This window comes from Coffea arabica, chromosome 5c (genome assembly GCF_036785885.1).
Source record: "Coffea arabica cultivar ET-39 chromosome 5c, Coffea Arabica ET-39 HiFi, whole genome shotgun sequence".
Classification (NCBI taxonomy): domain Eukaryota; kingdom Viridiplantae; phylum Streptophyta; class Magnoliopsida; order Gentianales; family Rubiaceae; genus Coffea; species Coffea arabica.
Genome location: NC_092319.1, coordinates 36756194 through 36821685, shown reverse-complemented (window position 1 = coordinate 36821685; position 65492 = coordinate 36756194). Strand labels below are relative to the sequence as shown.

The 65492-nt window shown below is 35.2% G+C and overlaps 2 protein-coding genes, 3 long non-coding RNA genes and 2 other non-coding genes across 8 annotated transcripts; 2 read left to right on the top strand and 5 right to left on the bottom strand.

Annotated features, from left to right (window-relative positions):
- Positions 1 to 10057: 10057 nt before the first annotated feature.
- LOC113689823 (potassium transporter 5-like) lies at positions 10058 to 17020 on the top strand. The gene is made up of 9 exons (XM_027207613.2): positions 10058 to 10439; positions 11039 to 11264; positions 12750 to 12998; positions 13672 to 13710; positions 13914 to 14174; positions 14258 to 14310; positions 14680 to 14794; positions 14900 to 15154; positions 15769 to 17020. The coding sequence occupies exons 1-9, from the start codon at positions 10200 to 10202 to the stop codon at positions 16842 to 16844; spliced, it is 2514 nt and encodes an 837-aa protein (XP_027063414.1). The 5' UTR covers positions 10058 to 10199; the 3' UTR covers positions 16845 to 17020.
- On the bottom strand, positions 11178 to 18058 carry LOC140007725 (uncharacterized). Of its 2 annotated transcripts, XR_011815098.1 has the most exons (4): positions 17877 to 18058; positions 13882 to 16757; positions 12930 to 13015; positions 11178 to 11273 (listed from the first exon to the last, which is right to left on the bottom strand). It is a non-coding gene; the product is annotated as an uncharacterized lncRNA (long non-coding RNA). The 2 variants fall into 2 exon arrangements; XR_011815097.1 differs by lacking the exon at positions 11178 to 11273 and having other exon boundaries at positions 12834 to 13015.
- A 5152-nt stretch (positions 18059 to 23210) lies between these two features.
- Positions 23211 to 23317, bottom strand: LOC113691207 (small nucleolar RNA R71). The gene has a single exon (XR_003448618.1). It is a non-coding gene; the product is annotated as a small nucleolar RNA R71 (small nucleolar RNA).
- Positions 23318 to 26500: 3183 nt separating this feature from the next.
- Positions 26501 to 30313, bottom strand: LOC140007518 (uncharacterized). Its single transcript, XR_011814833.1, has 3 exons — positions 29833 to 30313; positions 27316 to 27371; positions 26501 to 26700 (listed from the first exon to the last, which is right to left on the bottom strand). It is a non-coding gene; the product is annotated as an uncharacterized lncRNA (long non-coding RNA).
- A 7027-nt stretch (positions 30314 to 37340) lies between these two features.
- Positions 37341 to 41234, bottom strand: LOC140007517 (uncharacterized). The gene is made up of 3 exons (XR_011814832.1): positions 40754 to 41234; positions 38237 to 38292; positions 37341 to 37567 (listed from the first exon to the last, which is right to left on the bottom strand). It is a non-coding gene; the product is annotated as an uncharacterized lncRNA (long non-coding RNA).
- A 15543-nt stretch (positions 41235 to 56777) lies between these two features.
- On the bottom strand, positions 56778 to 63106 carry LOC113689360 (uncharacterized). Its single transcript, XM_027207144.2, has 4 exons — positions 61652 to 63106; positions 60313 to 61115; positions 59726 to 59760; positions 56778 to 57172 (listed from the first exon to the last, which is right to left on the bottom strand). The coding sequence occupies exons 1-4, from the start codon at positions 63104 to 63106 to the stop codon at positions 56778 to 56780; spliced, it is 2688 nt and encodes an 895-aa protein (XP_027062945.2).
- A 648-nt stretch (positions 63107 to 63754) lies between these two features.
- LOC113691176 (small nucleolar RNA R71) lies at positions 63755 to 63861 on the top strand. The gene has a single exon (XR_003448589.1). It is a non-coding gene; the product is annotated as a small nucleolar RNA R71 (small nucleolar RNA).
- Positions 63862 to 65492: the final 1631 nt, after the last annotated feature.

Genomic DNA, 65492 nt, shown 5'->3' with positions numbered 1-65492 from the left:
ATGATAGACAACCACTCCATCCACTACATGAGTAATAAATTGCATAGAAAGAGAGGCATATACAGAGCTTTTATTTACCGCCACTCAAAGTAAACCACCAACGGGAAATAACCAAAACAGCCAATTGACAGAAATAGCCTCCATATCCAACAATAATTGCAGCATAACCGCTTGACCAAAAAGCACTATTCATAACCCAACTCTCCCTTTTATATTATTAGAATTTTTAATAACTATATATGTACGTTAAATATGAATATATTCATAAAACAACAAAGTAATTATTCTTCTAAAAAGAAAATAAACTCATAATTTAGCACACACATATAAATAGAATGAAAACTATAATAATAAAAATAAGGGGACTACAACTTTTCTAATAATTATGCACACTAAATATGAATATACAGACCAATATATCTTTATAATTGTACATTTTAAAAAGCAACAAAATTAGAAACTATTTTTAGTCAAAACCTTTGACACTTGAAGTTATTGCACTTACTTTTAATGAGAATGCCGCTCTTGTTTTTTCCTGTCCAGCTCAACTTTTGGGAATTCCATGGAAGACAGTCCAGAACATGGTTACATGCATAGTTACAACAATATTTTTTTTTTGTCAGCAACGATACATTTGTACAGCAATAGTTATTACATGAAAATGGAACACTGCATCCACTTATGCGTGCATTCTTTTCCAAACATTTAACAATTTTATTTTATGTCACAGCAATAAAGGCCATTTTTAAAGTCACTAAAGCCAACAATAACTTATCAATTCTTTCCTAGGTAATTTTGCATTTACATAACACTTCAAAAACAAATAATTAACCACAAAAAACCAACTTCTATAGGCTTCACTTTTTACATCACTAATTACAATTACCAATTTTGTTAATATATCCGGTAAATGCATCAAAACTATACCAGTTGCAAAAAAAAAAAGGCAATTGATGAAAATAGTTCGGACATCTAATAACAATTGCAGGATAATCGCTTGACAAAAAATATTATTCATAGGGCAACTCCCCCTTTTATATTATTAGAGATTAGATTATTTTACCCATGAATTAGTGTGTATTATTAACTTATATTGTCCTACAATTTTTCCTTCAAGATAATCCAAACTAAATGCCACAAGAAGCACGTGGCTTGGTGTTGGAAATAATCCCACGGCAAGGTCACGGCTGTCCAATCGGGAAAGTAAATTTGCTTTGAGCCATTTTGTCTATGGCTAAGGAGGTAAAGCAAAGTTCAGTTGATGAGAGTGTTCGCGGGGGTTAGGGCATCCTATCTCACATCGAAAGATCGTGGGTCTTTACTATGAGTTTAAGGTCTATAGGAACTCTATTCAATTACCAATTGGCTGAATAGTGGTTCTTTATGGGTTCCCCTTAAATTGCTTTCGAACCGTTCTTTAATTAACTTCTGCGTGTGTTTAAATTAGGTGCGTGTGTGTGTGTGAATTATTTATCGATTTCGATAAAAAATAAGGAGGTAAAGCAAAGAATTTTGCTGGTTGACGAAAATAGCCTCCACATCCAACAACAATTACAGTATAACCGCTTGACCAAAATAAAACTATTCATTACCCAACTCTCCCTTTTATATATTTAGATTTGCAAGCATTATTCGTGTATCAATATTAATACATCTCTATTGTGTCATTTCATTTGCAATTCGCTCTTGATTTTTAACTTTATAGTCTCTTTCACGATTGTAAAGCAGGTTCTTATAACTCTAAACATTGATACCAAGCATTTAATTAGGCATTGATTATACTAGTCTAATCCCTTTTTTTTTTCAAAAAGAGAGAGACTGGGATTTAAGAAACGGAAGGAAAAGGGAATTAGAATCCAAAATCTCTAAATTTTAGAGTCTCAACTTCCATCACTAGAGCAAGAACTCCTTAGCAATTACACTGGTAATTATACTAGTCTAATTTGGTGCTATATTATGATTCATAATTATGTATGTGGTGATTATACAGGTCTGGTTTGCTGGCATTTTTTGCTTTACCGACAAGATGTGCATGCAAATGGATTAATGACAGATCCCTAAATCCAAAGGTGTTGAACCTCTTTCTGGAATAATAAATAAGAACCATACATCCAAGAAGTTCCACTAGTAAGTATTTTAAAGGTGATTTAGACAATGTATAATACTCGGGTCCATGTTAGCAGTAGACTCATGTAGTCAACTTAGCTAAACTACTCGATCAGGGGTCAATTAGTCGAGTCGGTCGAACAGTTCTCAAAAACTCACTGTTGTCAGTATGATGTTATAATTATTTTATATTTTTATAAGTTTCAAAAATATTGAAATTAATTTCTTGGTTATATTTAGTCAACCATACAAAATGATTCAAAAATATTAGATTTGCAATCAAATATACACTTAAAAATTATATATATAAATGTAATGGCCAAAATATGTCCGTTCTCCAAAATTACTTGAAAAACTAAATTAAAACAAATTAATACAAGTTGGAATTGTTGATATTAAATTGATAAGATGGTAGGGATGAAAACTTCTTGATTCATTTATCATTTAGAGAAGCGAAAGATTTTGGTGTCTACACTAAGTAGGTGGCATTTTCTTATTCCTATTAGTAAATTAGAGTTTTACAATTTAGGTAACTCAAATTATATTTAGAGAAAACAAAAAAAATTTGAGAATCAAGTCAACCAGTCGAATCGGATTACTAGTTTAGGCAATTTTTGATTGATTTTTTTTTTTTTTTTACCAAAGTGATTTTGTGTTACTAATCAACTTAGGAAGAACCCTGATTCATGGTCAGATCGGTCGATCTGACTCGAGTCTTACAACACTGCAAATAGTAGATGGTGTCCATGGATTAAATAAACTCATTTAATTAATCGAGGAATAATCTCTTGATTGAACCATGACATTGTATGTTCCCCAGTTGTATTAAAGAATTGACATTCACACTTAGGCATGCCAACGTGTTGAGTATTACCTAGACCCAATCCATATTCATTATATTATTTTTCTTCAGTTTGGGTTTAAATTTACAAATTAAGACCCTACCCAAATCCCAACTCTATTAAAGAATCATGGATTCTGATAGGATCGAATTTTGTATGATCCATGTATAAATCCAGACTCTACCCAAACCCATATCCTATGCATACATAAAAAGCACTTTGCAGCTGTCTTTTGGAAAAATTTCATTTGACAATTGGAAGGATAAATATGGAAGAGAAAAAATATAATGCAAATGGTTAAGCATTGTGTACAACTTGATCATGCGTGCGTTGGGATGTTATGTCGATAATACCCTTTTAAATGTGGGTAAGGAAGACCGGTCGGGACTTGGCGAAAGAGCTGTAATTAATACAATACAAGTAGGGGAAAAGACATTAAGATGGAGGGAAATGTTATTAAGACAAAAGAGTGGGGAAAATGTCTTTTGAGAACTTGCAGGAAGAGTTGGATGGAAAGAGTGGGAATTGTCTTTCAATGAAGAATGCGAAGAACTGAAATTAGCGAGGCTGTGTTTGAGAGGGTTTTCATGCCATTTAAGAGAGTAATGGAGCTTTGATTAGTGGTTTCAATAAATGGCACTCTTGGCAAAAATTCTTGTTGAATCTTTGCTCTTCTCGTAACTGATAAGGATTGCAACGGATGTGAAGAGTATGGTTTATTGAAAACACTATTTAACAGATCTTTAACCAACTGTGAGTAGATAATGGATGAGCAATGATTGTCATTCCATTACAAGAAGCACTGCAATACTCTTGAGCTTCCTGACAATCATGGGGCACTTGGATATTAAAGAATGTTGTTGGCTCAAGGGGTTGGGTTTCATGCTTTTCTCAGGTGTTGGGTCAGGAATTTCTATTTCCACTATCCGTTTCTGTACTTTTTTTTGGCTTAAGTTGGTTCAATAGACATGGTGAATTCTTTTCTACAATTTGCTCTTATTAGTTAGGCTATGAATTTGAATATTTTGTGATGCAATAGATTGTTTTTGTGCCTTTTTACATCTTCTAAATGTGTTCTTAAACTTTGATTCCCATGGTTGTAGGTGGTTGAAAGGTGCGAAAACAGTCATCTGCTTACAGAACTTTGTGCTCAAGATAAAGTCTCAATTTTCATTCTCAATTAGTACATGTTTATTGTGGAGAGTTAATTGGACGTGAATTGATGTTCGTAAAATTTCTGAATGTTTTTACATGGAACAAATAGTTTCTACTCTGTCGGGATTAAAGATTTGTTGATTAGTTTATCAGCACCTTTTCTTGAATTTGTTGAAATGCTTGTCTGTTTATTAGTTGCATGTTTATAAATTTTAGGGTTTTTATTAGTTTACCCCCTTAAACTATATTCCAATTATCAGTTTAGTCCCTAACGTTAACTTTTAGTCACTTAAATCCTTGGACTAACGGTCAAATAAGAAGGCATTTTATAATTCACGTAAAAAGACATGTTTAGATCCAACTTAATTATAAATGGACAAATATACCCATAATTTGCCCTACTAATATGTGAGAATTGCTTCAATCTGGAAAAACTCGCATGTTCTTATAATTTGGAAAATTATGAAAAGAAAAGGGCCACTAGGGAAATTTTTTTTAGTAACATATCACTTGAGAAAAAATAGACCTTATAATGGAATAACTATAAAATTTTCCTTCTAAAATTGTCTTTGCTTGATGACGTGCAAACAGGTTATGAAATCCCATACTTCGATATCATCATATTTGCAATGTCTTGACAAGGTATTATGCAAAATAAAAAATTTTGTAAACAATTTAAGAAAATAGAGGAGAGAAAAGCTTTCTAATCATTGTTTTATACTTAAAGCACAAGGAGAGGGTATTTTTGTCATAAAAATTTTCACCAAACTTTAGTTAGTTAGCGGGGCAATTTATGGGTATATTTGTCCATTTATAATTAAGTTGGATCTAAACATATCTTTTTACGTGAATTATAAAATAGGATTTTTATCAGTTTACCCCCTTAAACTATACCCCAACTATCAATTTAATCCCCAACGTTAATTTTTAGTCACTTAAGTCCTTGGACTAACTGTTTGACAGTTAGTCCAAGGACTTAAGTGACTAAAAATTAACGTTGGGGATTAAACTGATAGTTGGGGTATAGTTAAAGGGGGTAAACTGATAAAAACCCTAAATTTTTTGTTCATTAGCTTAGCACAGCCTTTGCTTTGATTAGTATGACTTATGGAGCCCTGCAAATCACTGTAATAAATAAGAGATGTTTAGTGAAACATGTTTTAGCAGTGATAAGGGGAAACACAAATAGGCACTAATTAACAAAAGCACACCAAACATTCCTAAATGTCTAAGCATATGATAGTTTATGGCTAGGGGCTCCTGTCTGTTGATGACTTTGGGAGAAATAATTTACAATATGAAATAGTTCAATCTTAAAATAAAGGATTTATAATTAGTTGTTTGATTTTCTTTCTAATCATTACAATTGCAAGGACGAAAGTGATTCAAAATTTTTTTTTATAAATGTTTTCACAGTAAATTTTGTAAAAATTCGTATTATGTGTTTAAATGACCATTTGGTTACTTTTACACTTCTCCACTTAAACAAATTAGTGTATTTGATTCTATTTGTGCATTTAAAAATGATTATACTTTCTAATTTTCTTACCGATATTGATAGTAATTTTTACTTTCTTAATCTTATGATACTTAATAAATTATAAACAGGTACTCACTCCCAGCGCATTGCGCAGGCTTCTCCCCTAGTGCTTATAAGATATAGTGGAAAAGATTTAAACACATGCAAGCTCCAATGGTGAATATAGATAAAAAAAATTTCAAGAATTATTTGTTGACATTTCGTACTCTCTATTCATGATTTTTTGTATGCAACATTCTTGAATATTGATTCTATGTTTTGAAAATGGTGATTGAATTGTATTTTTGTTATTCTAAATTTCATATGTTTTTATTGTTTCTGAATTTAAATCATAATTACATAATAAAAAATGAGTAAATCTTATATACACTGATAGTGTATACTATATCAGCATTGGATAAATGACAAATGTGCAAAAATTAAATTTTCATAATTACATAATAAAAAATAAATAAATCTTATATACACTGACAGTGTATACACTATCACCGTTGGATCTATGACATATATGTACAAAATTGAATTTTAAATTAAATTTTTAAATATTTATTATTCATTTAATACTGACAGCGTACACTAGAAAAGATTAATTCATAAAAAAATATTCATAGATATCCATTGCATACCTAAATTCACGAGATTTCAGCTCTGGATCTTCCTTTCCAAACTCGTGAGAATGTCATCCGGGCAGCAACAAAGTGAGTGGGTCTGCGTCGGAGTCAAGTCAAACGCGTCAATTGGACACCAGTGCTGGAATTGTACTATTTTGCACTCTTCATGGCAAAAATAGCCTCACCTTGCAAGTTGCAACGCACAAGCCAAATCTCCAGCAGATTCATCCAAGTCCAAAACTTGGCAGATCTGATTCTCAAAAATTGAATTTTTTATGTCATGCCACTGACGGAGTGTTGTGATATAATTTGCGTCATTGAATTTTTAAAAGTGGGACCTATTTAAGTGTGAGCCTCTTCATCTAAAAGAGCAGAAAGTCCAAATACTATAACTTTTCTCACGGAGTCACGTGCTTTTCTTCTTGTCTGCAAATAATTGCCAGCCCTACCAAACTCCAAATAATTGTCCTTCCCCTCGTCACTACAAGAATTGGCGAAAACATGTTGCCCAGAAAGAAAAAAAAAAAAAAAAAAAAAGGTATAGCGGAAACAATTTTAAACACAAACAAAAAAAAATGTGAGAAGAAGAGAGGAATAAAAACACAATCAAATCAGACTTTCATCCGTTCTTTCTACTTTCAACCTTTCATCTACTGTTATTTCTCTGTAGGAGGGAGATTTTGGCCTTAAACTAAGGTCTCCCTTCCTCTTTCTCTATTTTTATTTTATATTTAATGAAGATTCTTTTAGAATATTTTAGTAGAAATTTTGTCCCTCCTAATATTTGACTAGTGCGAGTTTTTCTTCTCTCCTATGCTATCCATCCTAGTGAGAGTTCTATTCATTTTTTGCAATTTTTTTCTTAGATCTAAGAGTTTTTTTCAAATTTATATATTAGATAGATTTGAAATTTTTTGAGTCTTCTTGACAGATCTTAATATCAATTTTGAACTTAAACTAGTTGGATAGCAAATCTAAGGGAATAGATATACATAGATATCTATGAAACAGTTTGTGCAATTGGTCAAATCTGATAGTTCGTGATTTATAGTATAATTTTTTATATTTTATAATTCTATTAAATCTAATGATTTTTCAAATCAGATATATATATATATTATGTATTTTCTACCATTAGTGAAGATTGTTTTGTGAAACAAATCATGCTGGACGATTTTCAATTAGTTTTTTAAATAATATTGGCTTTTGTTTTATCAAGAAAAAAACACACAATCAAATACTCTATGTATTTATTAACTCAAAACTCAACAATAATAATATCAAGTTGTATTCTTTCTCTTACAACTCAAATAAAATTCTTAGAAGCTTTCCCTCTATCTTATGTCTCAATTCAACTCAACTTTTCAAGTAACAACGTATTAGTATTTATAAATTATAGAACTTTCTAAACAAACACAATTGCAAATCGAAGCTTACTTGGAACTGATTTAAGATTTCCTAAACTAATATGGAAACTAAATTTAGCAAGATTAGAGACAAAAAAGAAACTAAAATAATTAGGTAATAAAATAGCTTGGTTTAGTTTCTATCATTGGCTCGTTTAAACTAAACTCTTCATTGTGGTCATCTCTATTGCCATTTTGAGCTTGAATTTCCATGAAAAATTCTATCATTGTATAGATGGCGTGGAACTCCAACTTGCAATTGATTTTCAATTTCATCTTCACACATAGTAATGGATGAAATTTATACTTCTCAAATAATTTTTTAGGTTGATCACATCTATTAAAAAAATTCAAATATGTTCAACCATACTTCATTGCATACTCCATAATTTAATTCATCCACATTAAGAAAAATCTCCTAAAATCACAAAATCATGGTTGTCACTACCAATGTTTTCAACGCCACAACAATCTTGTTCTATTTGGTTTTTATTGACAACCACTTCAATTTTAGCACTACAACAATTTTCAACTAAATCATCCACTTTATAATTGATCTTAACAAACTCAAATATTTGAATTTTTGCTTCAAATAATTCATCAATTACACGAAATTCAGAATTTTTACCTCTTCACGATCGTCAGTCACATTATCATTTTCACCAAAAATTTCACTTGCTTTCTCAACCACATATGAAATTTTCTTTTGAGTCACAAATTTTTCATCTCCATATGCATCCATAATTTCTACAATGTCTTCTTTCTCTACCTCATCAAAAAATTCTTTTTCTTCTTTCTCGTAACAAATTTTTTCTTTATCAACAAAATCACGATCATAAATTGTACCAGACAATGTATGCAATCCAAAATCATCAATTGAGTCACAATCTTCATAAATTTCTCCATCATCTACATACCTGTCTTTGTCAAAGTCTACTTCCCAAGTATTACCAAATTTTGGAATATAACCATAATGAGGATCTATATCTACTATAAAATCAAAGCCATCTTGCCAAAAAGTATGATGCACATGAGAATGACTAACAAGTTTTTGAAAAAGCATATCAGACATTGACTTCTCATAATTTGAAAAAAACAATCTTGTCTTTTTTTTTCCCCCTCTTTTATCATCTGATTCGCACGATATGCATCAACAATCTGTCCTAAGTGGCATCGCCAAAGATATCTTTTCATTGGTTGTTTCCAACACATGTGACCAGACCAATATTTAATATAAGTAGTCATCACTCCAAAATTTTCACCATTAACCTAATCTCTACACAATGGATAAATAGGATCAAGAATCAACTTACCTGTTTGATGACTTGGATTCTACGAACTGTAACCAATTCAAATCCGACAATGAACTTAACTTTGTTTGATTATTCTTGTCCATTCCAATCACCAAATAAATAACCATGGTAGAATTTCTTTCAAATCTCTACCACAACTAGGACTAATTTTGTGTTCTAATTGTCAATAACAATACTACTTGTTGTCACAAAAAAATATGCACAACAAAAGCTATATTAACACATAAAAAATGTGGGAAGAGAAGAAGAATATACACACAACCAAATGCTCAACTTATTTATTAACTCTAAACTTAACAATGAAAAATATATATGTATATATATGTGTGTATGTATATATGCATATATTTTTTTCTTTCTAAAATACAATATCAGTTTCTGAATCTGTGATGTCCTCTTGCTTTCATCATTTTGTAGGGGAATTTTATATTGTAAAAGTCAGAAACTCCGGGAAGACAAATCAATGTCAATTAATTCTTGAATCAAGAGCTCCGTATTTGGCCCATAAAAACTTGCTTAAATACATTATCATCACTTTCAATCCAACCATAAATTAGAAATCTAAATTGACATACTAAACACAGAATATAGACCAAGCCAATGAGCCTCCCAGCTGATGGCAAGATGTATGAATTATAGTAACACATTAATTATGATATATTGTCTGTCCTTTTGTGGCAAGAAATCAAGAAATTTACAAACGCAATACAAAACGCCAGTGCCCAAAAAGTAAAAGGGAATATGCTACTAGTAAAAGTGTTAATCCATTAAATAATAGCAATAATGATAGTAGGATTATTAGCAAGTTTCGTATTCCAGCAACCTGTTAACAATAAATTATTGGCAATAATGAATTCTCGAGAGGAACTGGGAAGGAACCTAGGACATGCGTTAGTTAGACATGGAGACTCATGCTAGCTTCGGCCAACACGTACGAGACATGGAGGAAAATGATTGGGGGATTGAACAAACTAGCCAGATTCAATGCTGCATGAGATAAATTCATATGTTCTTTCTTGACTTTGGAGGAATAAATACAAATTAGGCCGACAACTTGGGAAAGATCTAAGCAGCTACAGAGTACATTATAAATTATATAATTATATTATGGTACGTGGCATCATATTCCATACCAGCCTATAAAAACCCAAGTCGTGGAATCATGAAAAACTCGCCAATTTCCAATACTTGAGGAGGTTTCATCTGGGCTGATCATATTTGCAAAAATGCGTGGAGCTGCGAAGGAAGCTGAGATGGGGAGTTCTATTCCTCCACCTACACCTACTGAAGGTGTAACAGTTGATGATGATAATGATGAGATTAATGAGCAAAGCACCAGAAAACCAACTGCCAACAGCCTCAAGGACCGGAAACTGTCGTGGACTAAGCTCCGCCGTGTCGACTCCCTTAACTTGGAGGCCGGCACAGTTTCCGGCAAACATACCGGCGGCGGCCACGGCAACAGGGTTTGTACTAGCAAATTCTATCACTGTTACTCCACTAATCTGTTGCTGTTAATTATTTGCTTTGCCATTTAAAAAACCAGTTTATAAAAAAAAAAGGATGTGGAAAAGGCCATATTAAAATATAGTAACTATGTTTGATTTGACTACTTTTCTAAAGTTTATATTTATGTTCAGTAACATCTGAAGTGCTTCATTTCTCATAACTTACCTAATACCTCTTCTTGATTTCTTTGGCTTTTCTTTTCAATCAATTAAGAAATCATGTTTTTTTGAAACATGTTTAAAAATTTATTTCTAAAATTTGGTTTTTAAGTTCAACTGCTTTTCACTTTTAAGTGGTAAAAGGAAGGCAAACTTTTGACTTATAAGAAAGGCATAACCAAAAACCAGCCTTAGCTTTTCTTTTCTTTTCTTTTTTTTCCAATTGAAATGAGTTAATATCAAAATCAAACAACAAGAAACATAAAAGTCGAGAAGGGTTTTTTAGTTTTGGAAATTCTATAATAACGAGCTAATTTTTAGCATATATATATATCACCAAAATAAATTATATACTTCAATCTGGTATTTAATACGTATTTATCAAATTCATGGTACAGCATCTGGGATGGAAAACGACGCTGAGTTTGGCTTTCCAAAGCATAGGAATAGTATACGGAGACATTGGGACTTCCCCATTATATGTATATTCCAGTACATTTCCTGATGGAATACATAACAACGATGACCTCCTTGGAGTGTTGTCTCTGATTATCTATACCATGACTCTCTTGCCACTGATCAAATACGTCTGTATAGTCTTGTGGGCAAACGACAATGGAAATGGTAAGCAGTCTACAGAAAAAAGAGTGATGATTAGTGCTTGTTTATTGGTGAATCCTCCAGCTTATTTTGTATATTATGATGATTAATTATCTATACGATGACTCAGTTGCCATCGATCATGTGTGTCAGAATAGTCTTGTTGGCAAACGACAATGGTAATGGTCAGCAGTTTGAATAAAAAAAAATGATAGCAATTAGTGGTTGTTTTTATTGATTTTTCCTACTGCTAATTATAATTAATTAAGATAATCAAGATTAGAAAAGTATTTGTTAGGTAAGATGCTGTTTGTACTTCTTATGTGTTGAAAGATACCTTTTGCCAACCCAGCACAAAACCACGTGCTTGGAATCCTAAGCTTGGGGGGGTTTGGGGGGTTTAGTAGTTAAGTGCTGCGGAGCACTTCAAAAGTTGCCGGCTTTTGAAGTGTCTTCGCAGAGTCCATTTATCGAAACACTCATACAAAAAACTGTGAGTTATGAAAGGGAATCCTAAGCAGGGTCATTTTCTTAGGTAGAAGGCAATTTTCTGTAGCCTGGGTCTACCCTTAGGTCCCCTACCCTATTGTTTCGCTTTGACTCTTACATGAATCAGGCTTGATGGACCACGGGCACTCTGCAAGCGTTTCTAGCGGCTTTGTGTATTTTACACACCGTATAACTTTGTTTACACACGATATAATTTTATTTGCATAATGTATAATTTTAGAATAAATTTTTGTGGATCCCACACACATTAAAAATGAGGTACAAAAAGTAATTTGAACCGTATAATTTTTTTGGACCAAATCTTGACAATAAACAACTCAGGAACGATCCATCTGATAACAGCTGCTGCCCTCATCCTAGGCTTGAGGGATCTATAGTTTTGTGAGATGATTGATGTAGACTATATGTTTGGATGCTTTTGACGTGAGACTATCTACAATAGAGTCCCTTCGGTCTACAATACAAGGTTTTAGTTTGTTAGATTGGAAGCCAAAAAAGACAGGAAAGATATCTGATAATGTATACGCATAAATAAAATGATTGTTATTGTTATTTGGCGATAAGTATTAATGCTCGACATAGGTGTACTTACTATTTTTTTTCATGTAATATTATAAACATTTTCTTAAATTGTGCTTAAATGATCATGTTTGATTGGTTTTCGAGTATCAATACACATTATTTCGTCTACGTATTAATTTTCCTTAGTAAAACTATTTTGTATGTGATTTTGACTATAACCAACCTTTTATCTGTCTAATTCTTGAAATTCTAGTAAGTGTTTTTATGTTCTAGAAACTTTTTTAGATCTTTGTCAATTTTCGTGCTTTTTGTTATTGGATTGCATATAATTTATCAGGTTAAAATTTTTAAAAAAAACTCATGAGACTGTAAGAGGGGAAAACTGCCCCGGAATGGCTCTTGTTTCTCAAATACTGAGGTCAATCCAGTCAATGGTCAATTACTAATTTGAACATGATGGTGCACATCTATGTGCAGGGGGGACATTTGCGCTGTACTCCTTAATCTGTAGACATGCAAAGGTAAGCCTAATTCCAAACCAACAACCAGAGGACAAGGAAGTCTCAAATTACAAACTGGATATACCATCCAATCAGTTGAGAAGGGCTCAAAAGGTTAAGGAAACACTTGAAGGAAGCAAAGTAGCAAAAGTCATACTTGTGTTTCTCCCCATCCTTGGAACTTCAATGGTCATTGGTGATGGGATCCTCACTCCTTGCATTTCAGGTCACCGCTCTGCTTCTCTGCACATTACATATATGCACAAATGAGACATTCACTTTCATTTCTTCATCTTTCAACAAAGAATTTTAACTACACGCTTACTACGCGTGAATCATTCTTTGTTGACAATTTAATTAATGAAAAATCTCATGTTGTGATGCATGAAAAAAAATTGTCTACCTCACATGAATGACCTGGAATAGCCCAGTGATCAAGTGCAATTATTCCTCGAGTATGAAAGTGGTCTAAAGTATAAATACATCATGACACAAAGAAAAGGAATTAAAACCATGGGATTCATCAAAGAGAGTCTGAGCTTGGGTGAACTGAACAAATTGGATGAAAAAGTAAATGAGGCTGGAGTTGATGAGGAGAATTGAAAATAAATGACGATATAGTGGTAGGATGGTAGCAAAACTTTAATAGAATACCATGGTCTTAACTAGGCATTTAAGTAACTTAGCAATTTTTATGTGAACCTTTACAAACAGGGGGACTTGAGCTGACATTAACGTTACTATGTTAATCTTTTGAGTCCTGGAAAACTATTAGTATAAAAGGGACGATTCAAGCAATGTTACGCCATTCAAGCAAGAAAAATGTTACGCCATTCAAGCAATGTCCTTAATTTTGCAACATGACACTAACAGGATGTCAATTGTCCTCACTCTTGCAGTTCTTTCTGCTGTGAGCGGGATCTCATCCCTCAATCAAGGTAAGTTTTACTGATTTGACTTCCTTTTGGCCTTGCCTCTATAAACAATCACTTAAAAAAAAAATGAAACCCACTAACATGTTCTTTAACATCAACTTGCAAATTCTACTACCTGATGCTCCGCAAGTTTTAGTAAATTTAATCTTTCATTTCCAAGTAGCACACAGTTACCTGAATCGGCATTGAACCTTTTGAATGTCCAGATGCTGTTGTTGGAATATCAATTGCAATATTGATTGTTCTTTTTTCCGTTCAACGCTTTGGCACGGACAAGGTGGGCTTCTCATTCGCTCCAGCCATCTGCTTGTGGTTCCTATGCGTAGGTTTGACAGGCGTCTATAACTTATTTAAGCATGACCCTGGTGTCCTACGTGCTTTCAATCCAAAATACATATTTGATTACTTCAGAAGAAATGGTAAGAAAGGATGGAAATCCCTAGGTGGAGTTGTTCTATGCATTACAGGTCAGAGGCTAACCACATAACTCGTGTTCATTTTCCCATGTATGGCTACTGTATCCTTACTTGTAAAGAGTTACATGAAACAGGCACTGAAGCTATGTTTGCTGATTTGAGTCACTTTAGCGTGAGGGCCATTCAGGTATAATAGTCAATTATATATCATTCACCAGCAAACATGCATGTGCTATGCAAGACAAAAACAATTTTTGTGAATGTAATTCTAATTTCTAAGCTTAATGGAAAATGGCAAGAAAATGATCACCCTAGTTCTGAATTTTTCTTCTCTACAAATATCTTCTTGGCTTACCAAAGTTAAAGGTGATTGCTTGCTGGATTTCATACCAAGTTTGTAAAAGAAACCGTGTGAGGCAAAACACTGCATGTTCAGACCAGACATGGGAAGATTATTAAAAGATAGAATTACAATTTTTGTGATGCACCAACTGTTTTAGTGTGCTTAATTAACAATGGAGTTGTCTATGAATTTTTTTTTATCATAATATTGCAGATCAGTTTCTCCTGTGTGGTGTTCCCATCCCTATTGGCAACTTATATAGGTCAGGCTGCATACCTCTCGAAGTTTCCTGAAAATGTCCGCAATGCTTTCTATGACTCAGTTCCAGGCAAGTTCTTAGTGCTAGTTTTGTGAGAGCTAATCACATAATTATATGGAGACCTGATGAGTTAACACCCCTATAAATGGTTGATTTCTGTGTTGGAGTAAACAGATTCAATCTATTGGCCCACATTCGTTATAGCTCTTGCTGCGGCCATTATTGCCAGTCAAGCTATGATATCTGCAGCCTTTGCAATTATTTCTCAGGCCCTTAATCTAGGTTGTTTCCCAAGGGTTAGAGTTGTTCACACTTCTGCCAAGTATGAAGGCCAGGTTTATATTCCTGAGCTCAACCATTTCATCATGGTGGCTTGTGTTATAGTAACTGCAGCCTTCAGAACCACAGAGCAGATTGGCAATGCTTATGGTAATCTCCATAAACTTTGGATAGTGGATTAACTGAATCAAACAATATGCACTCTTTCTCACTATATTACTGGATGTGATCAACTTACATAAGTCTCAGCATTTATTTACATCGGCTATTTAGTGTTCATGCATTCTAAACTTTAGAAATCCACAACTCAGATATTTTGCACTTCTACGATCTCTTTACCTATCAGATTTATGTTTAATGGAAGATTATATATGTTATTTTATAAAAGGTGAATCATTGCATGTTGCTCTAAATTTTATGGATCTTTTGCAACTATAAATGATTTGTTATTGGTGGTTGGCTTTTTCGCAATCCAATATACACACACACATGGAAACAGACATAGTCTACAAGCATACTTTATATTTTTCAGTATATGAGTTTGCAAGTGTATGTCTCTCTGTCTGTACTCAAAATTTAAAACAAACAAGACAGTTTTTCAGAAAAACAGTACTTGCCAAGGAATGGTGGTGCTTCTTAACATGTTTCCTTTAGATTTGCATAGTCCTACATTTTCTGTTGCATCAAATAAGTAAAAGTAAGCACTAAGAAGCTGTCTTATATCCGGGAGAGAAGTGAAACATATAACTGATTTTCTGATGCAGGAATTGCAGTGGTTTCTGTAATGGTGATAACCAGTACCCTGGTTACTTTAATTATGACTTTCATATGGAAGGCAAGCATATGGTGGATAGCTCTCTTCTTTGTAGTGTTTTTTTCTACAGACACCATATATCTTTCATCTGTGCTCTCCAAATTCATAGAAGGTGGTTACCTTCCTATAACATTTTCATTCTTCTTGATGACAACTATGGCAATTTGGCATTTTGTCTACAAGGAGCGGTACATGTTTGAGCTCAACAACAAGGTATCGAGTGATTATGTGAAAGACCTGGCAAAAAACCCAGAAATAAAAAGAGTACCTGGAATTGGACTTCTGTATTCTGAACTCGTCCAGGGTATTCCACCAATATTTCCCCACTTCATTTCTAACATTCCATCGGTTCACTCAGTCGTAGTGCTGGTCTCCATAAAGTCTATTCCAATTAGTAAAGTGCCACTGGAGGAAAGGTTTCTTTTTCGACAGGTTGAGCCTAGAGATTATCGGGTGTTTCGTTGTGTAGTGAGGTATGGATACAATGACAGAATTGAGGAGCCCAATGTGTTCGAGCAGCAGCTTGTGGAGCACTTGAAGGAGTTCATCAGGCACGAGCATTTTATCCTTGAAGATGCGCGTGCAGAGCAAATGCTTGATCCAGTAAACATCCAAGATTCAGGTTTATTGATGAAAGATGGAAATTCTAAAAGATCCAGTTCACGCACTGTACCTGTCAAGGAATCGCTGCCAGAGGTACAGCAAAGTGCACCCCGAGTCTCAGCAAGTTCCATCCAGTCATTTAATGCCGCAAAATCAACCAATTCCTCAACCCAGATTGTTGCAGTGTCCAACCATCTGGGGGTTGAAGAAGAGCTACAGATTGTGCAGAGAGCCATGGATCAAGGAGTGTTTTATCTTCTTGGAGAAGCAGAAGTGGTGGCAAAACAAGAATCATCCTTCTTGAAGAAGTTTGTCGTCAATTATGCCTACAATTTCCTGCGGAAGAATGTCAGGCAAGGGGAGAAACGCTTGGAAATTCCTAGGACTCGGCTTTTAAAGGTTGGAATGGTGTATGAGGTTTAACTTCTTAAAAAACTAAATAACAGCTCTCCTTTGTAGAAAACTACATGAAAAGGAGAAAGTGATCAATTACTCTAATTGACTCCACCAAGATTCAAGCCAATGTAATACAATATAACACATGTATGATGATGTTTCTCTTATATTTGCTCATCAAAACGTCTTCTTTTTTTACTTTACCACATTAAGGAAGATATTGACTATAAATAATAAGATTGGTTCTATGCTGAAACCAAAATCCTAAAAATCAACATGGATTACCAAAGTAAGGAAAATGCAGAACCAAGCCGGAAAAATTTTACATTAGATCAACAGATGCAACATTGAGGGGGCTCTTCAATTAAGGCAGAATAATCATCAGAAGGCCATATTAGAAGCATTACAAAGCTAACCTCAACTCCAGCCGAGAGCACAAAACCGTTACCAGAAAGAAAGAAAGAGGGCAACATATGCAAGTTTCCTTCTTTATAAATCACTAAAACAGATTAGCTCTAGTAAGAGAAGTGAAATATTTCTCAGAAACCTCTCTGCATGCATTTGTCACCACATGCCAAATACTCAAAGCATTTGGAAATCAGCACTATCCCAAATCGTGAATTGTGGAATAGGAAACAGTGTTAGCTTTTCTAAGGAAACATTCACAATAGAACAGAGCAACAAACATGAATGAATAAACATATAAATTAGCAACACATCCACAATCCCATTTTACAGCAGCCCACCTAAAGGCACTTTCCACTGAAACCACCAATCAGCCCTTAAACTCCATTCAGGTGTTGGTACTACACATTTATCAACTCCATACATTCTTTTTTCAATTTCTCAACAGCATTTTCTTCAAATTCCAATGCCCAAGAAATATCTATATCAGTCTCCGATGACTACAAAAATCAAAATGGGATTCTGCAAAATCTACTTATTCACCTCAAAAACAGCCATAACTGTAAAGAATTCGGTTCAGTACTTTCATCAAACATGTGTTGGACTATCACTTAAAAATAACTATATTATTACTATATGACGGAGGAGACTCACCGGCTGTTGATCAACTCATGTCGCTCGAATTGCATAGGAAAAATGTGGTCAATTGATGGCGTGAATCAGTGAGGTCTTTTATACTTGTCCATATATTGTATCCCTAAAGGGAAATTTGCGGTTTTTCTCCTACTGAAGGCGTGAATTGCATACGAGATTTACGATGACGTTTTTATGCCCTTTTTTTAGGGGGGGGGGGGGGGGCAGAATTTGTTAGTGAAAATTAAAAAAAAAACTAAATACTGATGTAACGGTCAGATGTTTTGATCGAAATAAAAGAATTGATATTGCAGCTCAAGTATTTATTTATCTTAGGGCCTGTTTGGAACCTGAGTTTTTTGGGAGTTTGTCTAAAACTTTACTGTAGTGCACTGTAGAAGTTTTTGAAAAAATTTTGTAGAAGTTTTTGTAAGGTGAAAATTTTTTTTGTAGAAGTTTTTGTAAGGTAAAAAATTTTGTAGGAATTTTTGTAAAATGAAAAACTTTTTTGATTCCTTTTCTTTTTTTTTTTTCTTTCTTTTTCTCTTTCTCTTTCTTTTTCTTTTTCTTTCTTTCCTTTTTCTTTTCTTTTCTCTCTTCTCTTCTTCTTCCTTTTTCTTCTTCTTCGTTCTGTGTAGCCTCCCCGTTCCCTCCCAGCACCGACCCCTTCTCCCGCCACCCCTCTCCACCCTTTCCCCTTTTCCTCCCCTCTGCCTTCCCACTCCCTCCCCCGCCACCCCCCTCTGCCCCGCCACCCCCTCCTCCTGCCACTCCCCCTGCCCTTTCCCAACTTGATGACCCCCTCCCCCCGGCACCCCCCTCTGCCGCGACCCCTTCCCCCTGCCCCAGCGCGACCCCTCCCCCCTGCCCCAGCGCGACCCCCTCTCCCCGCCCCCCCTCTCTGCCAGCAACCCCTTCCCCCCGCCACCCCCCTCTACCATTTCCCCAACCCGACCCAGGCACCACCCCCCGTCCTTTCCCCAGCCCTCCCCCCTCCCCCCCTGCTGTTTCCCCAGCATGCGCCTTCTCCATAGCCATCAACAAGCCATGTGCATCTCCGCACGATGGGGGACAAAACGGCGGTGGTGGTTGACACCGGTGGTGGTGGCGGGTTGGGATGGGGGTGGAGGAAGAAAAAAAGGGAAAGGAATTTTTTGTGTGTGTTGATTTTTTTTTTTTTTTGTGTTATTGGTATTTTGAAGTGTGTAGGTAAAAAATTTTGAGAAGATTTTTTGGAGTTCCTGTAGCAAAAGTTGTTAAAAAACCTGTAGGTAAAAAACTTGGCCAAAAAACTAGCTTCCAAACAGGCCCTTAGTTATAATATGTATATCCCTTTTTTGCCTTGTTTTCTGTAAAAACAAATACCACACACTCACTATTTGGAATTTCACATTATTTTTTCCAAATTCTCTTAGAAGGCATTTCTTCTTATTTTTGGCATGATTTAGTTTGGATTTTTATCCATCAATAATCTTCATGCTTTTAAATCTTTTCTGTTTTTGTGCGAAGAAAAAAGTTCGATAAATAAATTGAAATGAAAATGGATAGAATTTGAATACGAACCATATAAGAAAATTTTTTTAACAAGATAACAAAATTATGAACTGAAAACTTTATGCTAGCCTTTGTATCAATTAATTTATAGTTCAGGTTAAATGAAGTTTACGGTATTTTTGATTGGTTGTACACCTTAAGTAAATAATGAGTACAATAAAAGGATAATTTGTAAATGTGATAAAACGTTTTGCAAATTTCCCATGTTTTTTTTTCGAGAACAGTCTTTTAAAAGTCAATTTTGTATACACTATCACAATTGAATGCATAACAGAGATATAAAATTTAAATTATTTTAGATTAGTTGTCATGCATTCAAATTTAATAGTGTATATACTGTCAATATATATAAATTAATTTATCTTTTAAACGACATCTCATACTTATTGTTTGTCCTAAATAATTTTGGTATTTTTTAAACTCTGTTTTATGTTCTCTTTCTTTTCTTTTCTTTTCTTTTTTTTTTTGTGCGCAAGAAGTTAAATGAATCGAAAAAGTATACAAGTAGTAAGGGTAATTATGTCTAAAACCACATTAGTTAATCTCAACAAATTGGGTTTTTTTTTAACTAATGAAGTTCATAACCTGCATATTCAATAATTGGCATCATATATTAGGATATATATTTGGTTTTCAAAAGTCCACAACCACGACACGTTTATAACATTAGGATATATGTTCAAAAGTTGATAATCACGACAAGTTGAAGGCGCTCCAATGATTGTAAGACTCGTAACATTTTGTGAACCAAGTTAAGGATCATACTAACTTTTGCAATGTACTTTCTCCATTCCATTGAAAAGATTCTACTTTCTCTTTTTTAGTTATCTCAAAATATCTGTTGTGTTTGACATTTCTAATTATTTTATACTCTAAAATCTGTTTTATACCCTTCATTAAAGGTTAATTCAATTTTGTTCCCTCAAACTATACACGAAATCCCACTTCAATCCCTGAACTTCAAAATGAGATACTTAAATCCCTAAACTACAAACTATGTTTTAGTTACGTAAAATCGGTGATGGAATCAAAAAACTTGACGGTGTATTAGGAGTGTGAACATCACCCTCCTATAGCATGACTGTGTAAGTGTTACAAACTAAAAAAAATAGGGACACAAAAGTGATTTCATCTTTTGTAAGTGTTATAAACCAAAAAAAGGACATAAAAGCAATTCCATCTTTTTCTTTTTTTTTTTTTCCTTTTTTTCGTCTTCCATCATGCCCTTTTCTCAACTTTTCCAACCAATATCAAGAAAAAAAGGATGGAGTTCACTAAAAAGAACCCAACCAATTGATGCAGTAGACAACCTCCTTTCCTTCCCCCATAGTTGTCGCTCACTCTCCAGTTTTTCTTCCCTAAGTAGCATTATCACCAACAGCAGTAGCTTCTTCGTCGAATCCGAAGTGTTGCCGAAGTTTGACCCAACCCAAGTGGTAGAAGTGTTCGTTTGTGATAAGTATATATCTTACGTGTTTTTAAGTGTGTTTTATTAGTTAATTTTGATGTGTTTTAGTCACTTTTATAGCTAATTAACTAGGATTTTAATGAAAATGTACATTCTGTGATTTAAGTGATTAAAAATTCATTTCTATGGATTTTAATGGTGAAAACTTCATGTTTTTGTAGGTTTAGTGATTTAATCATCAAAGGAAGTGAATTGAGAATATATTTGGATGATTATTGATAATTTGAAATAGTTTAAAGAAGACAAGAAGTGCAAAGATGAAATGCAAGCAAGAACAAAAGAAATGCAAGTTTTCCAGATTTGACACATCATGGTATTTCGGCTATATCTTAAGTTACATGCATCGGATTGAAGTGACTTTTATACCATTTTGAAGTTAAGAGATATATCTACATTTGGTAAGAAGACATAAAAAATCCAGTTCAGTCATTTTCCTTGTCAAAATGTCAAAATACAGAAGTGCATGTGCATGGTCGAAAGCTCTGAAACATAGCTCTGTTTTCACACTACTTTCCAGCTCTACTCCAGACAAGAATTTCGGCTACACATGTTCAAGGGATCTTTTGAAAGAAAAAAGGAGCTTTATATCTTGTATAAAAAAAATCACTTTTTGATTCTCTTCACACTAGAGATGTAAGAATCATTAGAAAGAGAGAATAAGACATTAGAAGTAGTTCTAATCAGATTTTAGCATGAGAGCTTAGTTTTAAGTCTTGTCTTGTTCTCTCTAACTAGAACAATTTGTGAGAACAATTGGAGACTTCATTGTACAACTTATTTTGTTGAAGAAATCGAAGATCATTGGGAGCTTCTTCACTTCTTGGCTAAGCTTTCTTTAGCTATCTTTTTACTTGTGATTCAATATGTGTTCATGCAATGAATCTATATTCTTTCTTGTTATTTATCATATGAGTAACTAAACTTCTAGATTTAGGGAGTAGATGAAACTTATGACTACTTGCTATGAGTTAAATATCATTTACACTTGTTACATTTTGTATTAACTTGTTTATTTATGCATGCTTATCACTTGTTGTTACTTAATCACTAATAGCAAGTTATTAGTTGTTATTATTCAATGAAAGTTGGTAATAATGGTGGAACAACATAAATAGAGATTAAGTAGTAGACTCATGAGAATAGAGATACACTTAAATGGATTAAACTTGCATTTCATGAAGGAACAATAGTAGATCTAGTTATTCACCATGAGAATAGAGAAAACTAGTATAGTTTAGGCCATTTCATCATGAGAATGAGATTTGGTAATATTGGAAATGAATTCCTAGTTAAACAAGAGTTGTAACAAGAGCTAAATTTATTTGCTTGTATCTTATATGCCATAAGTGGAATCTATATCCCTAAACTTAAATATTTAGTGAATTTTCTCCATTGTTATCTTGCAAGTTATCTAGTTAAAACTAGTTAGATAGTAGGAATTACCATTTCTCATGTGTTAATTGATTATTAGTCTAAATAATTGTGTAAGTAAGGCTTTAGTACTTGTAAAGTTACTCCCTGTGGGATCGACCCGATATTTGCTCTAAACTACTAATTTGACCTGTATACTTACAGTCAAAATGAGTATATTTTGGAAGTAAATTTGTACTCATATCTAAAACCCGTTAAGTTTTTGACGCCGTTGCCAAGGAGCGGCAATATTAGGGTTTAACAATTTTTATTAATTTAGAAATTTCCTATATTAGTTAGTTAAACTTGTTTATAGTTAAGTTAGAATTTTTATTAGTTTTTGTGAAATAATTACTACATAATCTCTTTTATTTTTGTTTGTAGTGTATGCATCAAGTTTACGGGTAGTCGCATCTTTTGATCAGGAAATTGAAAGGACACTACGTAGACAAAGAAGGCATACACCACAACAAGAAGAAGAAGAGGTGCAAGAACGAATAGAGGGAATTGCTATAGAACTACCTTTTGAAGACGAAATGGCAGAAAATGAAGCAAATAAACGAGCTTTTAGGGATTTTGCTCTAGCGGGAACTCGAGGATCTCAAATAAGTATAGCACAGCCGTCGGTAAACTCTAATAATTTTGAGATTAAACCATCACTTATTCAAATGGCTCAACAATCTCAATTTGGAGGTAACGCCGTAAAGGATTCAAATGCACACTTAGCCACATTTTTTGAGATATGTGATATTATTAAAATGAATGGAGTTAATAAGAATGCTATACGGCTAAGGTTGTTCCCATTTTCCCTATGAGATAAAGTTAAAATTTGGCTGCACTCTCATGCTCCTAATACTTTCATTACTTGGGATGATTTGTCTAGAACATTCTTGAATAAGTACTTCCCATTAGGTAAAATGGCTAAACTTAGAATGGATATTACTAACTTTAGTCAATTAGATGGTGAATCATTATATGAAGTATGGGAAATGTTTAGAGATTTGCCTCGCAAATGTCCACACTATGGATTTTTCGATTGGCTAATTGTACAAATCTTCTATAATGGTTTATCCTTTTCTACTAAAACGACTATTGATGCAGCCGCATGTGGAGTTTTGATGGCAAAATCACCTCAAGAAACTCAAGGTTTGATAGAGAAAATGGCGGCAAATAATTATCAATGGGCTAATGAAAGAGGTAACCCAAAGTGCCAAGTAGGTATGATGGAGATGGATGCTATCAATATACTTAGTACCCAAATGAGCAATATGATGAAAGTGTTAAGTAGACAAACCGGATGTGGTTCAAGTTTATCTAATGTACATGTGGCTTGTCGTTCCATGTACAGAGGTGATTATGATACTAACGAATGTGTTGATCTTGAGCAGGTTCAATTTGTTAATAATTACAATAGGAATATTCAAAATAACCTATACTCAAATACATACAATCCGGGGTGGAGAAATCATCCAAAATTTGGGTGGAAAGATCAAAGGCAACCCTCAAAGGTTGACTAATCCGCCGGGAGTCCAATCAAGACAACTACAGACGAATATTAAATCGGCTTAGGAGATAGCGGTGGAGAAGTTAACTAAGGGTACTTCGGAGAGATTTGAGAGAATTGAAGGGAGATTGGACCAATTGACCGGGATGTATAGAAATCTAGAGGTTCAAATAGGTCAAATTTCCAATTCAATCAATAATAGAAACCGTGAAGAATTGCCTAGTAAAATCGAAGTCAACCCGATAGAGCATGTCAATGCTATCACTCTTAGAAGTGGTAAAATGGTTGAGGGACCTAACTCTGATAATTCAAGTAGTGAAAAAGATAAAGTGCAAATAATTGAAAGAGTGAAAGAAAGCCAAAGTGATCATGTTGTTATTGATATAGATGTACCTGCTCCCAATTTAAATTCTAATATGATTTCTTTTCCTTACAGGTTGAAGAAAGATGGGAAGGATCGGGAGTTTGAAAAGTTCTTCAAAATTTTTAAATAATTGCACATTAACATTCCTTTCATTGATGCTATTGCATAGATTCTCTCTTATACATGTTTCTTGAAGGATATCATGTCAAAAAAGAGGAAAATTGTAGATAATGAGATGATAGTATTAATGGAAGAGTGTAGTGCATTAATTTAGAACAAACTCCCTCCTAAATTGAAAGATGCAGAAGTTTTTCTATTCCCTGTACTATTGGTTAGCTACATTTTTCTAATGCTTTATATGATTTACGTGCAAGTATGTCACTTGTGCCTTTATCGGTTGATTGGAAGTTGGGACTTCAAGAGTTGAAAGTTACCAATATCGCATTACAGTTGGTGGATCAGTCAATTATACATCCAATTGATATTTTAGAAAATGTGCTCATAAGGGCAACACAATCTATTATACCTATGAATTTTATTGTTTTAGACATTGAGAAAGATGTGAAAATGTCAATTATCTAGGAATACCGTTTTTAGCTACTACACGAACTATAATTGATGTGAAAAAAGGTAAACTTATATTTTGGATTAATGGTGAGGAATTGGAATTTAATTTGATTAATAAAGATGGGGGTATAGAGTGTATTACTCTTGTTTTTAATATGCCATGTGACTAAAGGATTAACCAGGAAATGAATGAAAAAGTCAAATCTATACATTTTCTTGGTACTAATTTTTATGGTATAAGAGCAAGGGAGGCGAGGACAAGGACAGAAGTTTGCTTAATAAGTTCGCCATTCCATGAAGGAATAGACGAGAAAGGCAAGCGAATTATATTCCAAGGTGAAGTCAAGCCTTTACATGACAAGTCTAATACTCTTCCTTGGCATTTGAGGAAGTTGGACTATGGAGACCGATGCATGCTCATCACACGGTGCAATGGCCTAGGAGTTTTGACCCGTGGGGAAAAAATCACTCCCTAATATTCTAAAATGATTCGATTTTTTTTAGTCTAGCCAACGACCATAAACAAAAGCGCTAGTTGGAAGGCAACCCAATGTTTGAGTTATATATAATAATTTGGTATGATTTTGTGTTTAATACGTGTATTTAAATTAGTTTGTTGTTTTTGTATTATAGGTTTGGTAAACGGAAACAAAGATGACTATTTGAAACTGAAAAGGCGAAATTTGATCAAGGAACTTAACTCTCGATTAGCGTTAAAGGTGTTCGTTAAAAAGGGATAAAATGCATGTTTTGATCATTTTACATGTGCATGCAATAATATTTTTCACAAAAAAAAAAAGATTTAGGATGCATTTTGAGAATTTGGGGGTAAAAGTCTCATTTTTGGAAAGTTGCAAATTTCTGCAGTTTTTCTGCAGACATTGAAAACGCGACTCAATACACAACTAAAGGTCGTGTTTTCCTAACTTGTGTATTCGATTCTGCTGCTACAACACAGAATACACGAGTATCAGAAATACATGACCACAAGTCGCGTATTCCATCCTCACGTATTTCATTATGTACCCTCAACAAAGAACAAGCGACCATTAGAAAAACTCGACTTCAGGTCGCGCATTTAGTGGTCACGTATTCGGTTCTGCGCCAACATAAAAGAAAACGCGACCTCAAGTTGCGTTTTGAGGTCGCGTATTGTCCCTCAAGGTTTAAAACCAGAAAACGTGAAGGAGCTCTCCTTCACTCTTTTCTTCATCTTCCTCGCGTTTTCTCTCCACCAAAACACAAACAATTCACACACTTTCATTTTTACTCCATATTTTTGCTAAAAATCATCAACCCAACACCTCTTGATCATCTTATAGCCTTTCTAATTGATTAAAATCCAAAAAAAAAACAACTACAAATCGGTTTTTAAGAAATTTGGGGCTAGAGTTCTTAGTTTGCAATTTCTTTAATTGGAGATCAATTGGAATGATTTTTATAGGGCTTTTTGCATAATCATCATCTCCAAACATCCTTCTACGTGATTGAGATAAATCTCTTCATCAATTCTGTGGCGACCCCACTTCCCCCTGAGGCGAACCAAAGGGTTGGCGGGCCGTCTGCCCAACTATCGCCAGGACTCACGCGAGCAATCTAACCCGAAACCTTTCGAAGAATAAACTAATCTATTACAAAATAATCTTCCCCGAATAGAATCATACCTAAAGCCACATTAACTTCAGAGATAGCAATGATAAAATCGCCAGTAGAGGCCCTTAAACGTCCTACGTGCTACTTACCAAAGTACAAAGTCATAACAAACCGGGTAAATAAAATGCATAAATCCATAATACAACTTACAAGCCAAGTAATCGAATTAGGGTTTACACATTTTCCAGCTTCAAGTGGCAATCCAAAAAGGAAAATACATTATCCCAAATAACACATTACAGCCCACAGAATAAGTTATAGTGTTCAAACGCAGTCCAAAAGAAAAAAAAACATAAGTAAGCATCCAGCTTTCAGTTTCCAGAACCTGTTAAGGAAAACAATAAACGTGGGGTGAGTTAAAACTCAGTGGTGCCCCAAAACATGCAATCACATAATTTCAAACAGCGATTAATAACTGAACAACTTTAAACAGTTAGGAAGGCATGTAACAGCACAAGGTAGGATACGTGGGCTCTCAGGAGCCATTTTCCTCGCTTGATCATCATTTTTCGTAGTTGACCCTCCGTCAACTCTCACTACTTATAATCCATGTAGAGCGTCTTATTTTGATACCTAACCCGTCACCATTCATACCCCTGTCCCGGGCCCGCTCACCGACTAAGGACGTAGTATCCTCGAGATATACCCGTCACAGTAGTTGGATACAGAAGTCGAGGGATTCACCCAACGACGCAACTACATTTTAGATTTATGGTAGTTGGATACAGAAGTCGAGGGATTCACCCAACGACGCAACTACATTTTAGATTTATGGTTTCAGGAGAAAAATGTTTTTGCACAAGTCACCACTCGAACGGCTAGTGCGATAAAGTACACACAGCTCACTTCGATGGGTCAGAAACCAATTTTTCAACTTATCACACATCAAGTCAAGAAGGTACTTTAAGCAGGTAAACATAGAACAGGCAGGGACACTCACCAAAAGTGGAGTTCAGCTATCAAGTTGGGGATCGAATTCCGCGTCCTCGAAAAACCCTAAAAGCCAAAATTTGAAACTATAAGTTTCTACTCAGTTTTTAAGCTTATAGATATTGAGGTATATCTAATATACTACTAGTTCACTTTCCCTTAGAAAAATCAAGAATCTCCATAGGTTGAATCTTGACGAAAGTAGAAGAATTGTTTCCTTTAGTTTTCCTTAGAATACTTTTCTTATAAAAGGTAATTAGTATTATTTTCTTGAAATAAGTCGACAAACCTCTCAATTTCAATGTTAGAAAGTTACTTTGAACATTTCTCTAAAGTTACGGCTTTTGCAAAAATTATCCATAAAAACTATTTTTCCTAAAATAGGGTTTCTTGCCGAGCAAGTTTCCCAAGCTTTTCACCAAAATTAGTATAACTCGTATTTTGGAACTTTTCCTATAGTTAACTATCCAAGTGCAAAGCTTAAGGAAAGAAAAGGAATTAAAATAAGACTTAGAGTTTTCAAAAGCTATAGAACTTATTTGCTATAGCCATCAAGGCTAGTTTGAGCTAAAGGGAATTATTGGGTTAGAAAGTTTTTAGGCAAAACACTAGATATTGAGTTTTATAATATAATACTAGCTGGAAAATATTTTTGATTACTTTGACCACAGTCACTCGAGTTCGCAAGGTCGATACAACTTCCCCAACTCCGATTCCGTTTCGAAATCATAATATGGATCAAAATATGGCAAAAATCACATAGCAAATTACTAGGGTTTCGTCAATCATTAGCCCTAGATTTCAACAAGTGCATTTCTGAATAAAATAAAATGATCAACCAAGGCTTCATCAATCATTAGCACTTGGTTTCAGCAAGCCCATCATAAGCAAATAAAAATAAAGGCAAAGCCTCCAAGACATTCCAGCAATTAACTTTCATCACCCTGTAGTACTTATAAAATCATTCAAATGGCTAAGGGCTTCATCAATCATTAGCCCTTGACAACATCAATTATTTCCAACCACAATTTAATCAAGAATTTAAACCACAAGTAAGCTAAAATCTCAATCCAAAACCCAATTTCAATTTCACAAAGAAACAGGACATTCCTACCAAAACAGTCTACTTCAAGGATTTACAAACAGCAGTACACATGGATAAAAAATGCGAAATTTCTACAGGACAAAGGTCTATGATTCTAGTTTCAAATGCCACTGACGGCGCCTTAAACGGATTTTCCTACACCAAGATATAAACATTTTATTGAGATTGGTCAGGGACATCCGAAAATCTGAAATTTCAATTTCTCACTTGTGAAAACTCCTTTTCTCTTTTAACACCAACATGTTTTTATTTAAACCATCCATACACTTCTTATAGAACTTCAAAACAACATATTCCAAGCATTTACACCCATCATGATTCAAGGAACAATTTAAAAATCAAGTTAAGGTTCCAACTCACCCTTTAGCTATCACTTAAGAATCTCCACATGTATAACACAACATTTTCTGGTTCCATTTTCAATTTATCAAATATTTCATTGCTAAACAACTTACACCACTTAAAACTTACAACTCCTCGGTATTTCTAAGCCATCATTTTCCAAGGAAAATCCAGAAATAGGTTAAAATTCCAAAAGAAAACAAACTGAAAATTTCTGATCAAACCTCTCGGCTATTCCAGAATTTTTCCAGCACTTAGGTGTTTATAAAATCCAATTTTCCTCGGCTAAACCTGGTTTTAGATACCCAAATTATTTATGCAAAAAACATATCTAGCTAATTAATATTTCCAATTCAAAATTTAACTTAAACAACAGCTGCAAATTCCCAAAATTTCCATAAATTCTGTACAGCTAGCTTCGGACAAACATGCATGCAACAGATTGCATTATTATTTTATTTTCTGGTTTAAACTAACTAATTAGCTGCATGCAGAGCTTAATTAACTTGTTATTAACCATCTAATCATGTTTATAAGCTTAACCAACACATTAAACTAAATCAGGCTGCAAAAAAAAATTAAACTAAGCTCTCGGCAGTTTCTATACTAGCACATAACAGAATTATTTTTCTTAAAAATCTCATCCGATTGCCTAACATCACATGCATGTCACTAGATAACTTAAGCTTCTTGTTTTTGACTAGCTAAACACTTAAACAACCTCAGATTGTCGCAGGAAATCAGAAATAAGACTACAAATTCAAGCCAGCTCCTCGGCAGAAATTTTCTTAACCGAACCAGAAATTTTCTCTGCTTTAACACTTCATCCGAATGCCCAATTCAACATGCATGGTCTTAATCTTCAAGTTTTCACTCAGCTAAAGACACTTAGATGTTCAGATTGTCACATAAAAACACAATTGGAGCTGCAATAACACCTCAGAGTCTCGGTAGCAACATTTTATCAAAACAGAAATTTTCCTAATGGTTTGATTTCAGCACCCGATTGCATAATCTGAACATGCAAGCTCAGATGTAGCTTGCTCCACTAATAAACAACCTAATTAATCCAGAATTTACCTTAGATAGTAGCCAATCTCTCACACGAAAATTTCCAGAAATTTCTTCCTTGCTCACGGCTTCAAGTGCAGTCGGTGGTTCCTGGCTTCTAAGTTGCGGCTGGAATTGGTTGTAGCTGGTAGATTTGAGTTTGGTTGGTTGGAGTTGGTTGGAATGAAGGTACAGAATGGTGAAACTTCCTGCAAATCTCCTCCCTGGCTTCGCTCCAACTCACGGCAGAACCAGAAATTTCTGGCAGCTCACATTCCCTCCTCCTAGCTCACGGATGCAGCTCACCAAGTGGCTCTCCCTCTCGGATGCTCTTGGTCGAATGCAGAGGAAGAGGTGAGGCGCGTCTGTGGAGAGGATTTGCAGCGGTTTCGATGGAGTTGTGCAGAGAAGGAATGAGATTCGATGAAGGTGGTGTCTCGGTATTTAGAAAGGAGAAATGGTTTGCGGTTTGGTTTTGTGCAGAGAAGGAAATTGAATTGTGTCTTGTGGTTGTGGAATGAAATGTGAAATAAAGTGATTGGTAGGGTGGTTTTAGCCGTGAGATAGAAAGAATGGTTTGGTGGTGCCGTAGTTTGTGAGAGTGGTTTACGTGTAAGAATTGATTGCGTATAACATTGGTTGCGTATCGAATTGGTAATAGCAGTCGTGATTTGATTTGCAGTCAGACGTCTTGTTTGGTTTGCATGGAAAGGTAAGGTAAGGGTATTTTAGTCTTTTCACTTCGCTTCCTAACCTCAATTTAATTTCTCAAATCCGACTTAATTCTAAAAATTATCCCCAAGCGCGATTCAAACGCCTAATATACTCTAATATACCTAAACCATTTTTTTTATCGAATAATTATCCATTAAACTTGAATATTAAGGTTCCTAGTAATTCTTATATTATTTAGCGATTAAATTAGTTATTATAATTTTCAATTATTATTTCTCAAGAAATAGAGTTAGTCTAACTCGAACTTTATCGATTTAGTAATATAAAGTCAATTGAAATGATAATTTAATCCAAGGTGTCAATTTGCACATAAAAGTTATTTTTACGCACTTATTTGAAAACAAAGAAAAATAAGGGTATAATTTTCGAACTTTACACATTAGTTATGTTTAGTATATTAGAATTATATTTATTCAAAGTTCATTGGTTTTTATCTTAACGCGGGAATTTTTTTTTATTAACATTTTCCATTAGAAACTAATTGGAATTAATCATAAGGATTTAAATAATTTATTTTAAGATAGTAAATCTAACGATTCAATTATCATTAATTCTAGCATAAAGGAATTAAGTAATCTAACATTTTATTTTAAGGCGAAAAAAAATATTTCAACCCTAAAGATACTAATTTAGTCAAATAAAACCAAGAAATTTCATAACTTTGGAAAATTATGTTATTTTTCACGTAAACCTATTTTTACGTACTTAATTGTGAACAATTAAAAGTAATGCTAGAAGTTATTGAACAATAAAAGAAATGCAAATGAAATATGCTCCAACTTATATATCCATTTTTCAGGGTTCTCACATCCTCCCCTCCTTACAAGAATTTTGTCCTCAAAATTCACACTTTCTAAGGAAATAAATCAGGGTACTTTTTCTGCATTTTCTCTTCTAATTCCCAAGTTGCTTCCTCCAGTCCATGATTTCTCCATAAAACCTTCACCAGAGGAATTTTCTTATTTCTCAGTTCCTTTACTTCTCTTTCCAAAATCTTGACTGGTCCTTCTTCATACGTTAACGTTTCATCCACTTCAATTTCTTCCAGGGGCAGCACATGACTTGGATCGGAATAATATTTCTTAAGCATGGAAACGTGAAATACATCGTGAACCTTAGCCATGCTTGCGGGTAACTTCAGCTGATATGCTACATTCCCAACTCGCCTCAGAATTTCGAAGGGTCCGATATACCTTGGCTTTAGCTTCTTACCTTTCTTAGGTACTACTCCGCTCTTCAAGGGTTTAATTCTTAGGAAGACCTTGTCCCCTACTTTGAATTCCAAATCTTTCCTCCTTGTGTCGGCGTAGCTCTTTTGTCTACTCTGAGCGGTTTGAAGCCTTTCTCTAATTAGTTTCACTTTCTCCTGGGCTTCTTCTATCCAAGGTATCGCTGTTGGATCTAAAATCTTCTTCTCTCCTATTTCATCCCAATGAATCGGAGATCGACACCTTCTCCCATACAAAGCTTCATAAGGTGCCATTTGAATTGAGGCTTGGTAACTGTTGTTATACGCAAATTCTACTAAGGTCATATAATTACTCCATTTACCACCAAAATCCAATATACACGACCTCAGCAGATCCTCCAAAGTTTGAATTGTTCTTTCCGACTGCCCGTCGGTTTGGGGATGGTACGCAGTACTAAATTTCAACTTGGTCCCCAAAGACTCCTGAAATTTCTGCCAAAAACGTGAGACAAACCTTGGGTCTCGGTCAGACACAATGCTTACAGGAATACCATGTAATTTTAGGATCTCTTTTGTGTACAACTTGACCAGTTTTTCCAAAGAAAAGCTCATGCTTACGGGTAGGAAATGTGCAGACTTAGTGAGTCGGTCAACTATTACCCAAATTGCATCAAATCCTTTTTGGCTTCTAGGCAGTCCCGTTACAAAATCCATTGTGATATGTTTCCATTTCCATTCAGGGATTTCTAACGGTTGCAATAAACCAGAGGGCTTCTGATGCTCAGTTTTTACTTGTTGGCAGATCAAGCATCTCTGAACAAACTCTGCTACATCCTTTTTCAAACCTTCCCACCAGTACAATCCCTTCACATCATGATACATCTTGGTCACACCTGGATGTATAGTATATTTTGATCGATGTGATTCTTCCAAAATTTCTTTTCTTATCTCTTCATCTGCCGGAATCATAATACGATCTCGGAAGCTCAATACACCTTCAGACCCCAATTTAAAATCTAGGGTTTCCCCTTTTTGCACTTTCTCCAAATTCTTCTGAATCATAGGGTCTTTTTTCTGGGTCTCCTTAATATGCTCTAGTAATGATGATTTTAACGATAAGTTCCCAAGTAATATCTTCAGTTTCTCCAAACGAGGGTTCCAACCACTTATTTCTTCTAACATGTCCCACTCCTTAACCATTAACCCTGCTACTTGGGCCTTTCTACTTAGAGCGTCAGCTACCACATTAGCTTTTCCTGGGTGGTAGTTAATTGAACAGTCATAATCTTCCAGAAATTCTACCCATCGCCTTTGTCTCAAATTTAATTCCTTTTGGGAGAATAAATACTTAAGACTCTTATGGTCCGTATAAACCTCAAAAGTCACGCCATACAAGTAGTGTCTCCATTTCTTTAAGGCGAAAATCACTGCTGCTAACTCTAGATCATGAGTTGGGTAGTTTTGTTCGTGAGGCTTCAGTCTCCTAGAAGCATAGGCAATCACTTTACCATTTTGCATTAAAACACATTCTAGACCTTCTCCGGAAGCATCGAAGTACACAGCATAACCTTCACCTCCATCAGGTAACACCAAAACAGGAGCGGATGTTAAACGCTTCTTTAATTCCTGAAAACTTGACTCGCACTTCGGAGTCCAAGTAAACCTATTCCCTTTTTTGGTTAGCTCGGTCATGGGTCCAGCAATTTTCGAAAAATCCTTGATAAATCGCCTATAGTACCCTGCTAATCCCAAGAAACTTCTAATATCAGTTGGGCTTTCTGGTTGCTTCCAATTCATAACGGCCTCAACTTTTGCCGGATCCACGGCAATTCCCTCGGAAATTTTATGCCCTACAAAAGATATTTCATCAAGCCAAAACTCACACTTGCTGAATTTGGCATACAACTTCTGCTCCCTTAATGTCTGCAAGACTATCTCCAAGTGTTTAACATGTTCCTCTCGAGTCTTAGAGTATATCAAGATATCATCAATGAAAACCACCACAAACTGATCCAGATACTTCTTAAAGACTCTCTGCATTAAATCCATGAATGCCGCTGGTGCATTAGTTAAACCAAAAGGCATGACTGCGAACTCAAAATGTTCGTATCTCGAACTAAAAGCAGTCTTGGGTATATCCTCTTTCTTAATCTTTAACTGATAATACCCTTGCCTCAAATCCAACTTAGAGAAAACTACTGATCCTTGCAGTTGATCAAACAAACTATCTATCAACGGTAGAGGGTATTTATTCTTAATTGTAACCTCATTCAACCCTCGGTAATCAATACATAACCTCAAGCTTCCGTCCTTTTTCTTAACAAATAGAACGGGTGCTCCCCATGGTGAATCACTCTCCTTTACAAAACCTTTCTCCAAGAGGTCTTGCAATTGAATTTTCAACTCCTTCAGCTCTGCAGGAGCCATCCGGTACGGAGTTTTAGAAATTGGAGCCGTTCCAGGCACCAAGTCAATCTTAAATTCCACTTCTCTATCCGGCGGTAGAGTCCTTAGCTCTTCCGGAAAAATATCCGGAAATTCCCGTACCACTGGTACATCTTCCAACTTCACTTGATCACTGGGAGCATTAATCAAAAAGGCCAAGAAACCTTGAGCTCCTTTTGATAACATTTTCCTCGCCCGTATCCCTGAGATCATAGCAGATGATGCTAACCTACCCTTAACATCTAATTTCAGAGTTGCTTCCCCAGGTATACAGAATTCTACCACTTTTGCTCGGCAATCAAGCTTAGCATGATACTGGCCTAGGAAATCCATTCCTATGATAACATCATACCCTTTTATGTCCAGACTGATTAGATCCACTAGCATTTTACGCTCTCCAATCCAGAATTCACTATTCTTATAGGCTAACCTAGCGATTATCCTCTTATCACCCATTGGTGTCCTAATTTCAAGATCGAAGGGTAACTTAACAGGTCTCACATCTATTCCAGATATAAATGATGGATTTACGAATGAATAAGTTGCACCAGGGTCAATTAACACTTTACCTAATCGATGAAAAATGGGGAGAGTATCTTCCACGACTTCCGAGGAATCAGGTACAGGTTGATCATCTATGGCATACACCCTGGCAGGAACTGTTGGCCGGCTCCCTCCAGAAGTGTTTGATCTAGCGTTTGAATTACTCCCTTCTTGCATTTTTGGACATCCAGCAATTTGGTGCTCGCTACTTCCGCATCTCAAGCACTTTCCTTGCTTCTTCCAGCAACCATCTATATTATGGCCAGGTTTCTTACAAAATGCACAATTCACTTGGGGAACTATTGCTCGGTCTCCTTGTGAGGTATTCCTGGGTTGTCCCCTTCCAATCGGTCTCACTCGGGTTCCATTATTCCGTCCCCCTGCATTCCTGGCCCCGTTTCCTCTCGCTTGGGCGCCTCGTGGTGCTCCAGGATTATTCGCTCCAAGGGTTCCTCGGCCCACTTTGGCCGGTGGAGCATTTCCATACGTTGGCTCCCGACTACTGCTAGGAGCAAATCTCTTCCTAGCCTGAAAAGATTTCACTTGAGCCCTAGCTACTTCAACTCTCTGGGCTTTTTCGACAGCATCTGCAAAGGTATCAATCCTTATAGCAGGTAAACCTTCCTGTATCTCTACATTCAGACCCTGCACAAACTTTCTGACTCGCCTTTGCTCCGTGGTCACCAATTCAGGAGCAAAACGGGATAGTTTTGTGAACTGGACTTCATATTCGGCGACACTCATCGTCCCTTGCTTACATTTTATGAAGTCATCCTTCCTCTTTTCTTGGATAAGAGGTGGAAGAAATTTGGCATTGAACTCCCTTGTGAAGTTCGCCCAAGTCCTTGGAGTATGATTCCTGTCCCAGCTAGTCCTAATCAGATTCCACCAGGAGCGAGCAGCTCCCTCGAACTGGAATGCGGCAAAAGTCACCTGCCGCTCTTCCGTGTAGTTTAAAGTTGCGAGATGTCGGAGATTCTCTCCCACCATCCCTCAGCTATATCAGGTTCGGATCCTCCATAGAATTTAGGAGGTCCAAATTTCAGAAACCTCTCCAGTGCCCGATCCTCAGAATCGGCTGGGCCTCCTTGGCGATGCACTGGCCCAAAGGCTTGATGTTCAGTCAAGCGCTCCAAGATATCCGTGATACGATTAATGGCGGTGGCCACTTGATCTCCGGCCACTCCCTCTTGTCCTTGGTCTTGATTGACCTCGGGTTCCCTATCACCACCCACTTCCGGGTGTTGTCTAGTGGGTCTCCCACGGCTCCTTCCTACTATTTGACGATCCATTGCCTAATTATGCCTATTACTGAAGGGTAAGATAATTAGGCAAAATTTTATTTATAATTAATTTTTATGATTCGTTATGTGATTAAGAAAAAAAACAACATGGAAATTAGAGGAAAAGAAAACGAAACACTTAACTTATATTTCCGTGGAACAGTCATACAATTAGCAAGTTGGAACATTTCCGAAAGTAAGGCACATAAGTTAACAAAAATACATACAAATAATCCCTTAAACAAAAGTAGGGATATGGTGCCTCGGAAGCAAGTCATTCACCTAGACAAAACTTGATGACTTGACTAATGTTCCTGTTCTGCTCCTACCTATCTAATACTATCAAGTCAATCCTAACCTAACCCTCAGCAGGGCTATCAGGAGCAATGTCCTCAGCTGGATCCTCCTTCGGATCTTCCTCCGGATCCTCCTCTGGATCCTCCTCCGGATCCTCCTCGGCGCCTGCCTGTTCATCCTCCTGAAGGTAACTAGTAGCCTCCTCCATAAGCATAGAAGCATCAGCCCTGATGCCAGCACTCCTATCTCTGATCCCCTCAGCAAGTCGGGTCACTCTAGACCTCTGTCGCTCTATCTCCAATCGAGCAACCTCCAGCATATTATGCTCAGCAGTTAGCCTAATCTCCAAATCGGCTATGCGGTCGAACTGGGTATCCACCATGATACTCAACTCCTCCACATCCTGGGTCAAGGTGTGGTTAGCGTCCCACAAGTGGCAGCGCTCATCATCAAGAGATAATACTAACGCGTTGGGATACGCATATGTGGCCCTACATTGGCACCTAGGGTGCCTATCAGTTGGGGAGTATCGAACTCGGTCTCCTCCTCCTCGAGGTCTATAGGAAATGGATTTTAGCGGCTCTACGTGTCCATTAGCCTCGCTACTACCATTAGCATGCCCATTTCCATTCTCCATACTTGCAAAATGATCAACACTTAAAGGTTAGAACTTAAATAGCTAACCGAATCGTATATTACTTAAGGGATTTCTAATGGTCTCAAAACTTATTCCTAGAGAGGATTGGTTTTCTAGCACACCTAATATGTCCTTCAAATAACTTTTCTAACCTAAGCTCTGATACCACCTGTGGCGACCCCACTTCCCCCTGAGGCGAACCAAAGGGTTGGCGGGCCGTCTGCCCACCTCTCGCCAGGACTCACGCGAGCAATCTAACCCGAAACCTTTCGAAGAATAAACTAATCTATTACAAAATAATCTTCCCCGAATAGAATCATACCTAAAGCCACATTAACTTCAGAGATAGCAATGATAAAATCGCCAGTAGAGACCCTTAAACGTCCTACGTGCTACTTACCAAAGTACAAAGTCATAACAAACGGGGTAGATAAAATGCATAAATCCATAATACAACTTACAAGCCAAGTAATCGAATTAGGGTTTACACATTTTCCAGTTTCAAGTGGCAATCCAAAAAGGAAAATACATTATCCCAAATAACACATTACAGCCCACAGAATAAGTTATAGTGTTCAAATGCAGTCCAAAAGAAAAAAAAACATAAGTAAGCATCCAGCTTTCAGTTTCCAGAACCTGTTAAGGAAAATAATAAACGTGGGGTGAGCTAAAACTCAGTGGTGCTCCAAAACATGCAATCACATAATTTCAAACAGCGATTAATAACTGAACAACTTTAAACAGTTAGAAAAGCATGTAACAGCACAAGGTAGGATACGTGGGCTCTCAGGAGCCATTTTCCTCGCTTGATCATCATTTTTCGTCCCTCCGTCAACTCTCACTACTTATAATCCATGTAGAGCGTCTTATTTTGATACCTAACCCGTCACCATTCATACCCCTATCCCGGGCCCGCTCACCGACTAAGGACGTAGTATCCTCGAGATATACCCGTCACAGTAGTTGGATACAGAAGTCGAGGGATTCACCCAACGATGCAACTACATTTTAGGTTTATGGTAGTTGGATACAGAAGTCGAGGGATTCACCCAACGACGCAACTATATTTTAGATTTATGGTAGTTGGATACAGAAATCGAGGGATTCACCCAACGACGCAACTACATTTTAGATTTATGGTTTCAGGAGAAAAATGTTTTTGCACAAGTCACCACTCGAACGGCTAGTGCGATAAAGTACACACAACTCACTTCGATGGGTCAGAAACCAATTTTTCAACTTATCACACATCAAGTCAAAAAGGTACTTTAAGCAGGTAAACATAGAACAGACAGGGACACTCACCAAGAGTGGAGTTCAGCTATCAAGTTGGGGATCGAATTCCGCGTTCTCGAAAAACCCTAAAAGCCAAAATTTGAAACTATAAGTTTCTACTCAGTTTTTAAGCTTATAGATATTGAGGTATATCTAATATACTACTAGTTCACTTTCCCTTAGAAAAATCAAGAATTTCCATAGGTTGAATCTTGACGAAAGTAGAAGAATTGTTTCCTTTAGTTTTCCTTAGAATACTTTTCTTATAAAAGGTAATTAGTATTATTTTCTTGAAATAAGTCGACAAACCTCTCAATATCAATGTTAGAAAGTTACTTTGAACATTTCTCTAAAGTTACGGTTTTTGCAAAAATTATCCATAAAAACTATTTTTCCTAAAATAGGGTTTCTTGCCGAGCAAGTTTCCCAAGCTTTTCACCAAAATTAGTATAACTCGTATTTTGAAACTTTTCCTATAGTTAACTATCCAAGTGCAAAGCTTAAGGAAAGAAAAGGAATTAAAATAAGATTTAGAGTTTTCAAAAGCTATAGAACTTATTTGCTATAGCCATCAAGGCTAGTTTGAGCTAAAGGGAATTATTGGGTTAGAAAGTTTTTAGGCAAAACACTAGATATTGAGTTTTATAATATAATACTAGCTGGAAAATATTTTTGATTACTTTGACCACAGTCACTCGAGTTCGCAAGGTCGATACAACTTCCCCAGCTCCGATTCCGTTTCGAAATCATAATATGGATCAAAATATGGCAAAAATCACATAGCAAATTACTAGGGTTTCGTCAATCATTAGCCCTAAATTTCAACAAGTGCATTTCTGAATAAAATAAAATGATCAACCAAGGCTTCATCAATCATTAGCACTTGGTTTCAGCAAGCCCATCATAAGCAAATAAAAATAAAGGCAAAGCCTCCAAGACATTCCAGCAATTAACTTTTATCACCCTGTAGTACTTATAAAATCATTCAAATGGCCAAGGGCTTCATCAATCATTAGCCCTTGACAACATCAATTACTTCCAACCACAATTTAATCAAGAATTTAAACCACAAGTAAGCTAAAATCTCAATCCAAAACCCAATTTCAATTTCACAAAGAAACAGGACATTCCTACCAAAACAGTCTACTTCATGGATTTACAAACAGCAGTACACATGGAGAAAAAATGTGAAATTTCTACAGGACAAAGGTCTATGATTCTAGTTTCAAATGCCACTGACGGCGCCTTAAACGGATTTTCCTACACCAAGATATAAACATTTTATTGAGACTGGTCAGGGACATCCGAAAATCTGAAATTTCAATTTCTCACTTGTGAAAACTCCTTTTCTCTTTTAACACCAACATGTTTTTATTTAAACCATCCATACACTTCTTATAGAACTTCAAAACAACATATTCCAAGCATTTACACCCATCATGATTCAAGGAACAATTTAAAAATCAAGTTAAGGTTCCAACTCACCCTTTAGCTATCACTTAAGAATCTCCACATGTATAACACAACATTTTCTGGTTCCATTTTCAATTTATCAAATATTTCATTGCTAAACAACTTACACCACTTAAAACTTACAACTCCTCGGTATTTCTAAGCCATCATTTTCCAAGGAAAATCCAGAAATAGGTTAAAATTCCAAAAGAAAACAAACTGAAAATTTCTGATCAAACCTCTCGGCTATTCCAGAATTTTTCCAGCACTTAGGTGTTTATAAAATCCAATTTTCCTCGGCTAAACCTGGTTTTAGATACCCAAATTAGTCATGCAAAAAACATATCTAGCTAATTAATATTTCCAATTCAAAATTTAACTTAAACAACAGCTGCAAATTCTCAAAATTTCCATAAATTCTGTACAGCTAGCTTCGGACAAACATGCATGCAACAGATTGCATTATTATTTTATTTTCTGGTTTAAACTAACTAATTAGCTGCATGCAGAGCTTAATTAACTTGTTATTAACCATCTAATCATGTTTATAAGCTTAACCAACACATTAAACTAAATCAGGCTGCAAAAAAAAATTAAACTAAGCTCTCGGCAGTTTCTATACTAGCACATAACAGAATTATTTTTCTTAAAAATCTCATCCGATTGCCTAACATCACATGCATGTCACTAGATAAATTAAGCTTCTTGTTTTTGACTAGCTAAACACTTAAACAACCTCAGATTGTCGCAGGAAATCAGAAATAAGACTACAAATTCAAGCCAGCTCCTCGGCAGAAATTTTCTTAACCGAACCAGAAATTTTCTCTGCTTTAACACTTCATCCGAATGCCCAATTCAACATGCATGGTCTTAATCTTCAAGTTTTCACTCAGCTAAAGACACTTAGATGTTCAGATTGTCACATAAAAACACAATTGGAGCTGCAATAACACCTCAGAGTCTCGGTAGCAACATTTTATCAAAACAGAAATTTTCCTAATGGTTTGATTTCAGCACCCGATTGCATAATCTGAACATGCAAGCTCAGATGTAGCTTGCTCCACTAATAAACAACCTAATTAATCCAGAATTTACCTTAGATAGTAGCCAATCTCTCACACGAAAATTTCCAGAAATTTCTTCCTTGCTCACGGCTTCAAGTGCAGTCGGTGGTTCCTGGCTTCTAAGTTGCGGCTGGAATTGGTTGTAGCTGGTAGATTTGAGTTTGGTTGGTTGGAGTTGGTTGGAATGAAGGTACAGAATGGTGAAACTTCCTGCAAATCTCCTCCCTGGCTTCGCTCCAACTCACGGCAGAACCAGAAATTTCTGGCAGCTCACATTCCCTCCTCCTAGCTCACGGATGCAGCTCACCAAGTGGCTCTCCCTCTCGGATGCTCTTGGTCGAATGCAGAGGAAGAGGTGAGGCGCGTCTGTGGAGAGGATTTGCAGCGGTTTCGATGGAGTTGTGCAGAGAAGGAATGAGATTCGATGAAGGTGGTGTCTCGGTATTTAGAAAGGAGAAATGGTTTGCGGTTTGGTTTTGTGCAGAGAAGGAAATTGAATTGTGTCTTGTGGTTGTGGAATGAAATGTGAAATAAAGTGATTGGTAGGGTGGTTTTAGCCGTGAGATAGAAAGAATGGTTTGGTGGTGCCGTAGTTTGTGAGAGTGGTTTACGTGTAAGAATTGATTGCGTATAACATTGGTTGCGTATCGAATTGGTAATAGCAGTCGTGATTTGATTTGCAGTCAGACGTCTTGTTTGGTTTGCATGGAAAGGTAAGGTAAGGGTATTTTAGTCTTTTCACTTCGCTTCCTAACCTCAACTTAATTTCTCAAATCCGACTTAATTCTAAAAATTATCCCCAAGCGCGATTCAAACGCCTAATATACTCTAATATACCTAAACCATTTTTTTTTATCGAATAATTATCGATTAAACCTGAATATTAAGGTTCCTAGTAATTCTTATATTATTTAGCGATTAAATTAGTTATTATAATTTCCAATTATTATTTCTCAAGAAATAGAGTTAGTCTAACTCGAACTTTATCGATTTAGTAATATAAAGTCAATTGAAATGATAATTTAATCCAAGGTGTCAATTTGCACATAAAAGTTATTTTTACGCACTTATTTGAAAACAAAGAAAAATAAGGGTATAATTTTCGAACTTTTACACATTAGTTATGTTTAGTATATTAGAAGTATATTTATTCAAAGTTCATTGGTTTTTATCTTAACGCGGAATTTTTTTTTATTAACATTTTCCATTAGCAACTAATTGGAATTAATCATAAGGATTTAAATAATTTATTTTAAGATAGTAAATCTAACGATTCAATTATCATTAATTCTAGCATAAAGGAATTAAGTAATCTAACATTTTATTTTAAGGCGAAAAAAATATTTCAACCCTAAAGATGTTAATTTAGTCAAATAAAACCAAGAAATTTCATAACTTTGGAAAATTATGTTATTTTTCACGTAAACCTATTTTTACGTACTTAATTGTGAACAATTAAAAGTAATGCTAGAAGTTATTGAACAATAAAAGAAATGCAAATGAAATATGCTCCAACTTATATATCCATTTTTCAGGGTTCTCACAAATTCTTTGAATTTAGAAGTTGGTATTTCTCTATTTCCTGAATTTTCTGGCATCTTCTAATTTCGAAATTTTGATGAATATTATTGATATTTTTGGCTTCCAATGTGCTTATTATGATTGTTTAAGCATGTTTACATGTTAAAATGTAGCAAATTGATGGATTATTAGTTGTTTAAATTTGTAAATTACTATATTTGGACAAAATTGAAAAAATTGCTTAGATTGTTCTTGAGCCCTTGTATATGGATGATTATGGGTACAAATGATTGGGTGATGATGTTTTGGCATGTGCATTGTATATAGAGTAATTTTGATGAATTTTGTAATTCTTAGGGATAATTGTTGCTTAATCATGTTTATGGCTAAATGGGTATTATTGTTGCTACTTAATGATTGTTATAAACTTGATTATTACTAATTTCATTAATTGGGATATATTTGTTGTCTATTTCAATAAATTGGTGATTTTGGCAATTTTTGGAAAATTTTGACAATTTTAATGTCATGTGTCTCATGTCATAATATTAGGAAATGTTGAACATTTAATTAATTCGTTATGATATAAAGATGTGAACTTGTCGTTATTGGACCCAATTTTGGCCTCTATACATGCATGATATACTCTACACAATGCCTATAGTTACTAAATGAGTTATATATATTGTTTAATGTGTGAAATATATTCTAGAACATGTGGATAATCGCATTTCTTTTCTTAGGCACTATGGTAAGGGGAAAGCAAGTTGTTTATTCTTCCTCTAGTAGTGAAGAAATGGAAGTAAGCGAAAAAATTGAGGTAAGCGAAAAAGAGGAATGATCTTCATCATCTCAACCTGAGCCAAGACGTCAATAGGGACAAATGTCACAACAAGTTGAGCCAATGGTGTATGATAGTGCCAGATTTTCAACGTTGCAAAATCAAGAGTAGTATGAAGTTCATGCTAATTTGGAATTCCTATTCGAGAAGCATGTGAGCTCAGAGATTGAGACAGCGAATCCCATTTTTAAGGCGTTCAACCAACTTAGTTGGCCGTCGATTCTCAACCTGCCCACATACTATTACCTAGAGCTAGTGCGCGAGTTCTACGCCAACATCGTCAACAAGACACGCCATAATGTAGAGTTGTGGGTGCGTGGGAGGTGCATTTCTTTAACACAGGAGCGCTTAGCAGCTATTTTGGGTTGTAGCAACTAAGGTCAGGCGGTCGATCTGAAGAAGGGTTTTGTCGCACTCAATAGGCGGTAGGATCCGTCACATGTCATGAATAGGTTTGGTCTTAAGTACCAACCTTTTCGGTCTTCAAAGAAGTAGACAATGGTAGCAAGTGTCTTTGATACTCGCCATAGTCTCATCATTATATGATGTTACATAATGTGATTCCGAAGAAGACGGGGCACAGCGAGGTCCAGAACAGCGACATCTACTTTCTTGGTTACATATTCTACAACCGGGAATTATCATACGCCTGTATTCCTCTAGCGAACATCATCATTAGCTTGATACGCTCCGCGGTGAGAAGACACACAACATCGTTCAAATTAGCCTTTCCACGCCTACTTTCTTTGGTGTTCTAGAGAATGGAAATTAATTTGGTTGGAGCTGCATAGGAATATGTTCGCACTAATGTTGAATTATCTTTGACTTCACTTCGAAATATGGGTATAGATGTGGCAGCCATCCCTCAACCGATTCGGGAACGATGAGCCAAGGCACGACATAGTCGAGATAAGACTGGTCTCTCCACCACTGCACCACCACCTCCTCCTCTAGTGCATCCACCTCAATCCAACTGGCAGAGGCTTTTTGGTCATTTGGATGGCATTGAACATTAGTTAACTAGAATGGATACTAGCCTGCAGCACATTGAAGATCATTTCGGCATACGTCCATCTCCCACGCATGACGAAGAGGCAGACGACTATAGCTCTACCGAACTTAACATGATCTTTATCTTTGTTTTCCATCTTGTCTCTTTCGTTATTGTATTTTGTTCTAATTTTTCTTTAAGGGATGTTTCACTCGCTCTTTTTATTTTGCAATTCAGAACTTGTGGCAGTTGTTAGTAGATAGTTGATTGTAGATGGTTGATCGGTTGATGACTCGTGATTCAAAGTTGAACTGGACCGCAACCATTACAATGGGTAGTAACCTATTCTTATTTTGCTTCTTTTCTTTCCCTACACATTGAGGAGAATGTGTATGTTAAGTGTTGGGGGGGGAGATTGGTCTTTATATGTTACTTTTGTGCTTAAATGTTTGGACATGTTATTAGATAATTGCAGTGTGTCTTGAATGCTGTTAATCTTGGGTTTGCTGGCAAGAAGTTTCTTCTGTTTATAAGGGAAAACTCTACCAAAAATTTTCTAAAATCTTGTCCAAAATAGCAAAATTGCCCCCAAAAATTTCAAAACTTTTCAATTTTATACAAGGGGTAACAAGTTCCATACCATTAGTAATTCAAATTTCTTCTGTTTTTGAGATAAATATACGTGACTTGGAAACTTCTTTTCTCAATTAACTTGAGAATTACTATTATGTAATTATAATTTCTACATTTATAGAAAAGTATATCGTGTAAAGTGGAGAAAATTATGCCTACATTTTACAAATTTGAAGAAATTTCTTCTTTTTACTTGATTTTATAAGATAAGTAATAAATATGGTCACCAAGTGCAATACTCTTCTCATGATTATTCTTTTGTGGGAATGTTTTTATTTTTACTTCTAAAAAAAGGAAAAAGCAAAGAAGAAAAAAGAAAAAAAAAAGAGAATAAAAGTTATTCTACTCCAATGGTTCTTGTACTTAGTAACTGAGAGTTTTCTTTTACAAATGTCGATTTTCGTATAAAACGGTACTAGAATTAAGAGTATGCAAAACAACTTGAGAATGTGAAGTGTTGAATAACCGGTGATGTTCATCTAAAAATGTCGATATTCGCGTCAAAAGGCACTTTCACAACTTGAGTATATATATTTAGATATACTATATGAATAACTTTGAATAAGAAGATGATCATGGGTTTAGGAAATATTTTATTGGTCGTAGGGATTACTTGCTTGTGAAATTGGGTAAGGATGAGAAATTGAGTTGAACTAGTTAAAATTATGGTATAATTGGCTCTCCTTTACTTGATATTATTGGTATTTGAGCTTAGTTGAATGATTGCATAATGGTTATTTACCTTGTTTTGAAAAAAATGAAATTGAATTGTGCACATATGTTTATTTTCAAAATTTTGGATCATTGTTGGTTTGTATTTATAATTGCCTGAGGACAAGCAATGGTTCAAGTGTGGGGGAATTTGATAAGCATATATCTTACATGTTTTTAAATGTGTTTTATTAGTTAATTTTGGCGTGTTTTAGCCACTTTTATAGCTAATTAACTAGGATTTTAGTGAAAATGTACATTTTGTGATTTTAGTGGTAAAAATTGCTTTTCTATGGATTTTAATGGTGAAAACTTCATGTTTTTATAGGTTTAATAATTCAATCATCAAAGGAAGTGAATTGAGAACATATTTGGATGATTATTGATGATTTGAAATAATTTAAAGAAGACATAAGTGCAAAGATGAAATGCAAGCAAGAACAAAAGAAATACAAGTTTTTTAGATTTGACACATCATGGTATTTCCTCTATATCTTGAGTTACATGCATCGGATTGAGGTGATTCTTGTACCATTTTGAAGCTAAGAGATTGATCTACATTTGGTAAGAGACATCAAAGTCCAATTTAGTCATTTTCTTTGTCAAAAAGTCGAAATATAGAAGTGCAAGTGCATGGTCGAAAACTGAAACATAGCTTTGACTAGCCGAGAGTATTTTGGCCATAACTCGGTCCACAGAGTTCCAAATTGGATGATTCTTGAAGCATTGGAAAGCTAACTTAAAGGGCTACAACTTTTATGTTATTTCACAAGAGATAGTTTGGCCTCCATCATTGAGAAAATATCAGTTGAAGTGGAGCTAAATTGGCAGATTCGAATACGTGAGATGGCAATACGCGACCTTAAGTCACGCATTCCTGAGGTCACGTATTATAGGTTGCATTCTGTAACTTGCTCAGCCACTTGCTCTATTTTCACACTACTTTTCAGCTCTACTCCAAACAAGAATTTCAGCTGCATATGTTCAAGGGATCTTTTGGAAGAAAAAAGGAGTTTTATGTCTTGTCTAAAAAATCACTTTTTGACTCTCTTCACACTAGAGAAATAAGAATCATTAGAAAGAGAGAATAGGACATTAGAAGTAGTTCTAATCAGATTTTAACATGAAAGCTTAGTTTTGAGTCTTGTCTTGTTCTCTCTAACCAGAACAATTAGAGATTTCATTCTACAACTCATTTTGTTTAAGAAATAGAAGATCATTGGGAGCTTCTTCACTTTTTGGCTAAGCTTTCTTTATCTATTTTTTTACTTGTGATTCAATATGTGTTCATGCAATGAATCTATCTTCTTTCTTGTTATTTATCATATGAGTAACTAAACTTCTAAATCTAGGTAGTAGATGAAACTTATGACTACTTGATATGAGTTGAATATGATTTATACTTGTTACATCTTGTATTAACTTGTTTATTTATGTATGCTTATCTCTTGTTGTTGTTTGATCACTAATAGCAAGTTATTAGTTGTTATTATTCAATGAAAGTTGGTAATAATGGTGGAACAACATAAATAGAGGTTAAGTAGTAGACTCATGAGAATAGAGATACACTTAAATGGATTAAACTTGCATTTCATGAAGGAAACAAGAGTAGATCTAGTTATTTACTATGAGATTAGAGAAAACTAGTCTAGTTTAGGCTATTTCATCATGAGAATGAGATTTGATATTATTAAAAATTAATCCCTAATTAAACAAGAGTTGAAACAAGAGGTAAATCTATTTACTTGTATCTTATATGCCATAAGTGGAATCTACATCCCTAGACTCAAGTATTTAGTGAATTTTCTCCATTGTTATCTTGCAAGTTATCTAGTTAAGACTAATTAGATAGTAGTAATTACCATTTCTCTTGTATTAATTGATTATTAGTCTAAATAATAGAATAAATAAGGCCTTAGTACTTGTAAAGTTGCTCCTTGTGGGATCGACCCGATATTTACCCTAAACTACTAATTTGACCTATATACTTGCAGTCAAAACGGGTATATTTCAGAAGTAAACTTGTACTCATATCTAAAACCCGTCAATTTGGATTACTGGCGGCAAAGTTGGAGCAACGAGTTCACTCGCTCCCAAAATTGGCCCGCTCAGTCTCATCCCAAAGAAAATTGGTGAAAAGAAACTACAAAGAATTGGAAAAGGCCTCTAGGTCATCTTTGTGCTCATCGTCCCAATCGTCAAGCCAAAAAGGAAAATTTCAAGTAGAATGCATAATTTAGACTACAAAGCAGGGAATGTGAACTAAATTGTCTAAAAGATGAAAATGAATTGAATGTGTACTTGGTTGAGACTTCGAAATTGATATCACAATCGGATTCAAATACAGAAGGTTAGTATGTATTAGTAAAGGGGAAAAATTATGGGAATTGCTATCTGAAAAGTTTCTTGCCTTTTCTTTCAATATTCTTTCACTCAATAAAACCTTCAAGGCCACTGCAACCTCCAGGGAAGATCCCATACCAACATATCCAAAAACAAATTTCAAGCTTCAAGTTGAAATTTTTTCTAACTTTTTGATGCATGTTTTATCCTTGGAATCTTTGATATTGAAAAGAAACATAGAAAAGTAGGAAATTCGATGATGGCTAAAGCAGGTGGAGATCAACCATGATCGAAAAGAGGGGAGGGTCAATATTAAGAATGGATTAGTCGTGATGGGTTTTGGTGACCAGCAAAATGCAGGGGGTGGAAAGGGGATTGGAAATAGTGGGTTGGCTAGGGTTGGGAGGGGAGAGGTTAGAAAGTGACAGTGATGGAAGATGGGGTGGTAGAGGTGGGGATGCGATTGGAAAGGATGGGAAAGAAGAAGAATAGGGAAAAAAAAAGAAGGAAAATGGAAGAACAAAGAAAAAGGAATTAAAAAAGGTAAAATTATCTTATGTCCCTATAATAGATACACAATCATATTTATGGAGCGTGTACTCCACATTCCTAATACACCGTTAATTTTTTGAATTCCATCACCGATTTTACTTAATTGGAACACATTCTATAGTTTAGAGATTTAAGTGTCATATTTTGAAGTTTAGGAATTGAAGTGAGATTCTGTGTATAGTTTAAGGGGAGAAAATGGAACTAACCCAAAAATTAGAGTTAAATGCACTGACCCAACCTACACTTGGTCTCCAATTACAGTTAACATTGTAAACTTTTTTACTAGACACTTAATGTCCCTTTTTGATGTTTGGACAAAACAACCATCACTATGCATATATGCATATAGATATATATATATATATATATATATATATATATTTGTTTTTCTCCTTTTTAACATTCCCTTTTTTTCTATTACTTTGTTTTCATTTTTCCTTTTTGCCCTTCCCTCATTGCTATTGTTTCTTTCCTTGTCCTATTAGTTTTACTAATTTTATTGTTATAATAATATTTTAATTTTCTTCTACTTATAATTCTATTCTTGCTGTAATTTGTTTACTTGAGTATTTTTGCTACTAGGAGTTCATGACTAACTATTTGGCATGAGAAAATGTTACATATTCATCACAATGAAAAGCATATATAATCTAGGAAGTTAATTATCTAAATAAATATACACAAACTAGAACGCATAGATATGTAATATTTAATAATAAATATCAACTAAAATACACCACTAGCATTTTTATTTATCTTTACTCTTTACTATCTGTATAGTTTGGAAATGTGAATTGAACTCCAATTTTTGTTAACAGAATTCTAGTAAACCGTTTGACCATGTGAATTAAACAAAAATACCTGTTCTTCATTGAGTTTTGAATAGAACATTTTTATGAGATAGTAATTAAAATGAAAAGTATATGCTACCATTATTATCAGTACTAAAAATTAAACGTAAAAGATTAAAGGAATACTTAGTTCATGTAGATTAAAAGTAGTAATATATATATGTAATAATAGTAAAAAGAAGAAAGTAACTAGTCATGGAAGAATAAGAAAAAAAGAAAAAAAGCACAAGCTAAAAAGGAAAGAAAAATGGAGAAAAAGAACATAGAAAAATAATTAACGTTGAAAGGGTTGTAAACAAAGTTTAATGGTTTAAGACTAAGTAGAATTGGCCTAGCCTAACGATTCTATAGCCTCTTCCTAGTAACTCGAGATAAAGTTGAGGAGGGGTGTAGTGCATTGCCAACCAACTAGATAATATAAAATTATGATTGTATATCATTAGATCAAACAGTGAGTCAGTGAACAATCATCAACTAGAATTAAGGCAACAACGAAAGCATAATCAAATTCAGACCCCGAAATAATCAAATGTATAGTATACATTGATTGTTCCATTAAACATTCGAGAAGTTGCGTCACGAGCACGTCAATCTAGGGCTGGGCTGTCAATCAATCATCTGAGGGCACAGCTCTCCTAGTTAGTAAGATATTTGGTTTCTGCTTATTGGTTTTGGGATAATATGTGTGAGCTCGTATTTGGCTTACAATACATTCAGACTTTAAGTCTAATTCGGATTTAGCTCAAACTCATTAATTATTTCTTAATTTTCTAAATATAATTATTATAATCATTAAGTAGTAAAGTTCATAATAAAACATGGAAAATGTATTTATTTAATGAATCTAATTCATTTTCTATTAATTACTAATAGTCTAATTGTACATTTTATATTTAAAAATAATACATTTATAGTTATATACATTAAGATGCACACACACACACACACACACACAAATATATATATGCGTAGGTATATAATAATGGACTAGACTTTAATTGGGTTGAGCCCATAGAAATCCAAACTTGGCTCAAATTTAGATCTAAACTTTGCCAGATCTAGAACTGTAATAAGTTTAGCCCCTTTTCTTAAGGGTCGAACAGGCCATGTTCGAGTTGATTCGACCCTATTGAGCCCTAGTTAAATCCTATAGATCCTAATCACAAAACCAAAATAGAAAAGTAAAGCATGATATTGGCTAATCCCTGCATGCATGGTAAATGTTTCTTGTTGTTCTATGAGCATTTACATCATAAGTTTTTTCCATTCTACATAACTTCAATCTCACGATTTGAGGCCCGTCTAAACTTCACTCACTTATTCCACTCTGTTGGATGACATCTTTTGGGCCTTCCCTTTTCCATAGCACCACTTCTTCCTATGTACTCTTCCGTGCTACCAAAAAAGTTTCTAACGAACTCAATGTGACCCCTTTGAAATTTTTGTTTTGGACTTCCTCAAGCTTATGTCTGAAACATAGGGGCTCAAACTCTGCCACGGAAAGATACATTTACTTTGCTTCTGATGCCCTGCCAAAGAAAAAGAACAATCTTGTTGCCTCCAAAGTCTAAACAGGATGAGGGTCTCTCTCTCTCTCTCTCTCTCTCTCATCATACGAGTAAAAGGAGGGAAGATAATGAGAATTCAACCTCGTTAACAAAAAGCAGGAACTCGCTTAAGGATCCAACCTGATATAAAATACTTTAAGCAACTACAATCATAGGCTTACAAGCTAATACTCTTTTGAAAATGATCATTGTCCACACCATAGATACCTGATTACATGTTTGAAGAGCTTTAAACAACAGTCCTACAAAAAATGGGGTCTTCAGCAATACAGTGTAAATATAAACCCAATAGTAGCAAAGGGGTTTAGACACCAAAATAAGGGTTGGGGGAGAGGGGGGAGGGGTGAGCGGTTTCCATGCCAACGTGAGCCAAGAGCACAGTTTGTGTGTGTGTGTGTGTGTGTGTGTGTGTATTTGGTGGGAAAGGATAAATTTAAAAACCAAACACACCGAGAGCACTGTTGCTTGGACTAACATGCGCCTTCTCTTCCGTTGCTATTTAGGGGTGGCCACGATTCAGATTTGAATCAGTAGTTTGTTGAGTCAAAATCAGAACTGAATTTTAGAGACTGAAACCAAAACTATAATCGTGACTAAAGATTTAGGTTCAGGTTCACAAAAATTTTGAATTTGAACTTGAATTGGCGGTTTAAGATCGGTTCAAAACATTAAAAAAAAAAAATACCTGCTATCTAAACCTATTTGGCCAGTTTAGAATTCAATATTAATAGTGAGCACCTAGCACCAATAGTCTCAATCCTAACCTAACAATCTATTGTCCCATCCGGTTAGTAAGTTTATACCCCATACCTAATTTAAATTCAAGAACAATTTAATCTAATCAACAATGAGGTAATTTTTAAAATAAAAATTGCATCATTTTTTCTTTTTCCTTGCATATGATAATATAATAATTCTACATTTATTATCATATTTTTTTAGAATCAATTTTATGATAACAAGTGTTTAATCATAATTAAAAGAACCTGAACAGTAATCGAAAGAAAAATCTGAACCATAATCGGAATAAAATTGGAACCGAAACTAGACCGGAATCAAAGATTCAAGAACCATGACTGTAATCATCTTTGTAAGGGCCGATTTAGGTTCCACTTTTCACAAGAATTGGAATAATCAATTTTAAATCAAAACTCGCAATTTTGGAACCATAGCCACGTCTATCTCGCCATTTCAAAGCTTAGAGTTGTGGTTTGTAAACGCACTAAAAACCCATGCCTTGCATGGAAGGTGCAACTAGTACTAATGATTAATTTCTGCTTCGAACGATAAATTTACTCACATGGTCACTTAATTTTAGATGCTTGACATTTTGCACTTTACAAATTAAGCTTTACCATACTTTAGATGTGGACTTGGAATCTGAGATAACACATAAATCAGCCAACGAAACATTCAAACTTAGGTTTGAGCTCCAATTAGCCTGGCAAAAGGTTGGATCACAAATTTCTTTGATCCTAAAACGAATAAAAAAAAGGGAATCTGGATACCGATTTAGACACGAGTTTCCAAGGATCTCCAACTTTCTCAGTGAAGGAATATGGAGATACCAATGTCATCATCATTGAGAAAATTAATGCCATTTATTCTCATATCCTTTAGTGATGAATAGGCTGTTGGATTGTGATAGACTCTAATACTAAATTAATGGATTAAATTCAATGATAATATAGACAAACAAACAATTTTGTTACACTCAAAGTGTATAGAATAATAACACTCCTAAAATAAACGTACACCAGAAACTACTAAATTGAGATTCAGTTTTAAGAATATCGACTCTAATTTTGTCAAAACCTCACACTTGAAATATCTACTTAAACACTCATGAATTGCACTTTAAGTACTAGAACACTCAAAGAGTTTCAACTTTGATTGAGCTCTTCTTATTTTCATCAGATGATAGGATGCCAAGAATGACAAATGAACCCCTTATTTATGCTAGTAACGATTCAACATGCAGCTGCATTTTTGCTCTTCCCATTTAATGCCCAATGGCTAGAAAATCCAGTGAATTTCACAAACAAATCTAGCTCAAGAAACAAGCATGATCCAAGCGCTTACAATTCCCACGCTCTGCAATAAAATTGGACTTTGGTTTGGCGGGATTTTTATATCAATACAAGTTTAAATCCGATTTTTATACCCGTTGGCTGCAAGTATACAGGCCGAAACTGTAATGTAGGGTATATATCGGGTCGATCCCACGAGGAACAAATTAAACAAGTACTAGACCCTTATTTTTCTCTATTATTTAGACTTACAATAAATTTGAGCAGAGAAAGTTTATTGCTATAATCTACAAATCTGATCTGCAAATCTAGTTTAACAAATGCTAAATGCAAATGAAGAATTCTTACTCAAGAAAGACTCTAGGGATGTAGATTCCACTTATGGCATAAACACACAAATGAATGGATTTACCTCTTGTTATTATTCTTGTTTAACCAGAGATTCATTTTCAAAATTACCAAGTCTCATTCTCATGGTGAAATGGCCTAGAGTAGTTTAGTTTTCCCTATTTTCATGGTGAAATACTAATACTACTCTGTTTTCTTTCACGAAATGCTAAGTAATCTACTTAAGTGTATCTCTATTTTCATGAACATACAACTTAAGCTCTACTCATGTGTTTCCATTGTTACTACCAATTCTCATTGAACAATAACAACTATAAACATGCTATTGGTGACCAATCAATAACAAGTAATCACAACTACACAAGTAGACAAGTTAATACAACATATCACAAGTGTAAATCACATTCAATTCATATTATTTAGCCATAAGTTTCATCTACTCCCTAGATAAAGAAGTTTAGCTACTCATGAATGATTTAATAATCAAACTTAAAAGTTTATTAATGCAAAACATCATGAAGTACAAGTATAAGAAAGATAAAAGAAAGCTTAGCCAGTTGATAGTAAAGCCCTCCAATTTCTGCTATGTTCTTGTACAAGATGATTACAAGTGAAAACTCCAAATGCTTCTCCAAGAACTCTTAGCTAGAGAGAAACTAGTTACAAGAGGGAAAACTAGCTACGTAGGTGCCCCCTGGCTTCTTCCCTGTGTTTCTGCATAAAAAGTGGTAGAAAATCTACTCCTCTCACTTCATAATTTTCTTCTCTCAGATTTTGTAAAAAAAAGTCAAGGATATGATGTTTTCTTTTGTCTACAACTCATTTGGTCTTCTCTTTTGTTGCAGAAGCATGTGCCACCGATTTCTGTCCCTCAAAATAGTTGAAAAAGTTGTGAGAAAGGTAAAGGAAAATGGCTGTGCCACTTGCTGAAAGAGAGAGACAGATCCGAGCCTCGGATCCGAGGGTTGAATATAGATCCGAGGCCTTTCTCTGATGGATCCGAGCTCGGATCGTTTGTACTCGGATACACTGCTCCAGAAGTACAGATGAGGGCTCGGATCTCTCCTTATTTTCACGGATCCGAGCTCGGATCCGTGCTGGTATTTTCCAGTTTTTCACTTCTTTTTCTTTTTCTTCATTTTTGCTCCTAATTTCTTATGTACTTTATCCTCTGGACAATCCTTACACTTCTTTCAGCTGGTGCATGAATTTCATACATCGATATCCTTCACAATTTCACAAAATTAACGCATTAATCCACTCATTTATCAAGTTTTGAATACTTAAACAATATTTAAGCAATTATCACTAAAAAGAGTTCAAATATGGCTTTAATCTTCTCAAAACATACCAAAAGTTCATGCCAAACTTGTATAAAATATACGTTAAATATTCACTTATTAAATTCCCCCACACTTGAATCATTGCTTGTCCTCAAGCAATTTGCACAAAACTTACTTCAATTATTCAATAGATAAAACAATATACGTACTTTTGTCAAATTTAATTTCTCAAAAACCTAGAAACCAATCATTATGCCATTTCTCAGATTACACTAAATACTCATAATATCAAGTTAAAGAAAGATAATTATGTCTTAATTTTAACAACTTCAATCAATTTCTCATTCTATCCTAATTTCACAAATAAGTAAATCACATAATCAATTTATGACATTCCTCATCCCATAACCATCAAAATTTTTATAACTAAGAGGGATTTATTCATACTTCATTTTACTTAAATAGTAGAAATGTTTTTTTACGCGAAAATCAACACTTTTAGGTGAAGATTTCCGGTTACTCAACATTTCACTTATTCAAATTGCTAAGCATACTCTTAATTCCAATACCTTTTACGCGAATATCGACATTTGTAAATGCCAACCTCCGGTTATTCAGTATGTGAATCATTGGAGTAGAAAATAATATCAATATATGTATATTTTAACAATAAATTTTTTTCTTTTCCCTATAAGCATAATTAAAGGAAGAATCTGATCTTATCTTGACTATATCAATCACTTACTTATAAAATTAAGTAAAAATGAGAAATATCATTAAACATGCAAAATTCTAAGTATAATTTTCCTTATTTAACCAAATATACTTTTTAAAATATAAAAATCCTAATTGTATAATGACTAATTTCAAGTCAAATAAGGACAAAACTTTCCCAAAATACATATAATATTTTATCCAATGGAAGAATTAGGCACTTAAAATTAAACATTTTGGCCGTTGACTTGAAATATTGGAAAATATTTTAGAAAAATTTTGACAGAGTTTTTCCATAAAAATGGACAAAACTCCCTGTCAACAACCTCAATTTTAAGAAAATTAACCACAATACAACATTTCCAAATAAAATTTCAACATTTTTAAGTCATAGACAACTCAAATCATGCATTTCAAGACACAAACCCCATAAGATAAAGTAATCCCTCCCCCACACTTAAATTTAACAATGTCCTCATTGTGAAAAAGGTAATAGAAACTAAAACTTCCCTCAAAATAAGTGGTGATTCAATTTGAAACCATTAATCCTCACGATCATCCAAATTCTGTCCACAATGAAACAAAAGAGTACGAAAAACTATAACTAGCACAAGAGAATCCAATATGAAAACTACAAAGTTTAAACCGAACACAATAAAAGAAAAATAAAACAACAAAAGATGTAATCAGCTAAAGATCTTCATGGCTGCTCAGAACGAGGGTCTACTGCCTCCTCAGTTCCATGAGCACCTTGTGATATACCAATATGCCCCTCCTCTTGCTGAGGCGTCGAAGTAGGTGACCGGCAGATATGAAAATGATCCTCGATCGCACGAAGACGGCGATCATGTCTATCGAGTCACTCTGTCATCATCCGCTCGGTCTGGTCAATGCGCTCGACGACTCGTGTCTCCATACAGCAAATGTCATTGAGGAGCTCTTGCCACTTGGATCGCGGCGGAGGTGGTGGTCGTGGAACGGGAGGAGGAAGTGTCTGTGCCTCCGTCTCATGAACTACTAGTTCCTGTTGAGTATGAGGTAGAGGCTGAGCTAAGGTTGAAGCTTCTCCAATTTCTCGAACCAGAGTAGTTCCAAAATCTGTAGAGATACTCAAGGATTTGAGTATCGAGGCACTGACCTCGTCGGCGGACCTAGTGTTAATGGCTCGCTCGGTTCCAAGAGGACCCTTGAGCTTCTAAAAAATGAGAGATAGCAGCCGAGAGAATCCAAAGCAAGTCTCGCCGGCCCTCATGCGAGCTGTGGTCCGCATGTAACTGATGATGATGCTAGGCAAAGGAATACCAGTCAACTGTTCACCCACACCATGCATCATCTTATCCAAGAAGTAGAAGTCATTATTGCGGAGCTCCCGCTTTCCACTCCTTTTGGGCACCACATTGAAGGCGAAGAGATAGAAGATCAAGTGGTACCTATGCTCGAAGGAGTCAGCATATACAGTGAGTTTCTTCGAAATTCCTCGCTCCTTATATTGACTCTTTAGGCGTGCCACTGCTTCTCCCACCTGCCAAGGGTCGCGTGCCTTGAACTCCTTGGTCAGTTTAACATCAACTCCTTCATCTTTGAGTTTGACGATTTTTACGACTGTATCCCGATTAAGAGCCATTCTCTTTTCTCGAACCCAGGAGACGATGAGGTTGCCACCGTGACTCTATTTGTTTTCCACATTGGCGTAGAACTCCTGAACCAGATTGGGGTAGTAGTGCTTGGGCAATTGAAAGATGTTCTCCCATCTGAGTCTCTTGAATGCCGTAGAGATGTGGTAGTGCGCATCCACCTCCGGTGTCAGGTTCTTTTCAATAATAGTTTCCTTATCTAAGCCTGCTTCGTACCACTGTTGATTCTCGAGTGATGTGAATCTAGTGGTGTCATAATCTGGAAGCGGCTCGTCGCGACTAGTGGACGCGGTCTTCCAGCGAGACCGAGGTGGTGGCTCAGGCGAAGGAGATTCTTCCTCAGGCGACTCTTCATGTGAGGGAGTGCGCTCCTCACTTGAAGATGGTGTAAAAGTACGAATACGAGCCCTCCTTGTGCGAACCATAGTACCTATATAAAAACAAAATGAACGTTCATTAGAACAATATAAACTTGCTCACATAGAATTTAAGAAAATTTCAACTGAGTTTCCCCTTATAAAAGGGCTAAAGTCCCTGCCAACATGTACCAAAAAGCAACCAAAGATCCTACTTAACTCATTTCAAATTCAAATGCATATTTTCAGGTAGAATCTCATCAAAGAGTTTGATCATTTGAACCTCAACTATTATTTCAAGAATGTACATTCCAATATATTCATAACTTTATCCACGAATCACACCACAATTGGCTATAACCATTCTTAATAAAGTGCATACGAATGAGCTCCAAATTTACCAAAATAATTGCAATTGAACTCAAAGAGAAAAGAGATTTCAAGTAAAAAGGTTGAATGTGCTTAACTTAATCATAAACACACTCTTTTACCCAATGGAATTGGTTCTATTAATCGCATATCATTTTTAATTGGTACAATAGTGACTTATACTCCTCAAAACAAGTTTATATATTCAATGGAAACCAACATTCACAAGCCTAAAGAACCAAATTTGTCAAGCCTAATAAATTAAAAAAAATATACCAAAAATATCACCAAATCCACAACTTTTTCCATACTAAGCATAAAAATAGTAGTAACAACATATTCTAGTACAATGTAGCACATTTATAACAAGAAATTCCAACAAATATGCAATTATCACAATATGCCCAAAAACTAGAAAAATGTAAAATTAGAAATTATGGAATCTTAAAGAAAATTGTAAATTGATACCTCAAATGTATAGGAAGATACTAGAGAATGATAATGATGAAAAATGAGGAAGAAACAAGTCCAAATTCACCCCCAAATTTGAAAAATTGAAGTGCAGCCTGAATTCTTTTGTGATGATTAAACACTTCTTTGAGGTGGTTTTGATGCGAAAGAGATTGGGGTTTTTTATCACCAAAGTGTTTGGGATGTTTTTATGGAGAAAATTTGAATGATTGATGGACGAAATAAGAGATTGGTGGAGAGAGGCTAGGGTTTCGGAGGAAGAGAAAGAGAGGAAAGCTAGAAAATAAGGAACCGAGGCCTCGTTTCCTTTCTTATCGCGAACCGATCCGAGGTCGGATCGGTTCTTAACGCCCTCGGTTCCGACAGGGGCTCGGATCCGCACCGCCAGGAGCACAGACGATCCCTCGGATCTTTCTGGAAATTTTTGGATCCGAGCTCGGATCAAAGGATCCGTGGTCGGATTCGTCTGAGTTTTTCAGATCCGAGCTCGGATCTGTATTTCTCTGTACTAATTGCAGAAACTGCAATTTTTCAAGTTTTTTCTCCCTTTTCCGGCCAATTCCAAAACAGACTTTGGACAAACTTTTTATCAATTTTAACCTCCCACGCACATGTAATATACCAAAAATACAATATCTAACCTCTCAAAACACATCAAACATATCTTCATTGAAAATCGAGGTGTGAGGTTCTTTGCTCATTTTTACACTTTTATACCAAAATAACACCTTTAGGCATTAAATGCACATCAAATGAGTCCATGAGTATTTGTATCATGTTATCACCAAAACTCACTTGAACATACTTGAAATGTGCAATGTATATATGAATGGTAATTCTAAACACTTAAAGCACAATGTGGTAAGAAAACCTCCCTTTTTAACACTTGTTCTTCAATTGTACCTCCACAATGGATGATGAAACTTTTGTACCTCCTACAAACAAGTGAAATACATTTCATTAGTCAATTAAATCACACCAAAATGTAAGAAACACATAAAAACATACAACTACAATATTATTATTGGGTTGCCTCCCAATAAACGCTTTGTTTAAAGTCGTTGAGCTCGACACTCCTATAGCTCTTTTAACTCTCCATTGCGTTTCCTAAGGAGTAAATTACTCCTATAGGAACATTTTCTCCAGCCAAATAGAGTTTCAATCTTTGACCATTTACTTTGAATGGGGCACTATTTTATCCTTTTATTTCCACTGCTCTATAAGAAAACATACGAACCATTTCAAATTGCCCGGACCATCGAGACTTAAGTTTTTCAGGGAATAATTTAAGTCTTGAATTAAACAATAACACCTTTTGCCCTTCTTCAAAATGCTTAGGAAGAATGTGTTTATCATGCCAAAATTTCACTTTTTCTTTGTAAATCTTGACATTCTCATACGAGATTAACCGCGATTCCTCCAACTCGCTTAGTTTAAGCATTCTCTTTTCACCTGCAGATTTAAAATCAAAATTAATAACTTTAATGGCCCAATAAGCTTTATGTTCTATTTCTATAGGTAAATGACACCTTTCCCATAAATAAGCTTATATGGAGACACTCCCAACGGCGTTTTAAATTCCGTTCTATACGCTCACAAAGCATCTTCAAGCTTGTTTGTTCAATCATTTCTCGATCGGTTGACCGTTTTCTCCAAAATGATTTTAATTTTCCGGTTGGCCAATTCCGCTTGACCATTAGCTTGAGGATGATAGGGGAGTGACTTTTTATACCTGCATCCATATTTAAGCAACAAAGTGTTAATAATTTTATTACAAAAATTCTTACCTTCATCGCTTATTATTGCCTTTGGGACTCCAAACCTGCAAAATATGTTCCGTTTAAGAAATTTAAACACAACTTTAACATCATTAGTTTGTGAAGGAATGGCCTTCACCCATTTAGAGACATAATCAACTGCTAAAAGAATGTACTTATTATTATATGAGTTAGGAAATGGTCCCATAAAATCAATGCCCCAAACGTCAAATAACTCAACTTCCAAATATGTAGTCAAAGGCATTTCATTCTTTCTTGAGATATTATTGGTTCTTTGGCATTGATCGCAACTTTTAAGCCAATTTCTAGTGGCTCGGTACATAGTAGGCCAATAAAATCCAGATTACCATATCTTTGCTACAGTTTTAGTTGTACTAAAATGACCTCCCGTTTTAAGGGTATGACAATGCTTTAAAATACTATGTACCTCTTCTTCCGGAACACATCTTCTGATTATTCAATCTGCACAATGTTTGTAAAAGAATGGTTCCTCCCAAAAATAATGTTTAGCATCATTTAAGAATTTTTTCCTTTGATGAGAATTCAAATCACTTGGTATCACTCCACGAACTACAAAGTTAACTAGATCAGCATACCATGGTGACTTATAAATTGTCATTAAAAACTCATCTGAAAATTCTTCTTTAATGGATGAATGGTCTTCTTGAGGCATATTTTCCAGTCTAGAAAGATGATCAGCAACTAAGTTCTCGAATCCTTTTTTATCTTTGATCGCCAAATCAAATTCCTGCAGTAATAAAATCCATCGAATTAGTCGAGGTTTTGCATCTTTCTTTTTTAACAAATATTTGAGTGCTGCATGATCGGTATAAATGATAACTTTGGATCCTACTAAATACGATTTAAACTTATCCAATGCAAAAATCACTGCTAGCAACTCCTTCTCTGTTGTTGCATAGTTAACTTGGGTTTCATTTAACATTTTACTTGCATAATAAATGACATGAAGTCGCTTATCATATTTTTGCCCAAAAACAGCCCCAACTGCAAAATCACTTGCATCACACATTAATTCGAATGGCAAGTTCCAATCCAGTGATGCTATTATAGGTGCGGAGACAAGTTCCTTCTTCAACTTATTAAAAGCAAGTAAACACTCATCATTAAAGTGAAAAGGAACATCTTTTGTAAGTAATTCACATAAAGGTTTAACAGTTTTTGAGAAATCCTTAATAAATCGCCGATAAAATCCCACGTATCCAAGAAAGTTGCGAATGCTTTTCACATTGATTGGTGGAGGCATTCTCTCAATAACCTCTATCTTGGCTTGATCTACCTCAATACCTTCTGAAGAAATTTTGTGATCTAGTATAATACCTTCACAAATCATGAAGTGACATTTTTTTCCATTGAGTACAAGGTTTGTTTCTTCACATTTCTGCAAAATTAGATCTAAATTGTTAAGACAATCATCATAAGTAGATCTAAATACAGAAAAATCATCCATGAAAATTTCCATAATTTTCTCATTAAAATTAGAGAAAATTGCCATCATGCATCGTTGGAAGGTGACCGGTGCATTGCACAGTCCAAAAGGCATCCTTCGAAATGCAAAAGTGCCTTAAGGACAAGTGAATGTGATTTTTTCTTGATCTTCCGGTGCAATGACTATTTGATTGTATCCTGAAAAACCATCCAAGAAATAATAAAATTCATATCCGGCTAATCTCTCTACCATTTGATCAAGAAAAGGTAGAGGGAAGTAATACTTTCTAGTAGCTGCATTCAGTTTTCTATAATCAATGCAGACTCGCCACCCAACCACAACTCTAGATGGAATCATTTCATCATTTTTACCATGTACTATCGTTATCCCCCTTTCTTTGGCACTACATGTATAAGAGAAATCCAAACACTATCAGAAATTGAAAAAATTATACATGCATCCAGCCATTTAAGAATTTCTACTCTTACCACTTCTTTCATATTTGGATTTAACCTTCTTTGAGTCTTAACTACTGGTTTAGAGTTTTCTTCCAACAAAATCCTGTGCATACAAATAGTTGGACTAATTCCTTTGATATCAGAAATTGTCCATCCTATAGCCTTTAAATGTTTTCTCAGAACACGTAAGAGGTTGTTTAGTTGTTCCTCATCTAATGCTGCATTGACAATTACCGACAATGTCTCTTTTTCTCTTAAAAATGCATATTTGAGGTGTTTAGGTAGTGGCTTAAATTTAAGTTGTGGTGCTTGCTCACATGATGGTGAAGGTAGCCCTTTACTCAGTCCTAACTCCTCATATGCATTTCTCCTTTTGTAAGGAACTTGTGCCTGCAAAAATTCAATCATTTTTTCAACTTGTTTCTCTTGTAAGCCTACACCATTAAGACAAAGTTCAAGAGAGTCATCATCAAGATTAACTTGACTCATCTCTAATGCCAATTCATCACATATGTCAACCGAATGAACATGGTCAGTAAAAGAGGGACACTTCTCCACTTTACTCAAATCAAATTCCACTTCCTCTTCATCGATTTGGAACTTGAACTTACCTCGTTTGACATCTATTATTGTACCTGCAGTGGTTAGAAATGGTCTACCAAGTATAATAGGTGCATTTACATCTTCCTCCATGTCTAAAACAACAAAATCAATAGGAATAATGAATTTCTGCACTTTAATGAGCACATTCTCCAGTATGTCCATTGGATGTCTAATAGACTTGTCAGCCAATTGCAAGGAAATGTTAGTACGCTTTAACTCTTTCAACTCCAATTGCCTAACCACAGTTAAAGGGATCAATGAAACACTTGCACCAAGGTCACAAAGTGCTTTAGAAAATTCCACATTGCCAATAGTGCAAGGGACTGTGAAACTCCTTGGATCTTTCAACTTTGGTGGCAATTTATTTTGTAGGATGACATTACATTCTTCCGTTAATGCAATTATCTCACTATCTACTAACTTTCTTTTCTTAGTCATTATCTTCTTGAGAAACTTTGCGTATGAAGGAATCTGCAAAATAGTATCAACAAAAGGTATATTAATATGTAATTGCTTGACAATATTGACAAACTTTTCAAATTCTTTGTCATTTCTTGAAGGTTTCAATCTTTGAGGGAATGGCGCTGGTGGAGGAATTGGTGTTATTTCTTTTATTTGCGGCTCATTTTCCTCCATCCTTTCTTTCCCCTTAATTTTCTTGCCATCCTCTCCTAACTCACTCAACTGCTTGTTCTCTCTTCTTTGACATTCTCTCTCATTTTCAATTACTGGTGGCTCACCTACTTCCTTACCACTACGGAGTGTTATAGCCTTCGCATGCTCCCTTGGGTTCACCTCAGCCTTACTAGGTAAATTTCCTTGGTTGCGATTGTTAACTGTGTTTGCAATTTGCCCTAATTGGACCTCAACATTCCTGTACATATTAGTGAATTGGTCCATCCTTCCCTCAATTCTTTCAAACCATTGACTAGTGGCACTGGCTAACTTTTCAATTTTATCATTTGCTACATTTGCCAGTTTTTCAATTGCCAATTTTCAAGTGGTTTGGACTCCGGAAGTGGTTGTTTTGGTTCAAAACCCGGTGGATTAACTAGTCTTTATTGGTTCCCTTGATTATTCCATCCAAAATTCGGATGATTACGCCATCCTGGATTATAGGTATTGGAGTATGGATTATTTTGGGGTGGACGGTTGTAATTGTTGAGATGTTGAACCTGTTCGCTGCTAGAACACATAGAATCATTATGATCTCCACCGCAAGTAGTACAACATGCAACAATTATTCCTTGATTAGAGTTAGATCCAACGTGCCTATTAAGCATCTTAACCACATTATTCATTTCTGCACTTAACATATTCAAGGTATCTACTTCGAGCATACCTGTGATTCTCCTTGTATTACCTCGTTCGCTTGCCTATTGGTAGTTATTAGCAGCCATTTCTTCAATCAATTGTTGAGTTTCCTCGGTTGTCTTTCCCATCAATGCTCCTCCCGCTGCCGCATCTACATGCGTCTTTGTTGGATAGGTGAGACCATTATAAAATGTTTGGACTACTAGCCAATCTGGTAAACCATGATGAGGACATCTTCGTTGCAATTCCCGATAGCGCTTCCAAACTTCATACAATGTCTCTCCTTCCTGTTGAGAGAAGTTAGTTATATCCATTCTGAGTTTAGCAGTTTTTCCAGGTGGAAAGAACTTATTAAGAAAAGTCTTAGCTAATTCAGCCCAAGTAGTAAAAGTGTTTGGAGGATGAGATTGTAACCAAACCTTGCCCTTGTCCCTTAGTGAAAATGGAAACAATCGAAGTTTAATTGCATCATCACTAACACCATTAAACTTAATTGTATCACAAATTTCAAGAAATGTTGACAAGTGAGAATTTGGATCTTCGGTAGCATTACCTCCATATTGAGATTGTTGTACCATTTGAATCAGTGATGGTTTAATCTCACAGTTATTAGCATTTACCGTTGGCCTTACAATGTTAGTTTGAGAATCTTGTGTTCCCGGTAAAGCAAAATCTCGTAAGATTCGTCTATTTGGTTCATTTTCAGCCATTTCTTCCTCAAATGGTAGCTCTATCAAAATTTCCTCTATCGGTTGCCAAACCTCTTGTTCCTCTTGCTGTGGTGTATCCGTCCATTATCTAGGTAAAGTCTTTTCAATTTCTGGATCGAAAGGTGCTACTTCTCGGAATGTCCGGTGCATACACTGCAAACAAAAACAAGAAAGATTATGCAACTTTATTTATCAAAAACTGATTAAAATGTTAAGCTAGTTATAAATAACTCAACTAAAAATAAAGATGTCTAAATTAATAGAGATGATTAGCCTCTAATATTGCCGCTCCCCGGCAGCGGCGCCAAAAATTTGGCGGGATTTTTATATCAATGCAAGTTTAAATCCAATTTTTATACCCGTTGGCTGCAAGTATACAGGCCGAAACTATAATGTAGGGTGTGTATCGGGTCGATCCCACGAGAAGCAAATTAAACAAGTACCAGACCCTTATTTTTCTCTATTATTTAGACTTACAATAAATTTGAAAAGAGAAAGTTTATTGCTATAATCTACAAATCTGATTTGCAAATCTAGTTTAACAAATGCTAAATGCAAATGAAGAATTCTTACTCAAGAAAGACTCTAGGGATGTATATTCCACTTATGGCATAAACACACAAATGAGTGGATTTACCTCTTGTTATTATTCTTGTTTAACCAGAGATTCATTTCCAAAATTACCAAGTCTCATTCTTATGATGAAATGGCTTAGAGTAGTTTAGTTTTCCCTATTTTCATGGTGAAATACTAATACTACTCTGTTTTCTTTCATGAAATACTAAGTAATCTACTTAAGTGTATCTCTATTTTCATGAACATACAACTTAAGCTCTACTCATGTGTTTTCATTGTTACTATCAATTCTCATTGAACAATAACAGGTATAAACATGTTATTGGTGATCAATCAATAACAAGTAATCATAGTTACACAAGTAGACAAGTTAATACAACATATCACAAGTGTAAATCACATTCAATTCATATTATTTAGCCATAAGTTTCATCTACTCCCTAGATAAAGAAGTTTAGCTACTCATGAATAATTTAATAATCAAACTCACAAGTTTATTAATGCAAAACATCATGAAGTACAAGTACAAGAAAGATAAAAGAAAGCTTAGCCAATTGATGGTGAAACCCTCCAATTTCTGCTATATTCTTGTACAAGATGATTACAAGTGAAAACTCCAAATGCTTCTCCAAGAACTCTTAGCTAGAGAGAAACTAGTTACAAGAGGG

What these genes read in the sequence shown, in the direction of transcription:
- LOC113689823 (XM_027207613.2), top strand. Translation starts at nt 10,200, where the DNA reads ATGCGTGGAGCTGCGAAGGAAGCTGAGATGGGGAGTTCTATTCCTCCA. An exon ending in GCGGCGGCCACGGCAACAGG is followed by an intron (nt 10,440 to 11,038) that starts GTTTGTACTAGC and finishes TTCATGGTACAG; the next exon opens with CATCTGGGATGGAAAACGAC. An exon ending in TTTCTATGACTCAGTTCCAG is followed by an intron (nt 14,795 to 14,899) that starts GCAAGTTCTTAG and finishes TGGAGTAAACAG; the next exon opens with ATTCAATCTATTGGCCCACA.
- LOC113689360 (XM_027207144.2), bottom strand. Translation starts at nt 63,106, where the DNA reads ATGTACAGGAATGTTGAGGTCCAATTAGGGCAAATTGCAAACACAGTT. An exon ending in ATCCAAATATGAAAGAAGTG is followed by an intron (nt 61,116 to 61,651) that starts GTAAGAGTAGAA and finishes CTAATTTTGCAG; the next exon opens with AAATGTGAAGAAACAAACCT. An exon ending in ACAATTTATAAGTCACCATG is followed by an intron (nt 59,761 to 60,312) that starts GTATGCTGATCT and finishes CATATTTTGCAG; the next exon opens with GTTTGGAGTCCCAAAGGCAA.